This window comes from Thalassophryne amazonica, chromosome 3 (assembly GCF_902500255.1).
Source record: "Thalassophryne amazonica chromosome 3, fThaAma1.1, whole genome shotgun sequence".
Taxonomy (NCBI): Eukaryota; Metazoa; Chordata; class Actinopteri; order Batrachoidiformes; family Batrachoididae; genus Thalassophryne; species Thalassophryne amazonica.
In genome coordinates this window covers 112,750,406-112,822,494 of record NC_047105.1, presented here as the reverse complement: position 1 = coordinate 112,822,494, position 72,089 = coordinate 112,750,406, and the positions used below count along the sequence as shown (strand labels likewise).

General features: G+C 44.2%; 1 protein-coding gene across 1 annotated transcript; it reads left to right on the top strand.

Annotated features, from left to right (window-relative positions):
- The first annotated feature begins 35,329 nt into the window (after window positions 1–35,329).
- LOC117507452 (transcriptional repressor scratch 1-like) lies at window positions 35,330–50,757 on the top strand. The gene is made up of 2 exons (XM_034167324.1): window positions 35,330–35,606; window positions 49,436–50,757. Exons 1-2 carry the CDS (start codon window positions 35,456–35,458, stop codon window positions 50,257–50,259), a joined length of 975 nt encoding a protein of 324 aa, XP_034023215.1. The 5' UTR covers window positions 35,330–35,455; the 3' UTR covers window positions 50,260–50,757.
- The last annotated feature ends 21,332 nt before the right edge of the window (window positions 50,758–72,089 follow it).

Genomic DNA, 72,089 nt, shown 5'->3' with positions numbered 1-72,089 from the left:
TCTGCATGTCACAGAGCTTTCTCTTATCATGCCCCTGTTGTGTGGAATGATCTCCCTGCGTCAGTAAAACAGTCAGATTCTGTAGAGAGTTTCAAGTCCAGAGTTAAGACATACTTATTTTCCCTTTCGTATGGCTAGCATACTGGCATAGTATTTTACTATGCTTTTTACGCTTTTAAATTCATTTTATTAGGAAATGGAGCGTGCCATGACCTCAACTTTACTTAAAGTCTGTGTCTTTTAGTGAAGCTTCGGGCTAGTGGCGGTGATCACCTTAGCATTTCTTCTGTTTTCTTGTTGCTTAATGCTGGCAAATTATACTGTATTTCTTGTCTTTCTCATGCCTGATTGTGTTTTTTCTCTCTGTTTGAGGTGCGGCTCCAACCAGAGATGGGTGTGGTGTCTGTTTCTGTAATCCTCCCGTCCTGTGCACCGGCAACATTTCCTGTATATTCGTTTTGTGAATTGTTTTGTAAATCATGTCTGTAGCATGGCCCAAGCAGAGGGCCATTCCTTTGAGTCTGGTTTGCTTGAGGTTTCTTTCTCACAGTTTTTCCTTACCACTGTCGCCTGTGTGCTTGCTCTGTGGGTTGGTAAGGTTAGACCTTACTTTTGTGATTTAGCGCTATATAAATTAAAATAAATTGAAAAAATTTTAAAATTTAGCATTTGCGTCATCGTTTGCGGATCGCCCTCATTTCATACTAGCCTAATTTTTCTGCCTTAGCTCATTAAAAAAATGCAATTGATGTCACTAGTAGCAAATATAATATAGATAGGAAACAAACAATCTTCTTACCACTCTACATGCCTAACAGTCAAGTGACATCTGTGTGCGTGTATGCATGGGTGTGTATGGCTTTGACCACAGAGAAACTGTGGAGAGCTGACATTTGCTATTTTATATGCTTATGTATTTTGGGTCAAGAATGAACGCTGCAAAAATGAAAAGTTCATAGGACTAATATTTGTGGAGAAATTAGCGATATTAGCTAACAACAGTGAAGAATGGACACTGTGCTGCAATACATCATGGGAGTTTGGGGTTTTAAATGTTATTGTGGTTCACGTTAGTTTAACCGTATTGTTAGTGTTCTTGATTCATTGTGATTTTGTAGTTTAATTGGCAATTAGTCAGTTTAGTTAAGTGTCATGTTGTCATTACCATGAGTGAAAACTGTAGTGCATTTGATGTGTTCCGTCACCATCTCTGTTTGTGGGTGTGTAAAAATAAAAGCACCTGCTTGGAGCAGAATGCAGAAAAGACAAAAAGCTGTGCATGCATGTGTACTTGTCTAGAACTTTGATCACAGACAAACTGGGGTGAGTTGACGTTTGTTGTTTGGTATGCTTACGTATTTTGAGTCACGGATGAACGCTGCCTAAACGGAATGTTGATAAGACTAATATCTTTGGAGAAATTATGGATATTAGCCAAGAACACTGAACAATGGATGCTGATAATTACGTTCCGGACTGACACGCTATTCCAGCAGGGGCAGTAAATCATCTATATAGTAAAAATATTATATAAGTACAATATAATTATAAATACCTTAAAAATACATGGATGACAAGAATTTGGGGCACCACGGTGGCTTACTGGTTAGTACTGTTGTCTCACAGTGAGAACGTCATGGGTTCAATTCCCGCCTGTGGCCTTTCTGTGTGGAGTTTGCATGTTCTCCATGTGTTTGCGTGGGTTTCCTCCGGGTGCTCCGGTTTCGTCCCACATCCAAAGACATGCAGGTTAGGTGGATTGGAATCTTTAAAGTGTCCGTAGGTGTGCGTGTGGGGTTACTGTGATTGTTTGTCTGTTTGTGGCCCTGCAATGGACTGGTGTCCTGTTCTGGGTGTACCCCGCCTCACGCTCTATGAATGCTGGGATAGGCTCCAGCACCCGTGACCCTCAGTTGGACTAAGCAGTTGAAGATGTGTGCGTGTGAGACAAGAATGAGATATTACTTTTTCATTATGGTCCATTTAAAAATCAAATGGCAAAATAGAAGTAATCATAAAAAATTGAAATAATAATAATAATAATAATAATAATAATAATAATAGCGTGTATATGATAAGAACCTAAACAATTTCTGAATACATGAAGACAGTAAATTAACATTTAAAAAATTGATGTAATTAACAGAAAATAAAAAGGTTGAGTTCTTCTTCTAAAAACTGTTGAGGTCTGTAGGTCTAAAGTTCTAAAAACATTCTGGACTCAGATGTCATTAAGGCAAACATTTTGGACTCAGACGTCTTAAGGCAACATACTAGTCTCTTATTTTGTCTGTTTATCCCTTCAGTACACATACTCTAACATGCAAAGATTTTATTTTTTACACCAACTACAAAAATTACCATTTTTGCTTTTAGTTTTGAACTGAGAAAGCACATTCTGATGAATGACAGTAGTGACATGTATAGTTATTTAAACCAGAAGTTGGTTATGTTTTATTTTTGTTGCACATAAAGCCAGCAGCTTCCTGTTTTGTTTTTCTTATCAGAAGCTGTTTGTTTACTTTTTAGCACTAAAAAGAGCATATGGGGTTACTGTGATGCCATTGACCCAGAGATTATGCATCTTCTCTTTTTGCATGTTAAGCCAGAAATGGTTATTGTTTTGTTGTTAAGGCAGAAATGGATTTGTTTACTTTTTCTTGCACTAAAAACCGTGGTTGCTGTTGTGACTGTGATTATATATACCAGAGGCTGTTAATGTTGGTTGAAACCTGCACTTAAAGTGTGAATTTTGATGTTCTGTTAAAAAAGGGAAAGTAGAAATGCAGTGGCATTTGTCTCAGTTGTTCATCCAGTATGAGAGTAATAGTACAGGTCAGGACAATATCCGGTCCACAGGTCATAGCCTTCTGACAAATGAGGCCCCTGGAAAAATATAGTTGAATAGCCCTGTTCTACACAAAGCACAAGCACAAAACAGGAATGGGTCGATAATTGTTGAGTTGTTGCGAATGCTCTGAAATGACACATGTACAATGAATGCAGGGAGGGGACCAATTTTAAGGGGGGACCGTTCGGTTGGCAACACCGGATCCAGATTCTGGATCAAGAGTTCACTTTATATAGGCTTTGATGGCTTATGTCAAAACTACTTTTCGGATTCTCACCAAATTTGCACCACATTAGGGCATACAACACTCCACTGAACTTTGAAGGTGTTCTGAATCTGGACTCTGGATCAAGATTTCACTTTATATAGGCTTTGATGGATTACATCAAAACTACTTCTCAGATTCTTTTGCACGCATGCACGTACTCATACACAGAGCTTTTTATCTTTTCTGCATGCTGCGGCAAGCATGTACTTTTATTTTTACACATCCACAAACAGAGATGGTGGTGGAAGACATCAAATGCAGTACAATTCTCATTCATGGTAACAGCAACATGTCACTTAACCCACCCATGGTAATGGAAACATGACACTTAACTAAACTGACTAAACCAATTGATTTACAAAAACAATAAATGAGTACCACTAACAACACTGTTGAACTATCATGAACCACAATAACATTTAAAACCCCTAAACCCCAGACTCCCATGGTGCATTGCACCACAACTTGCATTGTTCACTGTTGTTAGCTAATATCGCTAATTTCTCAAAATACAACCCCTGGCAAATATTATGGAATCACCGGCCTCGGAGGATGTTCATTCAGTTGTTTAATTTTGTAGGAAAAAAGCAGATCACAGACATGACACAAAACTAAAGTCATTCCAAATGGCAACTTTCTGGCTTTAAGAAACACTATAAGAAATCAGGGAAAAAAATTGTGGCAGTCAGTAACAGTTACTTTTTTAGACCAAGCAGAGGGAAAAAAAAATATGGAATCACTCAATTCTGAGGAAAAAATTATGGAATCATGAAAAACAAAAGAACGCTCCAACACATCACTAGTATTTTGTTGCACCACCTCTTGCTTTTATAACAGCTTGCAGTCTCTGAGGCATGGACTTAATGAGTGACAGACAGTACTCTTCATCAATCTGGCTCCAACTTTCTCTGATTGCTGTTGCCAGATCAGCTTTGCAGGTTGGAGCCTTGTTATGGACCATTTTCTTCAACTTCCACCAAAGATTTTCAATTGGATTAAGATCCGGACTATTTGCAGGCCATGACAGTGACCCTATGTGTTTTTTGCAAGGAATGTTTTCACAGTTTTCGCACTATGGCAAGATGCATTATCATCTTGAAAAATGATTTCATCATCCCCAAACATCTTTTCAATTGATGGGATAAGAAAAGTGTCCAAAATATCAACGTAAACTTGTGCATTTATTGATGATGTAATGATAGCCATCTCCCCAGTGCCTTTACCTGACATGCAGCCCCATATCATCAATGACTGTTGAAATTTACATGTTCTCTTCAGGCAGTCATCTTTATAAATCTCATTGGAACGGCACCAAAGAAAAGTTCCAGCATCATCACCTTGCCCAATGCAGATTCGAGATTCATCACTGTCCACGATTGCTTTTCCTTAGCCAATTGTAACCTTGTTTTTTTCTGTTTAGGTGTTAATGATGGCTTTCATTTAGCTTTTCTGTATGTAAATCCCATTTCCTTTAGGCGGTTTCTTACAGTTCGGTCACAGACGTTGACTCCAGTTTCCTCCCATTCGTTCCTCATTTGTTTTGTTGTTCATTTTCGATTTTTGAGACATATTGCTTTAAGTTTTCTGTCTTGACGCTTTGATGTCTTCCTTGGTCTACCAGTATGTTTGCCTTTAACAACCTTCCCATGTTGTTTGTATATGGTCCAGAGTTTAGACACAGCTGACTGTGAACAACCAACATATTTTGCAACATTGCGTGATGATTTACCCTCTTTTAAGAGTTTGATAATCCTCTCCTTTGTTTCAATTGATATCTTTCGTGTTGGAGCCATGATTCATGTCAGTCCACTTGGTGCAACAGCTCTCCAAGGTGTGATCACTCCTTTTTAGATGCAGACTAACGAGCAGATCTGATTTGATGCAGGTGTTAGTTTTGGAGATGAAAATTTACAGGGTGATTCCATAATTTTTTCCTCAGAATTGAGTGAGTCCATATTTTTTTCCCTCTGCTTGGTCTAAAAAGTAACCGTTACTGACTGCCACAATTTTTTTTTCTTGATTTCTTATAGTGTTTCTTAAAGCCAGAAAGTTGCCATTTGAAATGGACTTTAGTTTTGTGTCATGTCTGTGATCTGCTTTTTTTCTACAAAATTAAACAACTGAATGAACTCCTCCGAGGCCTGGTGATTCCATAATTTTTGCCAGGGGTTGTGTATTAGTCCTATTAACTTTCCATTTCGCACAGCACGTCTGCTCTCTCCAGTTTCTCTGTGATCGAAGTCAGACACACGCACGCATACATACAAGCACACAGAGGCCACTTGGCTGTTTTAATATAGACATTTGAGCCTGTATGTATAATTTTTCCACCCTGGAAAAAGAACAGTTGAAAGATGTCATTGAAAGCCCCAAAAGTACCATGACATTCATGCCCATGATGAGTGTATGTAAACGTCTAACAATTCTGTGTGTGTGTTTGTGCACTATGTGTGTGTCTCTGACATTCTGTTCCTATATTCTTTGATGAAATCAAAGCTGCTGTTCATGATAATATGAGGATTCACCACCTAAAGCTGTCAGAGAGATTCGCAAAATAACAGATTAAACAAAAGCACTGTGAAATGTTATACACTAAATTAGAACATACCCCTTGGGATCCATAGGCTCTAGATTGACCCAAAAATGCATAAGCATACCAAACGATAAATGTGAGCTCTCCCAGTTTCTCCATGATCTTAGTTACACACATGCACAGAGTCCACTTGACATGATTTACCCCCTCCTGCTGGAATGGCATGCGGAGTCCAGAATGTAATTATCAGCATCCATTGTTCACTGTCATACAAATAATGAATGTTTATGAGTTCATGGTACGAATATGTCATGAGGTGAAAGCTGGAATGTTCCATTCAACAAGCCAAAGCCGAGTTAATGGAAAGCCTCGGTCCCACCAAATAATGGAAGGCTGAAGAAGGAGCCACGCATGGGTGTGAGGTGATTATTTGAAGAATGACCCACGTTTTCATCTTAACACGTATCCACTATGAAGGTGCCACTATGTGCCTCTCTGTACCCCACATGTGCCGCGTAGCAGCCTCTAGTGAGCCACAACTGACCTGTCATTACAGCCTCGAATGGCTCGCATCAGCCACACTAAGCCACGTAGCGCCATGATAGCGCCATGATAGCGCCATGATAAACGCCATGTTGGTGCACGTTTAGGCATGAGTTTGGTCCAAACCTCCAGCCCTCCACCACCCTGGTCCCTTCAAGTGTGGGTTTTCAATTCACAGATTCACAGCAGCATTTAAAGATGTCCCTTTTTTTTTTTTTAACGCAGTCCAAAAATAGACACTCCATCACAGTTCCGCAGTTGTGCGCTGTGCGCCAGGCCGCAGTCCACCTGTAATGCACCAGACCAGCTAGACCCAAACCACGGGGTTCCTGGAGAGCTACCTCTGTGCTCCTCGCTGGCTCCGCGGCTCTCTGGCTTTTTTTTTTTTTTTTTTTGCAGCTTTAAACACACAAAACTTTATGTTTGTCCGTTTATTTCTGCAAAATCGCTCTTTTGCGCGCGCGCTGCTGTTGTCCTTCATGGACAGCCGCCTCTCTGCTCTTTCAGGCTTCCGTTCCATCTTGCTGGCTTTATTTTTTCCCTGGCTTTAAGCACAATCATTTTTACAACGTGATTCCACTTTTGACTTTGTGTTCATCTGTTTATTTCTGCAAAAGCGCTCTTTTGCGCGCAGTGCCGTTCTGCATACAGAATGAGGTGACCGTTTTATTATATACATCTGTGGATCATTTTCAATATATATATTTCTTTATTTCTTCCGCAGCTTACAAGTCACCATGATACAACTTTTAACTTTGTGTTGTCTTCAAAGTCGGTCTTTTGCGCGCATCTCCACCTGTGTTGCCGCACAGCTCCTGCTCTTAGCTGCTCCACCTGGAGTTATCTTCCATGGCTTTAAACCACACATCCACTTTCACGCAGTCACCCAAATTTTAACTTTGTGTTCGTCCAATATTGACTGAAATATCACTCTTTTGTGAACTGGCGTTCTGCCTAAATGCTCGTTTGAAGCGTGATGAGGAGTCACTACTGCCTCAGTGCGCGCACACAGCGGAGCTCATGTGATACATTATTCCAGAAGTGATTACAGGTATTTTCGGCATCCAAGGTTTGACAGAAAATGATTAATCCGCTACAAAATATATAGAGTCCAACGCACAGAGCAGGTGCAATTGTGTGCGCAAGAGGAGGAGCCGCTCCAAAAATAGCCTCTCAGGTCCTGCGAAGGTGCCAGGCGCACGGGATAATGGACTTTTTGCAGACTCGTAAGCACCACGCAAATGCCTCTAACCGTCGAAGTAACTCGAACACAAACTGCGCCACGCTGTTGTTGCAAATTTTGAACATCTTGAAATTAGCGCCACGCTCAGAGAGGAGCTTCGTTAACTGAAGATAATGCCTCTAAGAGCCACTCTGAGCCACTATAATGCCATGATAGCTCACAAAACAAAAAAAAAAAAAAACAGGGTGCGTGGCTCCTTCACTCTGTGGGACCGAGGCTGAACATTCCAGCTTCACCGAATTAAATATTCATTCCATTGAAAATAATGAAAAAACATTCATGATTTGTTTTATATAACACCGATATTGATATTTTATTAATTTACAAACAACACAAAATTAACTTACATTTTAGCATTCATCATTGGTGCTTTGCCATTAACAGTCCAACACAAACTTTAAATAGGAGTCCAAAATTGTTCTCAGTCACCTTGCAAAAACAATTCTGACGATGTAGTCCACAATGCTGCTGTTGTGCCAAATTCAGTACAGACTGCCATCTGCTTTCCTCATTCCAGCGAAAAATTGTCAGAAATTTGTCCAGCGCTTCATCCTAACAGCTCTTCATGCCTCCAGGTGGCTTACGGTGTGGTGGATTTGTTTTTTTGTGTTAGAAGAATTAGCACTGTCAGTTAGCTGCTCCAAATCGTCATCCGCCAGCAAAAACAAACTCTGCCATGTTTAGTTAAACACCACCCCCCCACTACTGTGAGTATGTGCAGTGGTCGGGGCGTGCAATAGCACATTTCATATAGCGCCAAAGTTGCACACTAAAAAGAACTATTGCACAGTCACTGAAACACAACGGCAAATGGTACGAATAATCCATGTCACGTGACATACAAACCAATCAAGTGACAAGGATCCACTCAGCCATCCATAATTTCTCCAAAAATATTAGTCCTATCAACATTCTGTTTTGGCTGTTTTCATCCTTGACCCAAAATACATAGGAATACCAAACGGCAAATGTCTGCTCTCCCCAGTTTCTCCGTGATCAAAGTTATACACGCACACAGAGGCCACTTGGTTGTTTTAATATGTAGATTAGTTCATGGATAACTTTATATTGATTTATTTATTTTGATCTTCTGCCATTGGCCACATCTTCTGCAACCATCTTCACTCAAGTTTGTCCTTTTTGGCCTCTGTAGCCTCTGATGTCCATCAGTGCAGAGGCCAGAGACATGAATGATTGATGACCCCCAAAATAGAAGCGAGAGAGAGAGAGAGATACAGAGAGCGACAGCTTCCTTTTATCACCAGTGAGGCCTGACTAGATTAAAATGCAGTTTTACAGGTGCTCCGCCTTCTTTGGTGTTCCCAGTGGCCTGCTCAGCATCCTGCTCCATTCCCTGTCAGTCACCTCGCCTAATGCCTGGAAGTTTCTTCCTCCCCACTGGAGGTGACACGGTGCAGACGGGTCTGATTGTGTCACACTTTAACCAGTCCCTTTCGGAAGTGACTGAGATGCTTTGTTATTTTATCTGCAGAGCAGCGTCAGACAAATCTCAACGGACTCTTTCTCAAAGTAACACCATTCTGCAAAAGAAAAAGTCGGAAATGTGTCGGAACATAAATCCCAATCCAGAAGCATAACCACAATCAGCTTTGGAAAACCTTTACAGAGTTAAGAGGGGAAATTCTCCATGTTCTCACTCACTGGGTGCTGATTAAAAGAAAAGAGACAATCACTCACATTCAGCAGCTTGCAGCTGCCTCATTGTCAGTCGTCTGAGTGGCAGATTTTTGTGGAGGCACTGAAAAGACGTCTGGATGAAAAGGACCTGCATTTGTTTTTCACATGGCTCTCTAATGACTGGAGCTGATTAACACAAATTATCTCACTTATCGCAGCTCTCCAGGCTCACATACAGTACACGGAGTTACTGGTGTGTTTCTCGTCAGACCGTGCAGCCGCACACGGACACCTGTGACCAGATTAATCAAACCCAGACCATCACTTCCTGATTGTGTCCTCCATTTTTACTGGGTCTAAGCATTATAAACAAGTAGCACTGTTTCACATGTGGAGGAGAAAACATGATAACTGTATCTTTTTCATTATCTTTTTTGTACAGGAAATAAGCTTGAAAAGTATCACAGCCTCGGCATGTACCCTGCAAAATGCAGCTGGTGTGTATAAGTATTTGAACAGTGATCATTTTAGTAATTTTGCTCAATGGAGGTGCAATTAAACAGCCTAGATGTGCCCGTGGTGGAGACATTCATCTTAAAGTCAAGGGGTTTAACAAAAATATTCCATTACCATAACCTTAATTATAACCAATTGCACATATAGTCATCTCCCTCCATTTTTTTTATGAGTCATAAGTAATTGGACAAAAGTCATGGGCTGGATATATGAACAAGTCCAAGTCACCCAATAGTCACTTGGAATTTATTTACATGAATTATTAACCCTATTTATACTGAGAGCCTCCATATCTACCATATATGTGTAACAATGGTGAGGAGATATGTAACAGGGTGAAGTCCAGATTGAAAAGATGTTCCTTCCAGCTTGGCGAATGGAGAATTTCACTTTGGCGAAAAATTGTAGAACATTGCTCTCCAGAGTGAGAAGTCTGGTGATTGAACCCCACCAGAGCCACAAAGTTTATATGCTCCATAAGCAGTGTTATTCACATGACATAAATAGGGTTTAAAAAATACAGTTTGGTATTGTGGGTAAATCTGTCTGGAGTAGTGAGCTGGCAAAAGCTGAGTGCAAAAAGTGCTACTGAGGGAAACATCAATGACACAAATAAAGATATAGTGTGCTTAGGCTATGAGTGGAGAAACTGTGCACAGTAGAGTGTTTACCAGTTCATGGTAAAGCAGGACAGAGAAGGATGAATTCCTACATAGGCCCTGAGGCCCACTGCTGCTGGGTGCTACTCCTCGGAATCCATAAAAAGAAGCAGATGAAAGTCAACAATTTCCCCTGGAGGGTATTTTACAGCTGGGTAGACTGGAACAATGCAGTGAAGTGTCTTATTCAAGGACTCACACATGCGCAGGAACGGTGGATCCAGAAAGTATTCACAGCGCTTCACGTTTTCCACCGTTTGCTATGTTACAGCCCTATTCCAAAATGGATGAAGTTCATTTATTTCCTCAAAATTCTACACACAATATCCCATAATAACAATGACTACGTTTACATGCCGTTAATATTCAGGTTAAGGTCAATATTACGGTTTCTGAATCATTAGGAATAACCAGTTTACATGCTTAAGCAGACAGAGTTACTCCTGTATACATGGTCATTGGTATCATTTGGAATATCCCCATCTAAACAGCGACGCATGTGTTTCACCGGTGCTTGATTTGGTCTGGCGTTTGTGCAAATCCTGCTTTGTGTAAAACCCCTCACTACACACTTTTCTCAAACAGGCATGAACATTTTTCTCACTTTTCTCTCCTGCGGGCTGCCTCCGCATCGAAACAGTGAGTGTAGTCTCTTGACCTTTTGCCAGATTTGGCGCAGCTCCGCACAGCAGAGAGGGGGGCGGAGTGAGTGGCCCGCTGCAGCATTTACAAGCCCGCAGACACGGTAAGCGCATCGGAGGCAGTGAGAACAATCGTGATGATATGCCGACCGGTGCCATGACCGGCCCGCCTGATAGGGACGCAGAACACAATGCGCTGTTTACATCTGCTTCTGTGGTGTCTGGTGGGTTGCGCGCGCCGCATACAAGTAGTTGCTGTACTCAAAAGACCAAGATTCCTTGCGGATAGGACATGAGCAGAACACAAAATAATGTTCCTTTCTATGGGGATATCCCGATGCGCATTTATATGACCTGATATTCGGGTTAGAAAAGGAGTAACCCAGGGGTCATATTCGGGTTTTTAAAAACCAGAATATGAGCATATTTGGGTTTTTGCGGGTGTTTACATGGCCGTGCGCAACCGGGATATTGCTAATATTCTGGTTATGAAAGGATTATTGGCTGCATGTACACGTAGTCAGTGTGAAAAAGATTTTTTTTTTAGACTTCTGCAAATTTATTAAAATAAAATAACTAAGAAATTGTACATGTTTTACATGAAATGCAGTTACATGAATACTTATGTCCATGTGAGTTCTGAGTTTGTATTTTTAATAAATATGCAAAAATTTCAAAAAAGCTTTTTTCATGTTGTCATTATGGAGTGTTCTGTTGTATAATACCAGGAACTGCAACGAGACCCAAATGCAACAAGGCAGGCAGTTGATGGAAAGAGATAACAGACTTATTTAACAGTGTATAAATGGTGTGGATGAGGGGAAGCCAGGAGGAGAGGACACTGGAGGACGGTTTGGAGGTGCAGGAAGCAAGGTCAGCCAGTGGAGCTGGTGGCAGCTGCAAACTGCAAGAGTGGAAAAAAGACAATGATGAGCAAAGCAAATTACAATCAGAAAAAAATGCATGAGAAGAGAACAAACTGAGAATACTGGGAACACTGAGAGGGCAGATTACACTTCTGTAGCTGGAAAGATCTGGCAGCATCCTGTTCAGCACTGGCTTAAGTAGGACGCCGCTGATTGATGCAGGTGTGCCGCAGCCACAGGTGTAGACAATCAACTCCACCGACAGAGAAACACAGAAGAGATGGACAGACAGCACAACGTCCAGGTCGATTTCCCAGACCATATCAGGTTCTGAATAGAATTTCAAGGAAAAAATTAATTTCCTCCAGTTTGGAATAAGGCTGTAACATAGCAAATGTGGAAAAAGTGAAGTGCTGTGAATACTTTCTGGAACGTAACATGACCAGGAATTGAATCCAGGTTTACACAATGGAGTCCCAGTTGCTTTTCTATTGACTGACCAGCTTCTTTCTTCCAAAGAAGACATAAAATTTCAGCTACAGTTATCCAGAAGGTACATGGGTGACGATCTCAGATTTGATGTGTTAACTTGTAAGGACTCTATAACTTGTCATATAGAAATGGTCGACTGGTCAACTATTAAAAAATCCAAGTTGCTTCCCTCTTCATTACTGCCAACTCCTAACCTAAAATGATGAATTCAGTAGTTTCCAGGGGCATAGCACCAAATTCTGGGCCCTCGGTACTAGCCATATTGAAGGCCCCCCCCCCCCCCCCCACACACACACACTGTTCTTTTTTATTAACGCAAACACCAAATTTCTAATGCGTAGTCAAACCAGGTCAAACCAAATCATGTATACCTTAGATCACACCTGGGAGTCAGAACCCTTTTTACAGTTGGGGGGAGCAATATTGAGTTGGGGGTTCTGGGGGACCAAATTGCACCATTTTCTAGAAAAATGGTGCAATTTGGTGCATTCCCGTCTGTAAAAAAATGCACAGGAATGCACCAAATTGCACCATTTTCTAGAAAAATGGTGCAATTTGGTGCATTCCCGTCTGTAAAAAAATGCACAGGAATGAACCAAATTGCACCATTCCCATCTCTTAAAATGCACAGGAATGCACCAGATTGCACCATTTTTCTAGAAAATGGTACAATTTGGTCCCCCAGACCCCCCAACTCAATATTGCTAGTTTTCAAGCTCACCTCTCTTTTCAGAGAATTTGGTTAGCAGCTGCTTTCCCACATTTAGTTTTCTTTCCCTGTCCTTTTTTCTCTTCTTTTTTGAAATCTGTACTTTGATTTTTTTAGGAAAGACATATTTTATTTCAGCCTAAACACTAGGGCTGCAACTAACGATTATTTTAGTAATAAATTCATCGGTCGATTATTTTTTCGATTAATCGTTTTGGGGTTTTTTACTTGCATGTGAGTTTTGCCATTATTTATTTGAGTTATTATTAAAAGGCCTTTATCACACAACATTAATGTTTGAGCTTGTAACAAAGTTATGCTATATTCTCATCAAAAACATACCTGGAGTAGTGTTTTGTTTTATTTTGCACATATACATCACCAACACACCACAAAGAGATTTCTATCAGGTTTCACCCGATTATGAGCATTTTTAGATGCCTACAGCAACTATCTCAACCACTGACAACATATTACAGCAAGAGTCCACAAAACAATTTTAAAGGCCTGACTAAACTGTAATATGTGATCTTTAAAAACATATTTTCATGGAAAAAGACACAAATGTGCAGTTAACTGCATTTTATTTTTCTTCTGTAAAAACACAGCTTAGATGTGGTTTGACTGAAACAAATTGTCATTAAACTTAAATAAAACAGGGATGAAGTGGAGGTTTAAGAGTCACTAGGTGTTCACAGGAAACTGTTATTTATTTCTATATTTATTTATTTATGTTCATTGTTAGTTGGATTTATCTTTTCTGTTGTGTTTAATCAGGTTCTTTTGTTTCTTTCTCTAAAATTGTATTGTAGCATTACTGGTTATTATTACTATTATTGTTGTTGTTGCTATTATTACTAATATATAAATAAAAAAATAATTTAAAAAATATTACAATTTGTAATACATTTGACTCTTTTACGACAGCAAACGCTGAGCCATGAATTATTATACAGAAAACAAAAGCACACAAATGTGCTGACAGCTGCAACAGCTTAATACTAACTTTAACATTGAAAACGCCATAGACATGCTAACGTATTAGCATCAGTCCCATTTTTAAGTTATAAACTAGGTTGGATAGGATTACTTTGAAATGTAATCCAAAAGTAATCAGATTACAAGTAATCCAAATGTATGTACTTACATACATGTAATCCACATGTATTCTTTCAAAGTAATCCTATCCAACCTTGGTTATAAAATACATCTATCAACTGTTTCAAAAGACCATAACAGGTCAGATTAACATAAAAAGGTAAATATTACTCACAGACATATGCTTTTTGGGGTTTTATTGGGGAAAAATTAAGATAAAGCGAAATAAAACAATGAATCGACAAAGCAGCAGATCGAAGCACTGCTTCCATCTGCGAATCACTGCTTCGATTGGTTCAAGGTTCAAAGCAAAGAAACGGTTGATTTATATGGAAGAAACAAAACATTTGCGGTAAAACAAAGTTATTTAACAACTAATCGATGACTAAATTAGTTGACAACTATTTTAATAATCGATTAAATCAATTAGTTGTTTCAGCTCTACTAAACACCTCCTCTTTCTGTCAGATCCCGTTTGGGATGTGTTTGTGTGTGTGGGGGGGGGGCAGAGTGCCGCCTGTGCACCTGGACTAAACAATTGTATAACTGTGCAGGGGTGGGAAGGGCCCTCAGAGATCTTTCAATATTATTGTAAGAGCAGAATTATGTTTTGCAGCATTTATACATTCATTCAAATTATATTCTTTTACAACATGAATTGTATGGACATTAATATCATACAACACAAAAATGTATTTAATGCCAGTTTTTTGTGCCCCCCCCCCCCATGCTCTGGACCCCCCCCCCCAGTCCGGCACCCCTGGTAGTTTCACATTCACTCAAACTGTTTGTTGTGAAAGTGAAATGACACGGACCCACAACAGGGGGCGTAAATGAAAGGACAGTGGAAATGCCAAAATATAACAATTTAATGTTGTGAAATGTGCACAACGGAATACAGATGCTGCTTTTAGATAACAGTCAATTAAATCACAGGTGGCGTGTGGGCAGGCTCGAGGATAGGAGACGCCTGTCCAGAGAAGAGCCGGGCCCCACACGGCTTCCACTGCCAAGGGAGACCTGCAACACACCGGAGCCACCAAGTCCTGAGTCCCCAGGTGGCCACTGCCTCCAGCTGTCAGATCTGGTACTGCTGGCGGGAAGAACAAACAGGTTATGGTGGGTGTGCAAACACCCAGCAAACAGTCAGCAAAATCACGGTTCCTTCCTGAGGGAAAAGTCCTCCACTCCCAGGTAGCAGGAAAACAGAGTACGTGCAGTGCCTAATGTAATACTTAGGAAATTTAGGAGTGGAAATGCCAGCTCCTCCAAATTCCCACAAAACCAGCTCCAAGCTGCAAGTATACAGAAGGTTACAACTGCAAAGAGTTCAGAAGTAAATATATGTGCGTATGGCACAGAAACGGCTGAGAGGTTTACCTGTCGGGTAAGCTGATTTCTCGGCAGGGAGGTGGAGTTGCTGCCCGGCTTTTATGGGATGGTTGGTTGATGAATAGATGAGTGACAGCTGTCACTACCGGTGTTGTTCCTGGGAGGCGGCTGCGCCCTCTGGTGCCTGAAGCCCGCCGTTCAGGCAGGGCGCCCTCTGGTGTTGGGCCAGCAGTACCTCCTCTTCACTAACTTGCACAGTGCTTAATCTTTGTCTTCCCCGGTCATGCCCCCTTCCAGAGCATTCTGCACACCTGTTCCTCATTCCACGCCCTAATTAGTCAGCCACTATTGAAACCCTCACAGTTTCACAGTCCCCTGCCAGATTGTTGAATGTTATTCACTTTCCAGCCCTCACACCTTGCCTTGTTTTGCCTTGTATTCAGCCTGCTGGTATTTGACCATGTTTTTGTCCTCAACCACGTTTTTGTCTCTGCCTCTGATCGCCTCCACGCTGTGTTTTTTGTCCTCTGCCTGTTTGTTGGACCAAGCCTCAGCATTACACCTGTCTGTACCTTTGCTCCGCTGCTGGACCACCTGTGTACTGAATCTCTGCCTGTTACAACAACTAAACCTTATTCTAACTGCTTCTGCTGTGAAAGTTTGCATTTGTATCCACCCAGTTTGTGCCATGCCCTGCTAATGAGACATTTATTTCCCCACATTTCATCAACTACAGGAAATACTGAATATACCAAATCAAAATGTTTACAAGTTCATAATTTTGTAAAGAGCACACGTTTTCCCTATGAGAAAGGATACATTGTTCCTGACCAACCCTTAAATCAAAGGCACAATATCTAAATTTCACAGTGCACTGGCACACTGCACTGCCTAAATGGGCCATCTGACTGAAGCCTGGCATCAGGAGCTGGGAATGGAAATCTCTTCTGTAGCCGCCTGTGAAGAACTGCAGTACCTCACAATCTTGCACAGGCTATACCCATCAAAACTGAAACCCTCAAAAATGCTAATTCATCTTGTGATCAGTGTGAACAGACATCAACCTCATTAGCACACATTTTTGAATTCTTCAAACATTGTTAATTACTGGAGTAAAATATTTCAAACTTTGCCTGAAATTTTGCACAAATAACACGAACCACCAATAACGCATGGTGTTACCAGTTTACATTGAATTAATTATGGTGCACTGTTTTGTTTTTGGCCGCAATCACCAAAGCAGTTCTGAAAAGTGCAGTTTTTTTGGTTCCCAGTGGAGAAGGGCAGGACAAGGAGGTCGTGTCGGTAAGTTTTAGCCCACACACCTTGAAAGAGTAGCTGCGTTCTCTCACCTGCACAACCGCCTCAAAATGTTTGTGCTCCGGTGTCGCAGACTGAACGGTCCTCCTAAAAATCGGTCCCCCCTGATGACGTGGTTTACGGATTAACACCTCGTTTCTGCTTCAAACTGCACACCACTCATCATCTATCTCAGCAACGGATATCTGAAGCTTTAGTACAACAGTCATTTCCACATAAATTCAGCATTATTTCATCATAAAAGGTGGCAGAAGCGATCAGAGCTCCGCGGCTAAACGAGATGCTAGCTGATGCGTTCACTGCACGTTGGACATTTCATAGCGTCACGGAATTTTTCCTCATTTCTACTTAAAACTGACTTTAGAATGATTTAAGAGGTTTTACCTTTATCATCTGATGGTTAATAATCCCATTAATCCATTTGATTGCTTTGAGTGAAGAGTCTCCGTCTCAAAGAAGCTGCTGTGGTCCGAAATGACACATGTGCAGATGCAAAAGGCAGATCGATTTTTGGGGGAGGACCATTCGGTCTGCCACACCGGGTCATAAACAAGCCACAACACATGTCCACTTTCCACCACATCTTCACATTTTCTTCGCATTTTCACTTTGTGTGCGTGTAATTTGCCCAAAAACTCATACAAGGGCTGTCCCCAGAAGTAGAATTATGCTCTTTCATTTCACCGCTTTAGTGCCTGCCCTCAAGACTACGGTACCCAATAACAGCTTTGAGCGATCGATTTGATACATGTGCACTTACAACCAGCTTGGGAAACCCCCTCACCTATTCTTGATAAATGACATCATCAGCAGAGTTTCTTGATGTAGTGTAGCAGATAACATAATATTTACAAAGGAATCTATCAAATAGTGATACAAGCACCAAATTTGGCACAAATAGTCTTTAGACATTACTGTTTTGAAAAAGCAGACTATCCACTTGAATTTTCAGTCGGCGGCCAGGTAGGGGTCAATGAAGTATTATACAGGGGTCAAAGTGTAAAAGGCTTCTATCAAATCGAAAACTATACCACATTATTTGTCTGATCATAAAGATTTCAAAAACATATGTTTGAGTTATCTATCACTGAATGTCATGAAGTTAAAATAGCAAAAACAGTGATAAAGGTCAGTTTCAGTTTGTACAGGGGTCAAAAGTTAAAGTGGCTCCAATTTTGGTAAAACGTGATGTAAATGATTGATTAACAGGGCTTTAATATTTATTATTATATGGCTGTGACGCTACGCGCGCTCTGATTGGCTGATTACCGGTTGGATGTTTTCCCATATCCGGTCTGGTTACCATGACAATCGGTCTGCAGTGCGTATTTCCGTGACAAACCAGGAAGCTAAAAACACGATTAGAAAAATCAAGTCAGGCATGAACGTACTCCATAAATATCTGAACAGTGTTGGGGAAAGTGTAGTGACACGGACCCACAACAGGGGGCGCAAATGTTGTGAATGTGCACAACGATTATACAGACAATCACAGAATCTGATAGCAGTCAATACACAAAGGTGACGTGTGGGCAGGCTCGAGGATAGAAGACGTCTGTCCTGAGAAGAGCCGGAACCACACGATTTCCACCGCCACTGAACCTGGTGAATACTGGAGCCGCCAAGTCCCGAATTCCCAGGTGGTCACCGTCCCCGACTGTCGGATCTGGTACTGCTGGCGAGGAGCACAAACAGTGAGATGTGGGTGTGTGCACACCCAGTATCAAAAACAGTCAGAAGGTGGAAAGTCACCTCCACCTCTAATCACACACTCGTGCAGCTCCTGTTAAATCACTTATCTGGCTGGAGTGTGAAGCGAAGCCGTCGCTGATCACACTTTACCCCAATCCCACAGATAAGGAAACGCCACAGCAATACGGCTGCAAAGAAGCATATTCGGCGATACCAAGTTTGCATGTTCACTCACTCATCACTCATCTCCAACCGCTTAAGCTCCTTTCACACCGGATCTGCTTCGAATTGCTTCCTGTGGCATCATGACGACGCAGGAATATCTGCTGTCAGGTGTGTGCATCAGGGGGGCAGAGAGGAGGTGAGAACGCAGCCTGCAGGTTCTCTGCACAGAGGAATCAGAGGATTTCTCGTCTGGTTTATATTTGTTCTTGTGCTGAGCTGCAGGTCTGCACTTTGAGTTCTGTTATAGTTTATCTTTCCTCCTTTGACTGCGAGCTGCGCGCGTACATGTGAATGAGCCATCCGTGAGTAAATGTGGAGATGTCTGGAGATATACTTGAAATGGACATGTCCTGTCTCTGGCAATCAGTCTGTGAGCAGGACTTACAGTGGGGCAAAAAAGTATTTAGTCAGACCCTGATTGTGCAAGTTCTCCTACTTAGAAAGATGAGAGAGGTCTGTCATTTTCATCATAGGTACACTTCAACAATGAGAGACAAAATGAGAAAAAAAAAATCCAGCAAATCACATTGTAGGATTTCTAAAGAATTTATTTGTAAATTATGGTGGAAAATAAGTATTTGGTCACCCACAAACAAGTAAGCTTTCTGGCTCTCACAGACCTGTAACAACTGTTGTGAAAGTGTAGGTACACGGACCCACAACAGGGGGCGCTAATGAACGGACAATGGAGGAAGTCAAATCACAAAGCTTTACTGTTGTGAATGTGCACAACAAATACAACAGATTACAATTATTGCGGTAAGCCGAATTCCAATGGTGTCGTGTGGGCAGGCTCGACGATAGGAGACGTCTGTCCGAGTCGAACCGGAACCACCCGATTTCCTCTGCCACCGAACCCCGGGAATACTGGAGCCGCCAAGTCCCGAACTCCCAGGTGGCCACTGCCTCCGCTCGTCGGATCCGGTACTGCTGGCAAGGAACAGAAACAGTCAGGTGTGGGTGCGGCTGCACCCAGCAACACACGGGGTGGAAACACCACCTCCACCTCTACTCAAAATAGTACTGTAGGATTGGAATGTGAGTACTTATCCTACTTCGTCCAATACGGTCTTCAGCTGACCTAAGCACAAGCAACACAGTATTAATTCTCAGAATAATACAACTGGCTGAGTTCGTTACCTCCTTAGTAGAGCGCTATCTCGGCAATGAGGTGGAGATGCCGTCCTGCTGATATACCTCCCTGGTGATTGATATCAGCTGTCTCAGGTGATGGGTGACAGCTGTCATCCTGGCTGCTCCTGTGAGGCGGCAGCGCCCTCCGATGTCTGGAGCCCGCACTCCAGACAGGGCGCCCTCTGGTGGTGGTGGGCCAGCAGTACCTCCTCTTCAGCGGCCCACACAACAGGACCCCCCCTCAACGGGTGCCTCCTGGCGCCCGACCAGGCTTGTCCGGGTGGCGGTGGTAGAAGTCGGTCAGGAGGGCCGGGTCCAGGATGAAGCTCCTCTTCACCCAGGAGCGTTCTTCGGGACCGTACCCCTCCCAGTCCACCAGATATTGAAAACCCCGGCCCATCCGTCGGACGTCCAGTAGCCGGCGCACAGTCCAAGCCAGCTCGCCGTCGATGATCCGGGCAGGAGGTGGTGCCGGACCCGGAGCGCAGAGGGGTGAGGTGTGACGTGGTTTGATTCTTGAAACATGGAATACTGGATGAATTCGCAGTGAGGCCGGGAGCTTAAGCCTCACTGCAGCGGGATTGATGATCTGGAGGATCTTAAACGGTCCTATGTACCGGTCTTGTAGTTTAGGGGAGGCCACTTGCAGTGGAATGTCTTTGGTGGACAACCACACCTCCTGCCCAGGACGATACGTAGGAGCCGGGGTCCGCCGCCGGTCTGCATGGTTCTTCGCCCTCATCCGGGCCTTCAACAAAGCAGAACGGGCGGCACGCCACACCCGACGGCACTTCCGCAGGTGGGCCTGGACCGAGGGCACACCGACCTCTCCCTCAACCACCGGAAACAATGGGGGTTGATACCCCAAACACACCTCAACAGGGGAGAGGCCGGTGGCTGATGACACTTGACTGTTGTGGGCGTACTCGATCCAGGCCAGATGAGTACTCCAGGCCGCCGGGTGCGCGGCTGTTACACAACGTAGCGTCTGCTCCATCTCCTGATTGGCCCGTTCTGCTTGCCCGTTGGTCTGGGGGTGATACCCGGACGAGAGACTGACCGTGGCCCCCAGTTCCCGGCAGAAGCTCCTCCAGACGTGCGAGGAGAACTGGGGACCGCGATCGGAGACAATGTCTGATGGTATCCCATGCAGCCGGACGACGTGGTGGACCAGGAGGTCCGCTGTCTCCTGGGCCGTTGGGAGCTTCGGGAGGGCCACGAAGTGGGCCGCCTTGGAGAATCGGTCCACTATCGTGAGGATGACGGTGTTTCCCTGGGACAGCGGGAGGCCCGTGACAAAATCCAGGCCGATGTGGGACCAGGGGCGATGAGGTACAGGCAGCGGCTGTAGCAAACCCGAGGCCTTGCGGTGGTCGGCTTTGCCCCTGGCGCAGGTGGTACAGGCCTGGATATAATCCCGGACGTCGGTCTCCAGGGACGCCCACCAGAAACGCTGCCGGACGACTGCCACGGTTCTTCGCACCCCAGGATGACAGGAGAGCTTGGAACCGTGACAGAAGTCCAGGACCGCAGCCCTTGCCTCTGGTGGGACGTAAAGTCTGTTCTTCGGCCCGGTTCCGGGGTCCGGGTTTCGTGCCAGGGCCTCCCGGACGGTCTTCTCCACGTCCCAGGTGAGGGTGGCCACGATAGTGGACTCCGGGATGATGGGATCCAGGGGATCCGACGACTCCGTTCTGACTTCGTCTTCATGTACCCGGGACAAAGCATCCGATCTTTGGTTTTTGGTCCCGGGACGGTAGGTGATCCGGAAGTCAAAACGGCCGAAGAACAGTGACCAGCGGGCTTGCCTGGGATTCAGCCGCTTGGCGGTCCTGATATACTCCAGGTTCCGGTGGTCAGTGAAAACCGTGAATGGCACGGACGTTCCCTCCAACAGATGTCTCCACTCCTCAAGGGCCTCTTTCACCGCAAGGAGTTCTCGATTGCCGACGTCATAGTTCCGTTCGGCCGGGGTCAACCTGCGGGAAAAATAGGCACACGGGTGGAGGACCTTATCGGTCTTCCCGCTCTGGGATAGCACGGCTCCTATCCCTGAGTCCGAGGCGTCCACTTCAACCACTAACTGGCGACTAGGATCGGGCTGCACCAGAACGGGTGCAGACGAGAAGCGCCGTTTCAACTCCTTGAACGCGGCATCACAACGATCCGACCAGGTGAAGGGAACTTTTGGCGAGGTTAGGGCTGTCAGGGGGCTAACTACCTGACTGTAGCCCTTAAAGAACCTCCTGTAGAAATTAGCAAAGCCGAGGAACTGTTGCAGTTTCCTACGGCTTGTGGGTTGGGGCCAGTCTCTCACCGCCGCAACCTTGGCCGGATCAGGAGCGACGGAGTTGGAGGAGATAATGAACCCCAGGAAGGACAAAGAAGTGCGGTGGAACTCACACTTCTCGCCCTTCACAAACAGTCGGTTCTCCAACAACCGCTGCAGGACCTGACGGACATGCTTCACATGGGTCTCAGGGTCCGGAGAAAAGATGAGTATATCGTCTAGGTATACGAAGACGAACTGGTGCAGGAAATCCCGCAAGACATCATTAACCAACGCTTGGAAAGTCGCGGGAGCATTTGTGAGACCGAACGGCATGACCAGGTACTCAAAGTGACCCAAGGGGGTGTTAAATGCCGTCTTCCACTCGTCTCCCTTCCGGATCCGAACCAGGTGATACGCATTCCTAAGATCAAGCTTGGTGAACATCTTAGCTCCATGCAGGGGCGTGAACACCGAATCTAATAGGGGCAACGGGTATCGGTTGCGAACCGTAATGTCGTTCAGTCCCCTATAATCAATGCATGGACGAAGTCCGCTGTCTTTTTTACCCACAAAAAAGAAACCCACACCCATCGGGGAGGTGGAATTCCGGATCAACCCGGCGGCTAACGAGTCCCGGATGTAGGTCTCCATTGATTCGCGCTCAGGCCGTGAGAGGTTGTACAGCCTGCTGGACGGGAACTCACTGCCCGGAACCAAATCAATGGCACAATCATAAGGACGGTGGGGGGGAAGGGTGATCGCCAGATCCTTGCTGAACACGTCGACAAGGTCATGGTACTCCACCGGCACCATCCCCAGATTGGGCGGGACTCTGACCTCCTCCTTAGCCTGGGAGCCGGGAGGAACCTAAACACACCCGATGGCAGGTCTCGCTCCACTGAACCACTACCCCGGATGGCCAATCGATCCGGGGATTGTGTTTCAACATCCAGGGAAACCCCAAAATCACACGGGAGGTAGCAGGAGTCACAAAAAACTCGATCTCCTCCCGGTGATTTCCGGACACCACCAGAGTTACAGGTGGTGTCTTATGAGTGATTGGAGGGAGTAGGGAGCCATCTAGTGCTCGCACCTGTACAGGCGAGGTAAGCGCCACCAGAGGGAGCCCTATCTCCCTGGCCCATCTGCTGTCCAACAGATTCCCTTCAGAGCCCGTGTCCACCAGTGCTGGGGCTTTCAGGGTTGATTCCTCATAGAGGATCGTAACTGGGAGTCGTGTGGCAATGTGGGTGTGTCCCACGTGAATGTCTCGGCCCACCCTTAGCCCAGTCTCTAGGGGCGGGCGTTGGTGTTTAACCGCTCGGGGACAGTCTCTCACTTGGTGATCTGTCGAGCCACAATTAAAACATACTCCGTGGACCTGCCTCCTCTGTGTATCTGGTGCCCTAAATGTTGCCCTGCTCGTGTCCATAGCTTCGTCAGCAGGGGGAGCTGTAGCCACACGGAGCGCCAGAACCGTGGAGCGTGGGGAAGGCGGGACGCGGTCGGAACCGGAAGGGAGAGGGACGGCGCGTGCCCGGCCACGCCCTTCGTCTCGTTCCCGACGACGTTCTTCTAACCGATTGTCTAACCGTATGACCAGAGCGATAAGCCCATCTAAATCCCGCGGTTCGTCCTTAGCCACCAGGTGCTCCTTAAGAACCAAAGACAGTCCATTTACAAAGGCGGCGCGGAGGGCAGTGCTATTCCAGCCGGACCTCGCAGCCGCGATGCGGAAGTCGACTGCATAGGCAGCTGCGCTCCGACGCCCCTGTCTCATTGACAGTAGCACTGTTGAAGCGGTTTCTCCTCTATTAGGGTGATCGAACACAGTTCTGAACTCCCTCACAAACCCATCATATGTCTGAAGGAGCCGTGAGTTCTGCTCCCAGAGCGCTGTAGCCCAAGCGCGTGCCTCACCGCGAAGCAGATTTATGACATAAGCTACCCTGCTAGCATCGGTCGCGTACATAACAGGACGCTGTGCGAAGACGAGCAAACACTGCATAAGGAAATCCGCGCACGTCTCCACACAGCCTCCGTACGGCTCGGGGGGGCTTATGTATGCTTCCGGGGAAGGAGGGAGGGGTCGTTGAATGACCAGTGGAACGTCAATGTTACGCACAGGATCTACAGGAGGGAGAGTCGCAGCGGCGCCCAGCGCTTCCACCTGTGCGGCGAGAGCCTCCACCCTGCGGTTCAGGAGGACGTTCTGCTCGGTCATCAAATCTAACCGAGTCGTGAAAGCGGTGAGGATCCGCTGCAACTCACCGATTACCCCTCCTGCGGACGCCTGGGCGTCCTGTTCTTCCATTGGCCATTCAACAGCCGGTTGACGCCCCTCGGGATCCATGACGCTGGCCAAGATATCCTGTTGTGAAAGTGTAGGTACACGGACCCACAACAGGGGGCGCTAATGAACGGACAATGGAGGAAGTCAAATCACAAAGCTTTACTGTTGTGAATGTGCACAACAAATACAACAGATTACAATTATTGCGGTAAGCCGAATTCCAATGGTGTCGTGTGGGCAGGCTCGACGATAGGAGACGTCTGTCCGAGTTGAACCGGAACCACCCGATTTCCTCTGCCACCGAACCCCGGGAATACTGGAGCCGCCAAGTCCCGAACTCCCAGGTGGCCACTGCCTCCGCTCGTCGGATCTGGTACTGCTGGCAAGGAACAGAAACAGTCAGGTGTGGGTGCGGCCGCACCCAGCAACACACGGGGTGGAAACACCACCTCCACCTCTACTCAAAATAGTACTGTAGGATTGGAATGTGAGTACTTATCCTACTTCGTCCAATACGGTCTTCAGCTGACCTAAGCACAAGCAACACAGTATTAATTCTCAGAATAATACAACTGGCTGAGTTCGTTACCTCCTTAGTAGAGCGCTATCTCGGCAATGAGGTGGAGATGCCGTCCTGCTGATATACCTCCCTGGTGATTGATATCAGCTGTCTCAGGTGATGGGTGACAGCTGTCATCCTGGCTGCTCCTGTGAGGCGGCAGCGCCCTCCGATGTCTGGAGCCCGCACTCCAGACAGGTCGCCCTCTGGTGGTGGTGGGCCAGCAGTACCTCCTCTTCAGCGGCCCACACAACAACTTCTTTAAGAAGTTCTGTCCTCCACTTGTTACCTGTATTAATGGCACCTGTTGGAACTCGTTACCTGTATAAAAGACACCTGTCCACAGCCTCAAACAGTCAGCCTCAAACTCAACCATGGCCAAGACCAAAGAGCTGTTGAAGGACACCAGGAAGAACATTGTAGATATGCACCAGGCTGGGAAGAGTGAATCTACAATAGTCAAGCAGGTTGGTGTGAATAAATCAACTGTGGGAGCAATTGTAAGAAAATGGAAGACATACAAGACATTGATAATCTCTTTCGATCTGGGGCTCCACACAAGATGTCATCCCGTGGGGTCAAAATGATCATGAGAACGGTGAGCAAAAATCCCAGAACTGCACGGAGGGACCTGATGAATGACCTGCAGAGAGCTAGGACCAAAGTTACAAAGGCTACACACTACGCAGAGAGGGACTCAAATTCTGCAGTGCCAGGCGTTCCCCCCTCCCTTTAGCTAGTACATGTCCAGGCCCATCTGAAGTTTGCCAGAGAGCATATGGATGATCCAGAAGAGGACTGGGAGAATATCATGTGGTCAGATGAAACCAAAATAGAACTTTTTGGTAAAAACTCAACTTGTTGTGTTTGAAGGAAGAAGAATGCTGAGTTGCATTCCAAGAACACCATACCTACTGTGAAGCATGGGGGTGGAAACATCATGCTTTGGGGCTGTTTTTCTGCAAAGAGGGTAGGGTGATTGATCTGTGTTAAGGGAAGAATGAACGTGGCCATGTATTGTGAGATTTTAAGCCCAAACCTCCTTCCTTCAGTGAGAGCATTGAATGTTTTTGCAACGTGGCTGGGTCTTCCAGCATGACAATGATCCCAAACACACCGCTCGGGCAACGAAGGAGTGGCTCCGTAAAAAGCATTTCAAGGTCCTGGAGTGGCCTAGCCAGTCTCCAGACGTCAATCCCATAGAAAATTCGTTGAGGGAATTGAAAGTCCATGTTGCCCAGCAACAGCACCAAAACATCACTGCTCTAGAGGAGATCTGCATGGAGGAATGGCCTAAAATACTAGCTACAGTGTGTGCAAACCTGGTGAAGACTTATAGGAAACTTTTGACCTCTGTCATTGCCAACAAAGATTATGTTACAAAGTATTGAGTTGAATTTTTGTTATTCCCTACCCAGAGTAGGCAATCCATCAGTTTCCTTTCTGAGAACCATGGCCTCAGATTTAGAGGTGCTGATCCTCATCCCAGCTGCTTCACACAGCGAACTGATCCAGTGAGTGTTGGAGGTCACAGGCCGATGAAGCCAACAGGACCACATCATCTGCAAAAAACAGTGATGAGACCCTGAGCTCACCAAACTGGAAACCCTCCTCCCCCCAACTACGCCTCAATATCCTGTCCATGAATATCACAAACAGGATTGATGACAATGCACAGCCCCAGCGGAAGCCAACCCCCACCGGAAACAAGTCCAACTTACTGCTGAGGACCCAAACACAGATCTTGCTTTGTGAGTACAGAGATTGGATGGCCCTGAGAAGGGACCCCCTCAATCCATACTCCCACAGCACCTGCCACAGTTTACATGTTTATAGCCATATAATAAAAGAATTATTAATCTTGCTTGCGCCGTCTGTGCAGGTACATCAGACCTCTCTGTTTTTCGCACAGACCTCGCTGACACTCGGTCTGTACTGTCAACACCTCAGTCTGATGTTTCCCAGTACAGAGCTCTCACTTGGTTAGTAATTGTTTAATATTGAGGTGCCTTGAGGAAACTTTGTTGTGATTTGGTGCTATATAAATGAAATAAATTGAATATTAATTCAATATATTTATATTCATGGAGACTGTGAAGTCTTGGCAGTGGTATCCACGTTTTCAAAACATTTTCAAAAGCTAGAAAACTCATCATTACTACAAGTATATATGTTTTTACAAACTTAAATGGGCTGTTTTTATATATACAGGTCTTGATGCACATGCATAAAGTGCTTGACAATGATGTCTGATATTCACACATTTATTGATGTCAGGGCAAAGTGCTCAGCTGTGTTTCAGGAGCAACTTGGGGATAAAGGATCTTGCTCAAGAGCAGTCCAGTGGTTTCCTGTCTGATTGGGGAATTCAACCTCTGACCATAAGGTTTCTATTATGACTTGTAAGAACAAGAAGAACTTTATTAATAGGCCACAACATTCACATTACGCCTAAATCATACAAAGTTAAAGTAGTTAATAACACTTACATATGATAATTGAGCTTTATTAAAGTTGATAAAGTAAACTTGTCAGGTCTACGTACATGGTCATGAACTTGAGCCCTCCTGTTTCCCTCATCAGGATCCCATACAGGCCCTGAGGCACATTGGGCTACCGCTTGTCCTCAGATGCCAACTTATCAGGGTAAGTGGCAGAACACAGATGGATTTATGAGAATAAGTCAACAGAAAGGTCTTATGCCCAAGACATCAAATATCTATGCTTTTGGCTAACTTTGAAGAAACCCTGCAGCACTGGAATAATGCCAAATGAGGAAGTATACAGAAAAGCTTTTGAAACACTCATGAATGTCTCTAGCAGTAAAATTGGAAATACAGTATTTCTTCACAAAAATCCTGTATTCACATGATGTCACAAACACATATGAGACAACTCGCTGTTTTCCAGTGCATCCAGAAAGTATTCACAGCACTTCACATGTCCAGACCATCTCAATCTCACCTCTCTTTCATCTCCAAACAGTCCCACCTGAGTTGTCTCTCTATGTTCATTCCTAATCCTGTCTATTCTCATCATCCCCAAAGAAACATCTTTGGGAATGACCGTGCAACATCTTCAGCTCTGCTTCCTGTCTTTTTGTTAGTGCCACTGTCTCTAAGCCGTACAACATCGCTGGTCTCACTACTGTCTTGTAAACTTTCCCCTTCACTCTTGCAGATATTCTTCTATCACAGATCACTCGTTTTTTCACCTCTCTACCACACTCTACATTACTTTGGACGGTTGACCCCCAGTATTCAGACTGGGGTGACAGTGGGGTGTTGTTAGTAGAATTTTGAAGTAAAAAATTAATTTACTCTATTTTGGAATAAAGTTGCAACATAACAAAATGTTGAAAAAGTGAAGTGCTGTGAATATTTTCCAGATGTACTGTAAAACACTGAGTCACACAGACTACGTGCTCAGGGGTACAAGGTGCATGCCTGACGATTTCGCGAGGGAAATTATTTTGCAAATTTTTTTGGTTTGTTCAAAAATCAAGTGACACGCATATGCCACTCCGCAATTGATGTGAGGGGACAGTGAATGGCTGCAAACCTCGCTCTGAACTATGCAAATTTCCTTGCGGATGCCATTCGCAAGCTGACGCAGCACAGTGGGATACGAGCCTTAGTGTGTGCTAGTGAGACCAAATGGTTAAACCCAAAGGACCGGAAAGGACCCATATGCGTGGTATCGTTTCTCACCAGGGCCGGTCTCATAAAGCAGTCTAATTTTTTTATCTACTAAACATAGTTGACTACGGTTAGTCACTCAAAATTAGCCGTCTTATCACCCTTTTACATCAACGGCTAAACTTGTAGATTAGCTGTCTTGTGTTAGTCGACAATTTCCACAGGCGCAGTGGCCTCACCTGTGCCATTGTGCCATTGCCAAGAAATGCCTCCAATACGCAAGAGTTTTGTTTATTTCTGCATTGGTCATTGTCATGAACTATCCAGCCTCTGTTTTGTTAACTGGCTTTATTGACATTTACGGACACATACAAACTGCAGAACGACGTGCTTAGCTCTTAGCCTAGAAGTTCTTCATCTACGTACTACAGCACTTCCATCAAGTCTTTTTGTGCACACAGTGCTGCTCAACGTAACAGCGATGCCCAGTGGCCAGAGGTGGGACGAAGTCACTGTCAAGTCATCCTCAAGACATCAATCTGCAAGTCCCAAGTCAGTTTGCAAATATTTGGTGGTCATTATGACTTGAGACTTGACTTGGGACTTGCTGATTCATGACTTGAGAGTGATTTGATGGTAACTTTGTCCCACCTCTGCCGGTGGCTAATGTGAGAACTATCACAAACACATCACATGACAGTCATCTGCTACAACCACGGCCAAAAGCGTGGAAGCTCTCCTTTTTCAGGAATACAAGCGATGTAGGGGTGCTCTTGAGTGTTCCTGTGGGGAGGTGATGGTCTAGTGGTTAAAGCATTGGGCTTGAGTCCAGAGGATCCTCAGTTCCTCAGTTCCAGGGCCCTTGGGCAAGGTCTTTAATCCCGTAGTTGCTCCCGGTGTGTAGTGAGCACCTTCTATGGCAGCAGCCTCACATCCGGGTGAATGTGAGACATTATTATAAAGCACTTTGAGCGTCTGATGCAGATGTAAAAACGGTATAAAAATGCAGTCCACTGACCATTTTACCGTCAAGTGGTGGTACATGATAGCAACTAAGTGAGTTTATTTGACTAAACATGATTAGACTGCTTTATGAAACCGGGCCCTGGTCCTTTCTGTGTGGAGTTTGCATGTTCTCCCCGTGTTCGCGTATGTTCCCTCCGGGTGCTCCAGCTGCCTCTCTATTCCTAAGACCACGGTATTCCTCGCCTCACATCCTATGACTGCTTGGATAGGCTCCAGCTCCCCCATGACCCTTGACTGGAGTAAGCGTGTATAGAATAAAGAGCCAGATTTATGAAACAATCAGTTGGTGGAGGGTGTGTAGTCAGCACTTTGGTTCCAAACTCTGATCCTGACTTATGGTGTTGATCCTCATCTTTGTTCATGATCATCAAGCTGTGATCGTAATTGCTACTATTTGATCCTGATCACTCGTCCTTGATCTTTGATTCTAGTTGCTAAACAGCAATCCTGATTATAGCATCAACTGTTTCAGGATCACAGATCACAGGATCTTGATCTTGATTCCCACCAGAGTGTTGTCTTCTCTTCCATGATCCAAGCCCTGTTATGTGCAGACGCAGGTTGAGGAGCGGACCAACGTCTGACCTAACCCAGCACTAAATAACCAGAAAGCGGTTCCACAAACAAAACAATTTTATTTCCCCTCCAGTGCAATAATTAGTGTACAACATAAATTTTTGGTTTGTCTGGCGGAGTGAAGGACGGCGCGCTCTCCAGCGCCCAAAAGGATCGAAGCCTCGGTGCTTCTGGACTCAGATTCACCGCCAAACACCCCCCAGGTGGACATGACAAACTGACTCTGTGAAGGATGGAAAAGGTGAGGTAAGTCAACAGAGCTACAGCAAATATCCTTCAGAGGCACACACTATCAGCAACACATTCAGGTCTGAATTTAAGCTTTATGTAAATGAGCAGCTTCTCACAACAGATGGAGGATCATCAGTCCGTACGCCACGGCAGTGAGACGCAAACTGCACAATTCTCATCAATGTTCAAATATACTGCGTGACAGAATGCCAAATTACTATTAACGATCATTCAGACAATAATCACCTCTGATGTGTGCTGACAGCATGTGTCCCTCACCCATCCTCCTTCACAGGCACAATGTGTCAAACCCTGGCGCAGTCCTCAGCGTCTCACAAACGAACGTCACAAGGTCGAGTTCCCGTCAATTCTGCTTGAATCACTCATGGCTTAAATGCAGAACGCCATCTCATTATCTGCTTCAGCTGAAAGTCTTTAAGTTTGCACGTGAGCATCATCCACAGGTGCTGCGAGTCATTAGGCCTGCACGTGAACATCCTCCACATGTGCAGCTAATAATGCTGATGAGGGTGAAGGACTCTTCTGCCAGCACCTTCTCCACAGACAAAAACCAGTTTGCATACCACCTGGAGAGCAAAGAAAAGAAAACAACACAAAAACATCCAGCCAAACCCCCCAACACACAACAGTACCACCCCCATCAATGGGAAGCCTCCTGGCGACCGAACAGACCAGGCCCGAGAACAACACCTCCCTCCGGGGTCCATGACAGAAAGCAGACGGCAGGACAAGGCACCGCGGCTGGAAGGCCGGCTGGCATCAACAAAAACCCCAAAAAAGTCCCATATACAACCCAACATAGAAGAAAAACACAAAACCCACCCAAACCCTCCCCAGGGGGCCGTCCCATCCAACCCCGGGAAGAAAAGAAAAACTCCCAAATGCAATAACCCAACACAGCCCCAACAACACAATACAAACATAAATTCACAAAGAAAAATAATAAAACAACCCTCCTCCCCCACAACGATATGCAGAGCCCCCCCCCCCCCCCCCCCCCCCCACCCCCGAAGACCTTTACCGCCAGTTCCAGGAGAGACAACCAAAGCCGGAATCTTACAGAGGTCCCCAGGTGTACATGGAGGAACAGTGCCCCCCAGAGGACCGTACCATCAACCCCAGGAGGCACCCTCCCCACAACCCAGGAACCCCAGACCCGGCCACACTTGGTTAGTCGGCCCCACAATCAATTCCCCCCCAGAGGACTGTCCCATCAACCCTGGAGGTGGAACCTGGAAGGAAGCATAAAAACATAAAAATCCAACCCCCGGCGGACTTCATTAAAACACCCCGGGGGCAAATAAAACAACTGGAAAACCCTGTTACCCCCCAGCACACCGAAAGACCCCAGATCACTCCCAGAGCCAATCGTTAGCTCAATTTTGGCGAACGGCACAAAACTACTAAGCTGGTGAAGGAAACAGGAAAAACTAACCCGGTCCCATCCCCGAAGCGCAGCGGAAAACCGGAAATACGTCCGGTGCCCCTACCTGACCATACCACCAGCCTATCGGGAGGGGTGGAACTACCGAAATGGCGAACGGCAACAGATCGGCCCACCACTCCGACTGAGGTATGTTCCCGCTGCACCACACCCCGGTAACACCAATGCCGAACGGTCAAAGGCCCACCGGGGCTGGAGAGGAACCGGGCCCTAACCAAACCCAAAAAAACGCCCCTGACAACCCCCCCCCCTAGGTGCAGAGGTCTTCTGAGAAACACTCAGCGTGACCAACCTGTACCACCCCACAACCCAAAAGACAAACGGTCTTAGGGCAAGTGAGGTTGGGGTTAGGGAAGCAGGGAAATAAAAAACAACAAAACAAAACGACCCAATCCTCAAACAGAAAATACCTAAGTCCAAATAATGAAAACAAACGATACCCTGAGTCCAGCCGAGCTCCGAACTGCCAGTCGTTCACTCCACCAGAACCGCCTCTAAATCCCCAAACAATTTATAATCCCTTACAAAAAAAAAAAAAAAATAGCCCAAATAACTAAACAACCAAAGGTTTTTTTTTGTGTCCATTTTTATACCTGTCCCAGAACACCTGGAGATACGTCATCACTATCTTTCTTGACGCTTATGTGACCGGGGCAATATGGCGGCTTCAGCTCGTCCGAGCTGCATGGGCTCATCCGCAAGAGGAGCCAGAGGTCCCGTCGGAGGAGTCTCAGTGGGGCGAAGAAGAGGCAGCCCAGATCTGTGTCGGGGAAAGCCCCGAGACGAAAAAACCCGCTCTGATGTCCGCCCTCTCTCGCGTCCACGCTCCTTTATCCGATCATCTAGACGAATAACCAAAGATATTAGTTCATCTAAATCTTTTGGTTCGTCACGGACTGCTAGCTCGTCTTTTAATGAATCGTTCAAACCATCCATAAACACTCCTCTTAAAGCTGCGGCATTCCAACCAGACTGAGCAGAAAAAATTCGGAAATCCACGGAATAATCCGCCGCACTCCGCCTCCCCTGCCTGAGATTCAGCAACCGTTGGGCAACGGTATTTGTTTTCACCGGATGGTCAAAAACCAAGCGGAACTCCCGGGAGAAATCCTTAAAGGATCCTAACAATGGGGAGTTATAACTCCACAACGCAGTGACCCAAGCTAAGGCGTCACCTCGGAGCAAATTTGTCACATATGAGACACGGCTACCATCAGAAGAGAAGGAAGCCAGTCGCTGAGCAAAAACCAGAGAACAATGCATCAAAAACGGAGCACAGGCTTCAACGTTTCCCACATAAGGCTCCGGATGACAAATGATTGGTTCGGAAGCCGAATCTCTGGGTGACGGAGTTATCTGCACCGGTATCGATGGTGCCGCAGCTGGAGCAGCAGGAAGCGGAATGGCTTGCGCTGCAAGCTCCGTAACGCGGGCATCTGTTTGTTTAATTTGGTTTGCGAGATGCTGTAATTGCTCCCATATTTTCTCCAAGTGTTCTTGAACTCTTTCAGCAAATGGAACCGCTTCTGCCGCTGGGTCCATTTTGGAATGGCCGGGAACTACTGTTATGTGCAGACGCAGGTTGAGGAGCGGACCAACGTCTGACCGAACCCAGCGCTAAATAACCAGAAAGCGGTTCCACAAACAAAACAATTGTATTTCCCCTCCAGTGCAATAATTAGTGTACAACATAAATTTTTGGTTTGTCTGGCGGAGTGAAGGACGGCGCGCTCTCCAGCGCCCAAAAGGATTGAAGCCTCGGCGCTTCTGGACTCAGATTCCCCGCCAAACACCCCCCAGGTGGACACGACAAACTGACTCTGTGAAGGATGGAAAAGGTGAGGTAAGTCAACAGAGCTACAGCAAATATCCTTCAGAGGCACACACTATCAGCAACACATTCAGGTCTGAATTTAAGCTTTATGTAAATGAGCAGCTTCTCACAACAGGTGGAGGATCATCAGTCCGTACGCCACTGCAGTGAGAAGCAAACTGCACAATTCTCATCAATGTTCAAATATACTGCGTGACAGAATGCCAAATTACTATTAACGATCATTCAGACAATAATCACCTCTGATGTGTGCTGACAGCATGTGTCCCTCACCCGTCCTCCTTCACAGGCACAATGTGTCAAACCCTGGCGCGGTCCTCAGCGTCTCACAAACGAACGTCACAAGGTCGAGTTCCCGGCAGTTCTGCTTGAATCACTCATGGCTTAAATGCAGAACACCATCTCATTATCTGCTTCAGCTGAAAGTCTTTAAGTTTGCAAGTGAGCATCATCCACAGGTGCTGCGAGTCATTAGGCCTGCACGTGAACATCCTCCACATGTGCAGCTAATAATGCTGATGAGGGTGAAGGACTCTTCTGCCAGCACCTTCTCCACAGACAAAAACCAGTTTGCATACCACCTGGAGAGCAAAGAAAAGAAAACAAAACAACACAAAAACATCCAGCCAAACCCCCCAACACACAACAAGCCCTACTTTTCCACCAAATGAAACAGAAATCCATTCATGTTCTTTTGAAACACCCTGCTGACAAATGATAATTAAAACCATAATCTCTGTGACAGAGGTAATAATATTAATTAAAGCTAACTTGATTAATGTGCTGCAAAATGTTTTACAGTGTACAAACAGCTTGGCTGCTATTCAGTATTACAGCACATTCAGGAATCAACATGCATGTGTGTTCTAACCTAGATTCAGCTGGAATACGTACATACAACCCCTGCCTCCACCCCCCAGCTTTTCTCCTTGTAGTTTGAGGCCATGTTACTGCAGATTAACATGGAATTACATTTAAATAATCAGCTGGATCTGCAAAAATGATGATGAAATATCAGCGCCGGTGGAGGTTGTGCAGTCGGCATTGTGTCAGGGACTTCATTGAAAGACAACGGAGGACATGATGTTGTGTGTAGTGTCACCCACGTGCTCCTGCGCCACTATTGTCTGCTCTCCTTCCACGGGAGAGGGGAGATGGAGGGTGAAAGGAGGAGGAGGATGTGGGAGGTGGTGGTGGGTGACTGGGTTTCCTCTGGGTGTGTGTTGTGTGTGTGTGTGTGTGTGTGTGTGTGTGTGTGCGCGCGCGCGTGCATGGAGAAACACAGACGGCTGGTGGTAATTTGATGTGTGTCTCTGGGGATGTTTGATGGATTAATGCTAAGCAGCTCCTCTCTTTCCAAAGCACCACCTGATCTTTGGGGCTCGTGCCCTACATATAAAAAGCTGCAGTTAGTGCTGAGCTCAGCGAGTCCTGCATCACTCCCTCTCCTGCTCTCTTTCTCTTTCCCTCACTCCCTCTCTCTCTCTCTCTCTGCCTCAACACTTTCTGTCTTCTGCTCCATCCTCCCTGTCCTTTTGCTTTCACTCTCTTTTGCTTTCTCTACATCTTCTGTTTCCCCGAGGCTGATCCAGGACACACTTATACCTCTTTGTTTTGTTTTGCTTTTTGTTGGGTGCTTTTTGTTTTGTTTTTTAACTATTCAAACCTTCCACTGAGGCTTGACGGGCCTTTTTCACAGGGGACGGGAGGTGCTCTGCATTCTGGTTCTTTATTCAGAAATCTGCTTTTCCTGATCCTCTATGAGTTTCTAACAGTTTTTGTCAGGACAAAATCAAACAAAATGCCGCGCTCTTTTTTGGTGAAGCAGCCGAAGGTTCATGACTTCTCTTCTTCTAACTATTACCATCAGCAGCAGTGGGACGAGGTTTACACCGTGACACATGCCATCACAGAGTCGGCCACCAACTTGGCGGTGCGTTTGAGTGAAAATGGTGAGTTGATCTCTGTTTTGTGTGGATCAAACATTTCGTTGTAATGACTCCAGGTAAATTCACAATAACAGACAAAGAATAAGACAAAAGCGTTTGTGAAACATGGTTTTTGTCGTCATCTTTGGTGCCTTATCGGCTGCGGAACCCCCCAGAATCTCTCACAGATGATGTTCACCCCTCTGGACTTTTGTTGTTGAACTTGTGCAGATGCTAAGTACAATTCAGGTCACGCCGGCTCAGTCAGCTTAATACTCAACCAGATCACACAGCAGCCTCCAGGATTAATGCTACTGTGCACAGAAACGATGAGGTACATGTGCATAAGTGCACTAAAAAGAGGAGCAAAATCTGATGAAAACCTTTGTTGGGTCAATTAGACAGAAGGAAAGAAAAAAAAGAGTCAGGAGAAAACAGATAGGCACACGGGACTGTTTTGTCCTTAGGTGGTACAGTTGCCCTTGAGTCTTTCCTCTCATCACCCTCCACCCCATCCTTTCCCGACCGACCCCCCCCCCCTTTCCATCTCTCTTCTCCATCTGATCCTGCAGGATGTTCAATAGCCACAGGGAGTAGGATTGCAGCAACATAATCCATATGTGGAGCAGCCAGAGGTGATGGAACAGGGTTTTTAGAGAATGGGTATTGACTGGAAAATAGAGAGTGCTACAGGTAATTCAATAAAGTGCAACATGAGCAGTACATTTGCAGGCAGTATATTTTCATCCTGCACAGACGGGATGTGAAAGGGAGCCTGCAAGACAAACAGTGTGGGATGATGTTGTTGTGCTGCTTATCAACTAAAGAAATGTGCACTTTGAGTGTAGCCCCCCCCACACACACACACCCTCCCCACCACATCCTGCACCTCCACAAGCATCACAGATCTTGTGTTTGAGTTGAATCATTTGTTCCCCGGATTTTGGATGCCAGCTGTCTGGTTGCCTTTGTGTTGCAGGGTGTTGTGAGGAGGTGGGGGAGGTGGAGGAGGGGGTGGGGTGGGTAGTGAGCCCAGTATACCATGGACCGCTGTCACACACACACCCCTCCCGTTTCTCTTTGCCAAATCGCAGCCTCCACCTGTCACTCAATGTCCCCATTACCATACTCATGAACACTCTCAAACCCGCCGCAGATGGGGAATGATCTGATTGAAATGATTTAGTGATTGAGGGGATTTCACCGCAGAGACGCTCTGTTCATCCCCTCTCCTTGCAGTTCTGGACATGTTGCTGTTGGTATGTGGTGACAGGTGGATGGATCAGAAGCCACAGTCTTGCAATCTGACTGTTTTCTCAAAGTCAGCACATCTTGTTTGACTTGTGTTCAACCACAAAGGGAAGGCACTTGTTGGAGCTGGTGGAAGTATTGATTGCTGCAATGCTGTGCACCCAAAGACATTAATTTTTCATTCACAAACCTTACTGAACCTGGTGCTACGATACAAGGAACTTCCTGTCTACATTTCAGAATGACTCAAGTCCGTTACATCGGATATCACCAGGGCTTCAAACCGGAATTCCTTTCAAGGAGTTCAGTTCGAGCAGAAGCTGTATTTAAAAGGTTTCCAGTTTTGGGTTCCACCTTAAAATGATCAGTCCTGAACTACTTGAAATAAAATGAATTATCAGTTATTGTCGTTCCATGTAAGACTGAGTGACACCATATGTATCATTTGGACATTATAAATATGTGTATAGATATAGGCTATATTTTTCTCTGTGGCTGGGTCTCAATTCAGAGGCCACATCCTTCAAAGGCTGAATTCTATGAAGATCTGAAATTCGGAGAATATGGAGGCCAACCCAACCATTCTGAAATGAGACAGTTTGGGCCATGGAGCATTTTGCAATTGCGTTACTAACTTCCTGTCCTACACTCTGTTGCTTCGTAACCCTGACAGCTGCAAGCGACAAGCTAGCATAGTAGTCATTAGCATAGTAGCATAGCATAATAGTTTAGTAGTCATTTTTTCCCATACTTATTTTTACTTTGCCTATGGCTCAGCCACATGGGGTGTACAGCCAATACATTCTGAGTGCCAGTCCCAAGCCCGGAAAAATGAGGAGGGCTGCGTCAGAATGGACATCCGGTGTAAAATGAGCCAAAAGAAAGAAAAAAAATTTAAAGATGCAAAGTACAAATCAAATTTCCATACCGGATCGGTCGATGCCCGGGTTAACAACAACTGCCACCGGTGCCATTGGCTAACAGGGTGCCAATGGAAATCGGGCTACTGTTGGGTGAAGAAGAAGAAGAGGAGGAAAACATGTCCAGAAACAGTGGGAGAAGAGGAAAACTAGAAGGATGGAAGTGAGAATCAGGACTTTAAATGTTGGCAGTATGACTGGTAAAGGGAGAGAGCTGGCTGATATGATGGAGAGGAGAAAAGTAGACATATTGTGTGTGCAAGAGACCAAGTGGAAGAGAAGTAAGAGAGCAGGAGCGTAGGCAGGGGGCTCAAGTTGTTGTGTCATGGTGTGGATAGGAAGAGAAATGGTGTTGGGGTCATTTTAAATTCAAAATCTTTTTTTATTGATTAGAATTTTTTCAAAAAACAAAATAAAAGACAAGAAACAAAATCAAAATTCAACAATACTGACAATGACAATCAATCAATCAACTTTTTTCTTATATAGCGCCAAATTACAACAAACAGTTGCCCCAAGGCGCTCCACATTGCAAGGCAAGGCCATACAATAATTATGAAAAACCCCAACGGTCAAAACGACCCCCTATGAGCAAGCACTTGGCCGCAGTGGGAAGGAAAAACTCCCTTTTAACAGGAAGAAACCTCCAGCAGAACCAGGCTCAGGGAGGGGCAGTCTTCTGCTGAGACTGGTTGGGGCTGAGGGAAAGAACCAGGAAAAAGAGATCGATCACTAATGATTAAATGCAGAGTGATGCATACGGAGCAAAAAGAGAAAGAAACAGTGCATCATGGGAACCCCCCCACAGTCTACGTCTAAAGCAACATAACCAAGGGATGGTCCAGGGTCACCCGATCCAGCCCTAACTATAAGCCTTAGCGAAAAGGAAAGTTTTAAGCCTAATCTTAAAAGTAGAGAGGGTATCTGTCTCCCTGATCTGAATTGGGAGCTGGTTCCACAGGAGAGGAGCCTGAAAGCTGAAGGCTCTGCCTCCCATTCTACTCTTACAAACCCTAGGAACTACAAGTAAGCCCGCAGTCTGAGAGCGAAGCGCTCTAATGGGGTAATATGGTACTACGAGGTCCCTAAGATAAGATGGGACCTGATTATTCAAAACCTTATAAGTAAGAAGAAGAATTTTAAATTCTATTCTAGCATTAACAGGAAGCCAATGAAGGGAGGCCAACACGGGTGAGATATGCTCTCTCCTGCTAGTCCCCGTCAGTACTCTAGCTGCAGCATTCTGAACCAACTGAAGGCTTTTTAGGGAACTTTTAGGACAACCTGATAATAATGAATTACAATAGTCCAGCCTAGAGGAAATAAATGCATGAATTAGTTTTCAGCATCACTCTGAGACAAGACCTTTCTGATTTTAGAGATATTGCGTAAATGCAAAAAGGCAGTCCTACATATTTGTTTAATATGCGCTTTGAATGACATATCCTGATCAAAAATGACTCCAAGATTTCTCACAGTATTACTAGAGATCAGGGAAATGCCATCCAGAGTAACGATCTGGTTAGACACCATGCTTCTAAGATTTGTGGGGCCAAGTACAATAACTTCAGTTTTATCTGAGTTTAAAAGCAGGAAATTAGAGGTCATCCATGTCTTTATGTCTGTAAGACAATCCTGCAGTTTAGCTAATTGGTGTGTATCCTCTGGCTTCATGGATAGATAAAGCTGGGTATCATCTGCGTAACAATGAAAATTTAAGCAATACCGTCTAATAATACTGCCCAAGGGAAGCATGTATAAAGTGAATAAAATTGGTCCTAGCACAGAACCTTGTGGAACTCCATAATTAACTTTAGTCTGTGAAGAAGATTCCCCATTTACATGAACAAACTGTAATCTATTAGACAAATATGATTCAAACCACCGCAGCGCAATGCCTTTAATACCTATGACATGCTCTAATCTCTGTAATAAAATTTTATGGTCAACAGTATAAAAAGCAGCACTGAGGTCCAACAGAACAAGCACAGAGATAAGTCCACTGTCCGAAGCCATAAGAAGATCATTTGTAACCTTCACTAATGCTGTTTCTGTACTATGATGAGTTCTAAAACCTGACTGAAACTCTTCAAATAGACCATTCCTCTGCAGGTGATCAGTTAGCTGTTTTACAACTACCCTCTCAAGAATCTTTGAGAGAAAAGGAAGGTTGGAGATTGGCCTATAATTAGCTAAGATAGCTGGGTCAAGTGATGGCTTTTTAAGTAATGGTTTAATTACTGCCACCTTAAAGGCCTGTGGTACATAACCAACTAACAAAGATAGATTGATCATATTTAAGATTGAAGCATTAAATAATGGTAGGACTTCCTTGAGCAGCCTGGCAGGAATGGGGTCTAATAAGCATGTTGATGGTTTGGATGAAGTAACTAATGAAAATAACTCAGACAGAACAATCGGAGAGAAAGAGTCTAACCAAATACCGGCATCACTGAAAGCAGCCAAAGATAACGATACATCTTTGGGATGGTTATGAGTAATTTTTTCTCTAATAGTCAAAATTTTGTTAGCAAAGAAAGTCATTAAGTCATTACTAGTTAAAGTTAATGGAATACTCAGCTCAATAGAGCTCTGACTCTTTGTCAGCCTGGCTACAGTGCTGAAAAGAAACCTGGGGTTGTTCTTATTTTCTTCAATTAGTGATGAGTAGAAAGATGTCCTAGCTTCACGAAGGGCTTTCTTATAGAGCAACAAACTCTTTTTCCAGGCTAAGTGAAGATCTTCTAAATTAGTGAGACGCCATTTCCTCTCCAACTTACGGGTTATCTGCTTTAAGCTACGAGTTTGTGAGTTATACCACGGAGTCAGACACTTCTGATTTAAAGCTCTCTTTTTCAGAGGAGCTACAGCATCCAAAGTTGTCTTCAATGAGGATGTAAAACTATTGACAAGATACTCTAACTCCCTTACAATGACACATATGCATGGAAACATTAGTGAGGGCATTAACAAATTAAGTCAGTGTCAATGTAAAGCATAACACGTGCAGTAAGAACAATAACAAAAAAAAAAAAGGAGAAAATAATCCCTCCCCATGCCTGCCACAAAAAGAGGGGGTTGTTAATAATAAAAATAGCCAAGAAACTACACTACTCAAAGTAAATTGTGCTGTCAAAGAGACTGGAATAGTTTCAAGAACGGTCCCCAAACCTTCTCAAATTTACCCTCTTTCTGTTGAAGGGAGAATCTGATTTTCTCCCGTTTTAAACAGGACATGATGTCAGTCAGCCACTAAGCGTGAGTAGGTGGAGAAACGTCTGTCCACTTGAGAAGGATGACTCGTTTGACCAGAAGAGAGGTGAAGGACAGGATGTGGTGTTTGTTCTTGTTTAGATTAATTCTTCCCTCTGTGACGCCAAACAGTGTAATCAGAGGGTCAGGGCTCAGATGTATATCCAGAACACGAGAAAAAGTCTTAACATTTTCCCTCTAGTATTTGTTCAGACATGAGCAGTTGGGGTCATTTTAAAGGATGATTATGTTAAGATTGTGTTGGAGGTTAAGTGAGTGCCTGACAGGGTTATGAGTGTGAAGTTCGAAATTGAAGGGGTGATGATGAATATCATCAGTGCATATGCTCCACAGGTAGGTTGTGAGATGAAAGAGAAAGATTTCTGGAGTGAGTTAGATGAGGTGGGGGAGAGTGTGCCCAAGTATGAAAGAGTGGTGATAGAGCGGAATTCTGTGGGGATGTTGGTGAAGGAACAGAGGTGATGAGGAAGTAATGGGTAGATATGGTATCAAGGACAGGAATGTGGAAGGACAGATAGTAGTTGATTTTGCAAAAAGGATGGAAGTGGCTGTGGTGAATGCATACTTTAACCCTATTCAGGATTTTTGGGGTCCATTGGACCCCATGGCAATTGCTTTCTCCATATTGTGCTCACCAAAGTCCTGAATGGGGTTAAGAAAAGGGAGGAGCACAGGGCAAAATATAGAAGTTGAGGAAGGTGCACACAGGTGGACTACATTCTGTGTAGGAGATGCAAGCTAAAAGAAATTGGAGACTGTAAGGTGGTGGCAGGAGAGAGTGCAGCTAGGCAGGATAAGATGGTTGTCTGTAGGATGTCTTTAGAGATGAAGAAGAGAGTGACGGCTCAACAAAGGATCCAGTGGTGGAAGCTGAAGGAGGAAGAATGTTGTGTGAAATTCAGTGAGCAGGTGAGAGAGGCACTGGATGGAGGGGAAGCCATTTTGGACAACTAGAAAAGTACTGCAGATGTGGTGAGGGAGACAGCTAGGAAGGCACTGGATGTGACATCTGGACATTGGAAGGAAGTCATGAGATTTGGTGTTGGAATGAAGATGTCCAGGAAAGCATAAGGAGAAAGAGGTTGTAAAAAAAAAAGAATTGGGATGGCCGTAGCGATGAAGAAAGTAGACAGGGTACAGGAAGATGCAGCATAAGGCAAAAAGAAAAGTGTCAAAAGCTAAGGAACAGACATTTAGCAAGCTGAACAAGAAGTTGAATGGTAAGGAAGGAGAAAAGGACTTGTACCGATTGGCAGATGGGATGAGTTCACCAGTGAAATCAGCTGCTGATGTCAGTGGCTGCAAAGAAAACCTGCACCCTCTCGGCCCTTTCTGGAACACTTTGGACACCACTGCTATAGAGTCTTTCAGGGTCCTGTCATCCTCTGAGTGCTTGGAGTGGTTCCGGTTCAAATCAGCAGTTGTAAAAAACAAAAATGGCATCACTACTTGTCACACACGAGGAAAACAAATGCAAGCCAGCATGAAATGCGATCACTGAAGGCATGCAAACAAAAGTTAATGTATACAGTGGTTCCTCGTTTATCACGGGAGTTACGTTCTAAAAATAGCCCGCAATAGGTGAAATCTGCAAAGTAGTCAGCGTTATTTTTTACAATTATTATAGACGTTTTAAGGCTGTAAAACCCCTCACTACACACTTTATACACTTTTCTCAAACAGGCATTAACATTTTCTCACTTTTCTCTCCTGTGTAAAACACTCTCAAAGTTCAAACCTGAGTAGAAAAATAAGACCAACCTGTTTTCAGACCCAAACATTTGTTTGAGAAATAAAAATAGAATGTTTTCCTATAAATAATTATGATGGATTTTAGAACTAACAAATTTAATTTTAATGATCAACCTACACGGTTGGACACATAAGAAATTATTAATAGTGACTGACCAGTATTTCACAGTTCCTCTGACCACGCCTCTTTGTCCTGGCGCCGCTCCGCTGTTGCGTCTTTTTCCACTGAGCGACACCTCGGTACAGGTGTCTTTTTCCGAGTGAAAAACACAGTTATGGGTAGTTGTTGGCGCCCTTTTTTCTTCTGGGCGAGAAGATTCTTATAAACAGACACGCAGAACACAATGCGCATACTCTCCCTTTGCAGTGCCGCAACTGGCCTGCTTGATGAGGATGCAGAACACAATGCACTGTAAAAAAAAAAAAAAAAAAAAAGCATGCAAAATTGGACTAAAAAAATCTGCGAAACTGCGAGGCCTCGAAAGGTGAACCGCGTTATAGCGAGGGACCACTGTATATAGATTTTTTTTTTTATTTCTTCAAATCCCAAGATGAATCACACCTAGGTTACATGCCATTGATATTCCCATTCCAGAAGGTCATTAATTTCCAGATAACTGCAAGAAAACAACAAACTTCCGTGCGACACCATATTAGCCACTCCATGTGTGCAAAGGATCATAGGACCCTGAAGTCGTCTATAATGACACAAAGCAGAATGTTTGACCATATTACACCCATTCTGGCATCCCTTCATTGGCTTCCTGTTTGTGCCAGATCAGATTTTAAGGTTCTGTTGCTGATCTAAAAAATTGTTCACGGACTGTCACTGCCCTACCTGGCTGACCTGGTTAAGCCCTACGTACCGGCACGGGCCTTGCTTTCTCAAGGTGCAGGACTTTTGTGTGTTCCTAGGGTGAATAAAAAGTCTGTGGTGTATAGAGCTTTCTCTTACCGTGCCCCTGCTCTGTGGAACGATCTCCCTGCGACTATAAGGCAGTCGGACTCAGTGGAGACTTTTAAATCAAGATTAAACACCCACTTTTTTAGATTGTCTTATCATTAATATATTATGTCTTTATGTCTGGCTTGTATTTTCTTTTTATTGTTTTATGTTTTTACTTTTTATTATGCCTTTTTTTTATTTTAATTCATTTTGTTCTGTTGTGAATTTGTGTTGTGTGAAGCGCCTAGAGGTGACTTTGTTGTGAGAAGGTGCTATAGAAATGAATAAAATTGGAAAAAATGAATATAAATTATTGTTAATGCTGCAGTTAACAAGCCAGGCTACACTGGGCATGTTGTTTGGCCTAACTGGAGTTCTTTACATGCCAACCTGTCCATCAAATATTGATGAAGTTGATGTCTAAATACCAACATTTAGAACAGAGGTCTTCAACTTGTTCCAGAAGGGCCAAGAGGGTGCAGGTTTTCTTTGCAACCATCCACTCCACCAGGTGATTTCACTGATTAACTGATTCCATCTGCTCAAAGTGATGTTAATCAGGAAGTGAAGCTAATGCAAGCAGAAAATTTTATTTGTAACATATTAAACTAATATTAACAGTTATCAATATTTAAAATAAACATTTCTGTTCTAAATGGATAAATAAAAAACATGAAGTTTCTGTTTTTGGTTTTGTTTCAAAGTTGTCTCTGGTTTTCACTTTCATTCCTTGGACCGATTCAAAGCCTTGGTTCCCACTGAAATCATGAAAGAATGCATTAACCCCTTTATATTATAAAATATGGTAGTATCATAAACTCTTTTTCTATTCAGTTCGTTATGAGACACATTTTCAGCAAGTTAATGCATCGCTAGATAAATATCTTAAAAATTGTTTCAACAATTATGTATCCAAAACACACCATACACTAAATTTGAGCAGCAGTTTTAATTAATTTTGTCAACAAGTTCAACAAAATTGCAATTGGGTAGTTAATAGAAAAAAAAGTAAGTTAATAAAAACACATTAAATGAAATTATTATTATTTTAATTAACCAAAGCAATTTATTTTAAATGAATTCCCAATAAGTAAAAAGGAAAAAAATCTGCACACTTCAGGTCTGTGCAAAATAGCTTTACTGAAGCTGCAAGCTTTCGGTCTGTAAGACCTTCATCAGGCAGAGTGCATGTTACAAACAGTGCTTGGAGTTAATATACTTGATTAGTGGCACCTGTAATCAGTAGTGAAGAACTCTGAGTCAGTAGAGCATCATGGGAAATGTAGTGAAAGACAGACATGAAACATACAAACAGGGAAAAAAAGGAACAAGTCCATGCTGTGTACACGTCAGGCATCGGCCATCATAAAACAAAGCACAAACAGTTCAGGATTAAATCAATACTTCAGAATTGTATAAACACACTCATGTCAAAAACCTCATTTAGACCTGATGGTTGTAGTGCATCTAATGTATATATCCAAAAGGGTTCTCGTTGGCATAATTTCCTGTCAACGTCACCCCCTCTGTGTAGGGTTACTTGTTCTATACCCCAGAATCTAAAGGAAGAAAGAGGGTGTGATAGATCATTAAAATGACAGGCAACAGGATGGTTTTCATCTTTTCTCCTAATGGAGCTCTTATGTTCACTTATTCTTTGTTTCAGAGGGCGAAAAAAAAAGAATTGCCAATAAAATGTAAATAAAAAGGACACAACCCTTGTAATTAATTTTTTTTAAGTGTAGACATTGGCAGTGAGATAATGAATCCTAAAAACAATATCAGGTCTGTAAGAAACAACCTGTTTGGTACCTGTCACTTTAAATGGAAAGGAGCTGCACCCCTCTCTGTGCACTCTTGGCAGGATGGCCAGTTTGCAGACCGGCTCAGTTGATGTGCCTCTAGGTAGGCTGGCTTTTGATGGCAAATACAAAAAAAAAAAAAAAGCTGTTCAGACAGCATAAATCTATATGGGGCATTTTTGTGTGCACTCTGCTTTGTAAGCAGTGGGAGATATCAACACAAATAAGTGTACATCAGCATTTTTCAGGGGTAGTTTTGTAGGCATATTATGAAAACAAGCAACATTGTCATCTGTCTTGCCTTTCACAGCTGGCATGCTGGTGAACATGGTATATTACTATTCAGAAGACAAATGCAGGAGTGAGTGGTTTCCTGCAGAGGATATGGTACATGACGTGCGTACATGGAAATGTACAACAGAAAATCATAACATGTTACGACAGTATGGAAAATGAAGGGGCGGATGCAGTGGTTCTTACATATACTTTGACTTCTGTTTCATTACAGACCATATGAACCCAAAATATTTCATGTTTTGTGTGGTCAGTTTAGTGCCATTTGTTAATATGCATCCATTCATGCATTACAGGACTGCAGCACATAAAAAAATGTTGGGGAAAAGCATGACAATGTATAGCTATGCGATAAAAAAAAACTATATACTCGTACTCATGTTATTTTAAACAGGTGACTATAATCATGATTTGATTTGAACAGTAGCCACAAAATATCTTTGAGAAGTAAAGTAGTGCAAATAAACTCCAGTTTGTCATCAAATATATGAGAACATTTTTGAAATGTTTAAAAAACAGTATTCATCAAAGGAAGATGAGAAGGAATTTGCATATTTCTCCCTCTACAGTGCATATTTCACTAATTGATTCCAAGAATCTGGAAGAATGTCAGTGCAGAAAGGGCAAGGGCACAATCCGAAAATGAACACCCATAATGTCTGAACCCTCAGACAGCACTGCATCAAAATTACAGCTGATTATAACCACATGGGCAGGGTTCTAGCTAAGACCATTTTAGTGTTGGGTAAATTTTGTGATCGCGGCTCATTGCTATATGGTTTTATACCACTAAAACATTCTTGGCAAGCCGTGTTTGAACTAATTTTCAGTGGTTTTAGACGCATTGAACACAAGAATAATAAACAAAAAATATATTTATATTGTAATATTTGTAAGACCAAAGTTATTTTTTGCATGTTTCTGTCAAAGTTTAATTTAATAAATTAAATAAAACTGAAAATGTTAAAAACACATTTTTAAAATGACACAGCCGCGAGGGGGGGAAGCCGCTGATCCAGGCGTCGAATTGGGGATTGCAATGAATGCGAGATACAGCTCAGAGCAGCGGCGACATCAACAGCACGCAACGTTCTTCCCCGACCCTTACTGCGCCAGCCCGCTCGCTAGCGCAGCATGCGAGCAGGTCATCGCGGTAACCCCAACCCCAGCCCTGCCCCGTGAGAAAGTATTGGCTTGCATGGAGTGCCTCTGTCGCGACACCACTCAATCAAATGGTCGTATGAAAAAGTCCCCAAAAATAATTTTCAGGCAAAAAGAAATGTATACTCTTCCGTATAAGACAATAAAATGGTGCTTTTGTAAGAGATGCAAACTGACGTAAATCCACAAATTACAGTTTACACTGCTATATCCGTCCCGGTTCTCTCTTACGTCTCGGCAACGTCCCGGATGTGCTGACAGTTTTGCAGAGGGCCAAATTTTAGCTGTAAATTTGTCATTTTTAAACAAAGATTTTGCCATTGAATGACAGATCTGGGTTTGCAGATTTACTTTACTACATTCAGAAGGATCTTATGTGTAAATATAAGTCATTTTTTGGTCCAAAGATCTGACTGCATTTATTTCAAAGCAGGTCTACTTAAAGATACTGGACTGGCCCGGCTGTAGTCTTGACCTGTCCTCAATATAGAATGTGTGGAGAATTTTGAATCAAAGAAATTCAATAACAATGATCTCGTACTGTTGCACACCTCTAGATGTGTTTGCAGGAGGAACAGGACAGAATAATACCTGAAATGTAAATGTGTTAGCGTTCCAACGTCCTTTTTTCTTTTTGGAATGTGTTGCAGTTGCAGGCCTTTAAATGCAGCAATGGATGTATATTAACAAATTAAATTAAATTGAACAGAAAAACAATAAATATCTTGGGTTCATACTGTCTACAACGAAACAGAATACAAAGTTATTGTAAGAATTAGTACACTGGGTTTTTTTTCTGATTTGGAGGTGTGCTTTCACTTTCATGGCACTGTTAGTGATGTGCACTTTGACGTGCAGATATGCGCTTTGTTTCTCTGTTCTGTGCATTTTTAGAGTCTTTTTTTTTTTTTAATCAAAGGGCACATTGCTTCACATCTCAGTGAAATCAGCATCTATGTTTTCATTCATGTTCAATGACCAGATCTCCTGAGCACAGCTGTAGTTGCAAGTAGGAGAAAAACATTACTAAAATATGGTATAATCCTGAATTCTTAAAGTTTGTTTTTTCCCTGTCGTTATTGGTCGTTTCAAAAGACAGGATTGGAGGATGCATGCACAGAGGAGATGAGCGTGTTTGATTCTGTTTTATGGTCCTGTGGGATAATGTACGTCACTGTGTACAGAGTGTACGAGTGATGGCAACTTGTATATGTAAGGTGTGTCAAAGTGTTTTTGGTGGTTTAGGTTGCAGATGCTTTTGGTGACAGATGATATCAACGTAACAACTCTGCACCTGACCACACCTCATTTGTAGACCAACACGCCCACATGAGTGCAAGTTGTATTGTGAAATAGAGGCTTCAAGAGCTGTGCGTGAAAATGAAAACTGCATTGGATGGTACTTAGCAATAACACTTTTGGTATATCATGCATCACTGCATCACTTTCCACTGGGTGAAAGATCAGACCCATGGACATCCGTAACACACATCATAGAATTCTAAAACAAGCTATTTCAGATCTAAATATAGGTTACAGCAGCGGTATTGCTGCATGCAAAGACAAAGGAATGTGGGAATTTTAGGATGCTTAGCATGAAACACTTACGTATTTGTAGCTACAAGAACATTCAGAAAGTTAAACAGTCTTCTGTGTACATATGTCTGTGATGTCTTCTCAAAGATTTTTAGAGCAAAGATGATTCTGAACTTCCTAATTGGTGACCTTTGATTCTGTTCAGTGACCTTGATCTTTCATTGTGATCAATCATGTTTGATCCTGATTGCTGATCATTAATCTTTGAACTTTGAAAGAGATGTCTTTCTTGCTTTGATCTTGTAATCAGGATCAAGGGGCAGACCAAGATCCTTTTATTATTGTTGCTGTACTTAGATTTTATTGCTTTGACCCTATTTTCAAGATTAAAATTCTAAAAGTTCAAAGATAAACAAAATAAGAGGAATCAGGTTCAAACCTCAAAGTCACAGGCATGTTCCCTTCATCCAGATTCAGATCCCGTTACAGTAACTGAGATTTGTTATTGCTACTTTAGGGCCCTTATGTTACTCTAAGGTACCGTTATTTGCTGTTACCTAGTGTAAAATTAATGACAGACAGACGGAATCAAAATGAAAGTTGAATCAGGATAAAAAAAAAAAACATCAAAAGGAGGATCCTCTCCTTGATAAGGATCAAATGAATCAAGATCAAAGTTGAAACATAAATAATCAAAGGCAGGATCCACACTTTGATTAGGACCACAGAAGTCATGATCAACACTCAGACAGGATCAGGATAAACCAACAAAGATCAAACAAGACATGTCCTTTGATCCAGATCTGCACCACAACTGAATCAGTTCTTCCTTGGCTTGATGTGTTCCTCTCCAGAAGAAGTTGATAAAATCTTATTTTGCACCATATGACAACTTTAAATGTCTCTTTTCCTTCCCAGGATACATCCACGATTACGTCATCCCCTCATTACTGCAAAACAGCAACAATGAGGACCCGAACTCTCAGCAGAGGAAGACCAGGCTCTCCACAGGGCCCCTGTATTCCACCGGCTGTGTGGGGAGCAGCAGTGGTGAAGACTTCTCTGACCACGACATGGAGCATCCAGACAGCCCCGTCTCCTGTGTGACAGTGGGGTCTGATATTAGCGCCCCAACGAGCCCTGAGTCAGAGAGCTGCAGCTTCCTCATCTCTGATGGGCGCTCTCGCCAGAGGGCCAACCGCAGGTATTCCCACAATGGAGACGACCAGTCAGACAGCAGCGAAGAAGTTGGCTTTAGCCCCATCAAAGGGAAATCCAAGGGGTGCCATATGTGCGGCGAGTGTGGCAAGTCTTACGCCACGTCATCCAACCTGAGCAGACACAAGCAGACTCATCGCAGTCTGGACAGCCAGCAGGCTCGGAAGTGTCCCACCTGCCATAAGGTCTACGTGTCCATGCCGGCGATGGCCATGCACATGCTGACCCACAACCTGAAGCACAAGTGCAAGGTGTGCGGCAAAGCCTTCAGTCGACCCTGGCTGCTGCAGGGCCACATGAGGTCCCACACTGGGGAGAAACCCTTCGCCTGTGCCCACTGTGGCAAAGCCTTTGCTGACCGCTCCAACCTGCGCGCTCACATGCAAACACATTCGGCCTTCAAGCACTTCTCCTGCAAGCGCTGCCACAAAAGCTTCGCGCTCAAGTCTTACCTGAACAAGCACTACGAGGCGGCCTGCTTCAAAGGGCAGCGAGCAGAGGACGACTGCAGTCCGGAGGACTAGCTGGAAGACGCTTCCTCACTGCACACGTTTGCTTTTTTAATACAAGGAACTCAGCAATGTCAGAGAAAAAAGCTTCCATTTCTCAGACTCGTCTCCTCGTGCATGCATCCTCTCATCCTGCCTTTTGTTACGAGCAATAACCTCACTGAAAATGATTCAGGAATTATGTAACAATTCTTAAAAATGTCAGCACTGATCACAAAATGAGAACTTTTTGTATTTCTTTTTATACTTTTGATTGCAATAATTTGTGTCAGTATTATTTTTATGCCAACAAGCTCTTTATTCATGTTCATAAATATTGTCATTGTAATTGCCTATTTATTAATTTATTTACTATTTATTTGACATGTGAAGATTATTTATTGGTTGACATAATTGCTTATTTAACATTTATTAGAGTCATGAATTCAATGTGTCAAAAAAAAAGTTCTGATCCAGTTTCTAATTCTTTTTGTGATGGCAATAAAAAATATTGAAAATAAAAAAAAACCCTGCTTTTACTCATTTATTTGTCAATGATGAATTGAACTCAGTCAGCGTTAATTTCTAACTGCAAATTTTAAGAAAAAATTCAGGTGTGATTTTTGAAGTTAAATAAAAAACGCCCCTGAACATGCCACTGTAGGACTGTCTGAACCGGATCCTGCAGAGGATCTGACTCAGGAAATGATAGCGCACTTCTTCTTCTAGCCAGCAGAGGGAGCAACAATATAAAGTCAAAGTGTAGACTAACTCAAAACTGTTCAAGAACATCTGAGAGCGTTGGCAGATTGAATGAAGGCAACTAAAGAGCCATCATCTATGAGCAATCCAAATCGGGGTTTGAAGGTTCATTAGTAGCAGAGTGTGGTGTGTGTGTGTGTGTGTGTGTGTGTGTGTGTGTGTGTGTGTGTGTGTGTGTGTGTGTGTGTGTGTGTGTGTGTGTGTGTGTGCGTGTCTGCGGCGTGACCACAGGATGTGCACTGGGTCAAGAGTCATGAGAACTAGGCTGCTGGTCAAGACCAGCCCAAGTCCTCATCGGAATGTATCTCAGTACAGAGTGGAGATGACTATTTTTGAAATAATTCATAACACAAATTCATGTCTCTCTATATGTGCATGCATGTTCACATGCACTCGTGCTTCTATAGGGGACTAATGGGATTTAAACAGCAGCTTCAAGCTGAATCAAAGCCCTGATTCCTCTCAGTGTTTCCCATATGACAGGTTAAAATGTTCCAGGATCAGTTGACCTCTTGCTTTATTTAATCCTATACACAGTGCATGAATCAAGCAATGCTAGACGATGGTGCAGAACTTGGCTGCAGGTCAGCGCAGAGGATAAGACCTCTGTCAGTGTGAGAATCAATAAAGCCGAAGCAGACGTGTCCTTTTACAGCCTCTTTTATCAGCTTGTATCAGAGGTTTTATAGCCAACTTGTAGATTTCTCTGGAACCATAAACTCTGGACATGCAGTCCCAGGTGGCACTGGAGGAAGCTGGCAGACACAGGAGGAACTTGTAGCTGGTGGACTTTAAAGGTGGTGGTAAAATTTTGCATAAAAATTAATTACATGTGAATCACCTTCCTGGACTGCAGAGGGGTTGATATGACTGGCAGGAATCCTGGGAGAAATGATGACATCGCTGTGTAAAGCCGCAGGATTAACCAACATCTGTTTGTTTTCACGATTGTTCTTAAAGGAAAATGAGACGTTCGAGTTTAAAGATTGTGGGATTAGAAGTGAGGTCAGAAGGACGACTGAGGAGGTGGATGAAGAGCAATCTGAGGTTAAGGCCATTTGTCGCACTTTTACTGACGCACCCTCACACCTGTCTCTGTTGCTCACACTGTCGAGATTTGGTGAAAGACGATCGTGCACGAGGAACAAGAGCAGGAGAATGCCATGGGGGGTGGGTTAAAGGCTCGATCTTATCTTGAGGTTGCATGAAGGGTCACACAAAAGATAATAAGGCTGCTACTGGGAGGTGAGAGCAGCTTTAGGCTGTGGGAAAATGTTCCGCCTAATTTAGTGCTAAATGGCCTGATGAAGAAATCATTGAGCAACTGAGGTAGACTAGCTTGCTACTACTACTAATAACAATAATAACAAGAAGAAGGCTTGTGTTATTCTATGATAATAGAAAATATTGATACTTGTGATGTCATACGTTGCCTTATAAAATCAAAAAGCTGTTGGGTTAGGTTTTTTGTGATGTCATAAACAATAATGTGAATATGAAGAAACACCAATAACAACAGCCTCCTTAACAGAGACAATACCATATCATAGCTACAGGGACAATAAGTAGAGAGCATTCCTCTGCCAGAGTGCAACTGGAAGACCACCAAACTACCCAATAAGTCCATCAACTATAATAAACCACTTGACCTTTATGGGATTTCAGAGGATCTGGTGGTGACAATGAGGCCATTAAAAAAGGAATACATACAGATGAGCAAGCATTACACTCAGTACAGTGCTTTTTCCTCTGTTTTTGGTTATATGCAGAAACTGCTTATTTAGCATACATAAAGAAGACAAGTTAGTTTTAAACAACTGGGGTGCAAAATGATGTTCCATCTATTTTGTGTATAGTGCATCTGGAAAGTATTCACAGCACTTCACTTTTTCCAAATTATTTTTTTTGTCAAAATTGTAGACACAATACCCCATAATGACAATGTGCATTTTTTTTTTAGATTTTTGTAATTTATTAAAAATAAAAAATTAAGACTAAATCACATGTACATTAGTATTCACAGCCTTTGCCATGAAGCTCAAAATTGAGCTCAGGTACATCCTCTTTCCACTAATCATCCTTGAGATGTTTCTACACCTTAATTGGAGTCCACCTGGGGTAAATTTGGTTGATTGGACATGATTTGGAAAGGCACACATCTGTCTTCATATAAGGTCCCACAGTTGACAGTGCATGTCAGAGCACAAATCAAGCATGACATCAAAGAAATTGTCTGTAGATCTCAGAGACAGGATTGTCTCGAGGCACAAATCTTGTAGGGTACAGAAACATTTCTACTGCTTTGAAGGTCCCATTGAGCACAGTGGCCTCCATCATCCGTAAATGGAAGAAGTTCAGATCCACCAGAACTCTTCCTAGAGCCCCTCGCCCATCTAAACTGTGTGATCGGGGGAGAAGGGCCTTAGTCAGAGAGGTGACCAAGAACCTGATGGTCACTCTTTTAGACCTCCAACATTCCTCTGTGGAGTGAGGAGAACCTTTCAGATGGACAACCATCTCTGCAGCAATCCACCAAGCCCCTGAAGGACTCTCAGACCATAAGAAACAAAATTCTCTGTCCTGATCAGACAAAGATTGAACTCTTTGGCATGAATGCCAGGCATCATGTTTGAAGGAAACCAGGCACCATCCCTACAGTGAAGCATGGTGGTGGCAGCCTCATGCTGTGAGGATGTTTTTCAGTGGTATAAACTGGGAGACTAGTCAGGATTGAGGGAAAGATGAATGCAACAATGTACAGAGACATCCTAGATGAAAGCCTGCTCCAGAGCACTCTTGATCTCAGACTGGGGCAACAGTTCATCTTTCAGCAGGACAATGACCCCTCAGCACACAGCCAAGATATCAAAGGAGTGACTTCAGGACAACTTTGTGAATGTTCTTGAGTGGCCCAGCCAGAGTCCAGACCTGAATCTGATTGAACATCTCTGGATAGATCTGAAAATGGCTGTACACAGATGCTCCCCATCCAACCTAATGTAGCTTGAGAAGTGCTGCAAAGAGCAATGGGCAAAACTGCCCAAAGATAGGTGCACAAAGTGTGTGGCATCATATTCAAGAAGACTTGAGGCTGTAATTTCTGCCAGAGGTGCATCAACAAAGTATTGAGCAAAGGGTGTTAATATTTATGTGCACGTGATTTGTTAGTTCTTTATTTTTAATAATTTTGCAAAAACACACAAAAAAACATTTTTCATGCTGTCATTATGGGGTGTTGTGAGTAGAACTTTGAGAAAAAATAAATTTACTCCATTTTGGAATAAGGCTCTAACATAACAAAATGTGGAAAAAGTGAAGTGCTGTGAATATTTTTTTGGATACACCAATAGCAGAGGTGGGAAATCAGGTTTAGTAGAGCAAGATTTATGCACCGCTGAGCATGCACATTCAAAGTGCAACAATGGTCTATTGTGATGTAGCGTGTGTATTAATGATGTGAAGTACCATACTTGTGCTATGTGACATGCAAAAACTGTAGCATGCCCATTATATAAATTGAGCATAATTTTGGTATGCCAGAGAAATGATAGAGATTTCCAAAGTATGTAATTGAACCTTTATTCAACCAGGTTAGTCATATTGAGATTAAGATCTCTTTTGCAAGGAGACGGGCAATAACAAAGTTTCCAATTCACCTAACTGACGAAGTTCACAAAAAACAAACAAAACACATTTTAGAACATTTTTGAAGGTCTCACTATGTGTAAAATAAGACCACGGTATAATGTTGGAGTATCCAGTTTCATCATGGACACTCTTAAGGTTTTCCAAGGTATTAAGAGGATTTCAATAGGTGTTTTATCGTTACCAAAAATAGCAGTCCAATCCAAAAACAAGGAGCAGCCAAAATGTTGCATTGTGGGCGAAGAACCAGCAGAGGAACACTGGGTCGGGGAGCAGTTGAAAAATACACAAAATGCAGGATGAGGAGAATGAACAGCAGGACCCAGAATACATGACAAAACCAGCAACTAAAGGGGGAACACTGATGAACTTGAATAGTGGTGAGGAGATGAGTAATGTGGAGACAAGTAAAAGGTGTGATTGTGATGTGGAACGGCTGTGAAGAACGCAGAGTGACAGGGCCACGCCTACAAACAGACAGACAAAGTGAAACAAGGAACTCTGGGTGAGTATAACTTAAACCCAAAATAAGATACTTAAAAAGCTATGCATTAAACAAAACTCAACCAAAGATCAGTGCCAGAAAACTAAAGCTGAACTCAAAACATGCGAAAACTATAAAACATAGGTAAAGTGACCAAAAACCTGCTCTGCGCTGCTTGATATTGCCTGCATTAAGTGGCATAACATACAGCTATGGTGCAAATCTTTGTTGTTTGTGCCACTGTCTATCCTTTTAAAAATATGGATTAAATGAGAAAACCGTTGTGATCTACCATTTGTCGTCATCTTCTCATCGTATTGTCCTTGTCTTCTGTTTCTTGTGTTCATTGTTGTTGTTTCTGAGGGTTTTGTGGTCATTTTCCCCTTGTTTTATCCTTTAGGTATTTTTTTTAGTTCTGCTTTAGTTTCTTTCCACTAGTTTTGCATTAGGTATTCATCTAGGTTTGGTTATACTGGCTCCAGGTTCTTTGTACTTTGATGTTTCACTCTGTCTGTTTCTGTGTGCTTGTGGGCGTACCTCACAGCTGATTCATAATCACCACACCTGTCGCTGTTCTCCTTGTTATAGTTTGCCACAGTGTTTCTTTAGTTGCTGGATATGTTGTTCCTGTCCACTGTATTTTTCCCATGTTCTTCGCTCCTGTTATTTATCGCTTCTCTGACATTCTCTGTTGATGAAACAACTCCCACCTCCTTGACATTCAAAGTAAAAACATTTATTTCTGCACTTCCCATGTGGTTAGCTGCCTACATTTTGGGTTCCATTAAACACAAATCATAATAAAACATTCTAATTAAATGGTACTGTATCAATTCTTTCACAACGTAGACATATTAGCTTTTTTCCCCTTCCACCTCCCCAGTGGGGCGGGTTTGTATTGTTAATCACTGTATGTTTTTGTGGGTCGGTTGACGTGGATTGACTCTCACGACTGTTCGGTTGGGTGTCGGTGTCATGAAATAAAACTTCTGAGCCGTGCATCAAAGAGGTTCCAGGAAAGCTTCACACATTTAGAGAAAGGATGCAGAGAGATGGCTTTCTTACCTTATATGAAGAGAAGCGCAAATCATGACCTTTCTGGAAAACAGTCACCCTTCTTCATGTCCTCTGTCATTTGTCATTAACTATTAATTAGAATTTATGCAAATTATGAATTTCTGCAAACCGTTAATAATTTTGCTGCAAACCGTGAATAAAATATCCCACAAAACATAAACGCAAGTCTTGCAAAACGTGAATATCATATCTTCTTTCAGTGCTAACCCTATCTCAGCAAAAATGTTTTGTTTGGGGGGGTTAGGTCACTACACCGGGTGGGGAGGCAAGCCCTGAGCGGGCTCTTGCTTCTGGTGTCACGCACCCAGCTCCACTGGGCATGACCCAAACCTCCCGTGGAGCAGAAGGGCAAAAGCTCGATTGATCTTGATTTTCAGTGTGAATACAGACCGTGAAAGTGGGGCCTCACGATTCTTCTGACTTTCTGGGTTTTAAGCAGAAGGTGACCGAAAAGTTACCACAGGGATAATTGTGGCAGCCAAGTGTTCACAGCGACGTCACGTTTTGATGTTTCAATGTGGACTCTTCCTATCATCACTCACTCAACCACTCATCTTCAACCACTTACTCCAATTAAGGGTCACAGGGGGCTGGAGCCTATCCCAGCAGTCATAGGGCACAAGGCGGGGTACACCCTGGACAGGACACCAGTCTGTCACAGGGTCACATGTTGACAGACAAACACATTCACACCCACATGCGCACCTACAGACAATTTAAAATTTCCAGTTCACCTAACCTGCATGTCTTTGGATGTGGGGGGAAGCCGGAGCACCCGGAGGAAACCGGGGAGAACATGCAAACTCCACACAGAAAGGCCACAGGTGGGAATTGATCCCATGACCTTCTTGCTGTGAGGCAACAGTGCTAACCACTAATCCACCGTGCTGCCCTCTTCCTATCATCATGAAGCAGAAATCACCAAGTGTTGGATTGTTTACCCACGAACGGGGAATGTGAAAGAGTGAAAGAGTTTAACACGCATGAGTCAAGGGGTGGTGCAAAGACCCATGTTGCAATGAAAGTGAGAGGCGCGCAGTCATAATCCCACAGATGGTTGCTTGACCCCACTAGCTCCTCAACCAAGCACCTACACCAAATCACATTTTGCAATTCACGGTTTGTGGATAATTCATGATTTGCATCTTATTTGTGTTTTGAGGTTCCACAGCCTTGTTGAAGTGTACTTTTTATTGTTGCCATTTATTTTTTATTGTTTATTGTTAAGAGTTTATTTTGTATCATGCTTTGATTACTGGGAAAGTCCTTCATAAATAGTTATAATAATAATAATAATAATGAATATGTTTTGTCAGTATATAAGTCACACCAGAGAATATAACAAAATCTCCCAAACTAGCAGAAAATAAAAAAAAACTAGAAGCACTCAGAGAGTGCAAACCTCCGCCAAGGCCATGGGGTCACTGACGCCATAACATCTACACGCCGTGGAATCATTGAACCTAAAAAAGTCTAACAATGATGTTTGCTCAGTGGTAAAAAAGTTTCATCTGCTGTGACTGGATAGCATGTATCCTTAGCGCTTGGCATCACAGTTTATTGCAACTTTGCACCTTTCCCAGAAGCTACTGTCATCTGAGCACTGATATTGATATTGCATGTTCTTATAGATAAAAACAAATGAGACAAAATTCAATTTATTATTCAACTAAACTGCAAATATATGATTTTTTTTAACATTTATGAAACACTTCTCTAAATAAATAACAGTAAATTCTGAAATAGAACTATTTTTTAAGTGTTGCATGTGCTACATAATGAAGTGCACCTTCTATATATTCAGTGAAGTGCACCGAAGCAGAATATATGCGACAGTAAGGTGCTGATGTCAGCCTCTGGGTTTTCTGGATCCAAGGCATGATTCATCAACACCTGGGAGTGGGTTTTGTACCTTGTGTACTTTGTTCAGTGATGTGCACTGAACCACAACTTAACCACTGCTGAGTATACTGCTGATTCATCACTTTGCTTTTGCTAAGTGAAGTAATCTGGATAGTGATATTCATTGCCACTAAAATATAATAATGCCAAATGATAGTCCTTCATCTAATAAATTCATTGTGCTCCCCAGCCCTGTATAGTTTGTCATGAGGGATTTCCTCTTTGCAGTGTGTTGTATTTGACATTGTTTACTAACAAGGCCATAGGGTCACTGACCCTAAAGAGATTCCCTCCTTGGCACAGTGATCTATTCAACAATTCAGTGTTACAACCCAAACTATGATACCTACACTTTTCTTTCCTTTATATTTGACATCCTTGATCATGAAAACATACCACTAGAACTTGGAATCACTTTTATGTCTTTATTAGTTTAAAAGTTATTGTATAAAAACGATTTATCAGTAATGGCGGTTTTCTTCTGGATCTAGCTCCATAACATTTGAAGCTACATCAAATCTGATGACACCTTACTGAATCAGTACAGATTCAGCTACAATTTGGTGTTAGTTGTGCATCTCTAGCTTCATTTGTCACCTCACACTGACACATTTTCTATTTTGCCTATATTTTTGCATATTCTGGATCACCAGATCCGGAATCCGGATCCGATCATCACCAAACTTTGTTGTTTGATAGAACATTTGACTATGTTACACCCTTATTTTTTTTCAAGCCTTTCTGCCTTGTTTTTGTGGAGTTAGAAACTAGAATGTCAAAATTCCCCCTATCCCGCATTGGTGAAGAATTCTTTAAAAAATTCCTGGATCCGGATCGTGATCCAGATCACCACTACAATTTAATCACTTGTTCCTCTTGTCATTTCCAACCACTCCACAAAATTTCATCAAAATCCGTTCAAAACTTTTTGAGTTATCCTGCTGAAAGACAGACAGACAGACAGACAAACAAACAAATTCAACCGAAAACATAACCTCCTTGGCGGAGGTAATAATACCCTGTGAGTTATATTCAACAATAATCCACCTCATCCATGCTGCAGCCACTGTCACAGTCACTTTTCCCTCCCAACTTTCAGAAAACAGTATATATCTGCTGTCATTCATCAAATGGAAGGAACAAATAAATAAATAATCCACCTCATTTGCTAATCTCCACTGCCTGCTGTTGTCACATGCTCGCAAAACTGAACGTTCAATCAGTCACTGCATTTCACGTCTCTGGGCTGATTCATGTCAGCCGAAAAGCTGAGCAGATCAAGCAGGTGTGCCATGACACCTGTCATTCACTATGAATATGAATGAAAGCTGCTGGAGTGGGTTTGGGCTCACGAGAAATCAGCCCAAACACTGAGACGCTGTAACTCACTACACTATGAAGATGAATGGAAACTGATGATTTTCACAGTTTGGGCTGACAAAATCTTTTTTTTTTCTTTGACTTTTGGGTCCCATTGCTGCACTTGTAGTGTTGTGGCATAGTTAAAATACCAGAACAATTGTTTATTTCAGCATAAAAGCACCAAATTTGGCACACAAGTATGAAAACATCATATGAAAATACATTGCGTGCAGAAAGTATTCACAGCGATTCACTTTTTCCACATTTTGTTATGTTACATCCTTATGCCAAAATGGAGTAAATTCATTTTTTTCCCTCAAACTTCTACACACAATACCCCATAATGGCAATGTGAAAAGGTTTTCTTCTGTTTTTTGTTTTTGGAGATGTTTGCAAATTTATTAAAAAAGAAAAAAAAAAAGAAAAAGAAATCACATGTACATAAGTATTCACAGTCTTTGCCATGAAGCTCAAAATTGAGCTCAGGTGCACTGATCATCCTTGAGATGTTTTTACAATTTAACTGGAGTCCACCTGGGGTAGATTCAGTTGATTGGACATGATTTGGAAAGACATACACCTGTCTACAAATAAGGTCCCACAGTTGACAGTGCATGTCAGAGCACAAACCAAGCATGAAGTCAAAGGAATTATCTGTAGACCTCAGAGACAGGATTGTCTTGAGGCACAAATCTGAGGAAGGGCACAGAAACATTTCTGCTGCTTTGAAGGTCCCAGTGAGCACAATGGCCTCCATCATCCCTAATATAATAATATAATACAATATAATACAAATGGAAGAAATTTAAGAAATTTAATTTAATAAGTCCACCAGGACTTAGTTATTGGTCTTCTTTACCAGTCATGTGTCATGAATGCATGTAATATTTCAGTAACAATTGTTTGAATGTAATGCAACTTGCCTTCAATTACCTTCTTAAGGCAACAAATGGGTCTTTAAAGGACATGTCTCACATTATTTAATGTCCCGGTTAGCTACACGAGATCAATATAGTCATGATTGTAAGTCTATCCATGCATATGCAGTAATAATTTGTGGTCGCTGATGTATTTTATTGCTAGTTATTCCTCTCACTTAGCAGGTGCATGTCTGTAAAATGTCTTACTATGCATTTGTCTGTGTGTGACATAGGAAAACTAGAAACATCCCAATGGCCAACAGTCAGAGTGAAATGAATGATGCTGTGTCCGATAACATTCATTCGAATGTGATAGCTTGGATTTACATAGAACATACAGAGAGGACATGACACACTTCACCCCAGAACTCTTAATTTTTTCAGAGACTGTCAGATTTTGGATCCTAAGGTGTGGTGATGCTGCTGTTTGTGTTGCAGATGCAATTTTACTACCGCCTTGAACATACATGGAATGTCTCCACGACACTGTTTTTACTGGCTGCCTGAACATTGGAAAAAGGCAGAATATGTTATTATCAAGAGCCAGAATTGTGAGAGAACTTTGTGAGGAGGTGATGGTGGAGCTGCCATGGGACATTATTCTCCGGGTGGCGATCTCATGCGCTATCCGTGCGTGAGTAATTCTTTGCTGTAAATGAGTAATTTTCACCACAGACAGATATTAGGGCATGGAAGACTCCAATGAATTTTGGAGGTGATCCTGATCTGGATTCTGGATCATGTTTCACTTTATATAGGCTTTGAAGGATTACGCCAAAACTACTTCACAGATTCTCACCAAAGTTTCACCACGGGCACATATTAGACCATGGAAGACTCCATTAAATTTTGGAAGTGATGTGGATCCAGATCCAGATTCTGGATCAAGATTTCACTTTATATAAGCTTTGAAGGTTTACATCAAAACTACTTCACAGATTCTCACCACATTTGCACCACAGATAGATATTAGGGCATGGAAGACCACTGAATTTTTAAGGTGATCCAGATCCTAGATCAAGATTTCACATATAGGCTTTTAAGGATTACTTCAAAACTACTTCACAGATTCTCACCAAATTTTCACCACAGACTGATATTAGGACATGGAAAACACCACTGAATGTTGGAGGTGATCCAGATCCAGATTCTGATCATGATTTCACTTTATGTAGGTTTTGAATGATTATGTCAAAACTACTTCTCAGATTCTCACCAAATCTGCACCACAGATAGATATTAGGGCATGGAAGACACCACTGAATTTGTAAGGTGATACGGATCTGGATTGATGTACGTCAGAAATCTCTGATTGCTCTTGTTCTTGTTAATGTCATGGATTAAGACACAAACTGGCTGGATGCAAAGGCAGGTGTTGTGTGGGCCGCTGAAGAGGAGGTACTGCTGGCCCACCACCACCAGATGGCGCCCTGCTTGAAGTGCGGGCTTCAAGCGAGAGGGCGTCATAGCAACCGGGAGTGACAGCTGTCACTCGTCATCAGCACCAGCTGTCACTCATCCACATCACCACCACCTTAAAGGCCGGACTGCAACTCCACCTCCCCGCCGAGAAATCAGCTACCTTGGAGGTAATTTCTCTGCTACACTTAACTCTGACTTAGAGTCTGAACTTCTTTGCAGCCGTTTTCCTGTGGTGTGCCTTATCTGAGGGATTGGCGTTTGGTGTGATCAGCGACGGCTTCACTTCACACCCCAACCAGATAAGTGGTTAGACAGGAGCTGCACGAGTGTGTGACTGGAGGTGGAGGTGCTCCCTCCCAAAAGAACACAGACTGTGGGATTACTGAGTGTGCGTACTCACACTCACCTGTGCTGTTTCTGTTCTCTGCCAACAGTGCCAGGTCTGACAGCTGGAGACGGTGACCACCTGGGGACTCAGGACTTGGCGGCTCCGGTGTTCTTCAGATCCGTTGGCGGTGAGGGCCGTGTGGGATCCGGCTCGGTTCTGGACGGGCGTCTCCTATCCTCAAGCCTGCCCACACGTCACCCAACGTGTAATTGACTGTAGTTCCAAACTTGTTGTTGTCTGTATTCCGTTGTGCACAATTTACAACATTAAATTGTTACTGTTTGGCTTATCCATTGACGGTTCTTTTACGCCCCCTGTTGTGGGTCCGTGTTCCTACACTTTCACAACAGGATTTCTCGGCAGCATCATGGATCCCGAGGGGCGTCAACCATCGCTTGAACAGCCAATGGAGCCAGGTGCACAGGCGCCAGCAGGAGGCGTGTTAGGTGAGCTGCAGCACATCTTAACCGCTTTTACTGCTCGGTTGGACTTAGTTACCGAGCAGAGCATTGTTCTCAATCGAAGGATGGAGGCTCTCACCACCCAGGTGGAAGCGCATGCTCAGAGCGCTGCTGCAGCACCTCCTCCTGCTGACCGAATGCCAGAGACAGACATTCCACTGGTTGTTCAATGAACCCCCCCACCTTCCCCTGAAGCATACATAAGCCCTCCGGAGCCGTACCGAGGCTGTGTGGAGACGTGCACGGACTTCTTGATGCAGTGCTCGCTCGTCTTTTCACAGGGTCCCGTCATGTACGCGTCAGACACTAGCCGGGTGGCTTACGTTATAAATTTGCTTCGAGGAGAGGCACGCGCCTGGGCTACGGCGCTCTGGGAGCAGAATTCACGGCTCCTAACGACATATACTGGGTTTGTGAGGGAGTTCCGACAGGTGTTCGACCACCCTCATAGAGGCGAGACCGCTTCAAGCGTGCTGCTGTCAATAAGACAGGGGTGTCGGAGCGCAGCGAAGTATGCAGTCGACTTCCGCATCGCGGCAGCGCGAGCCGGCTGGAATGCTGTTGCGCTCTGTGCTGCCTTTGTAAACGGACTGTCCCTGGTCCTTAAGGAGCACCTGGTGGCGAAGGATGAGCCGCAGGATTTAGACGGGCTTATCGACCTGGTTATACAGTTAGACAACCGATTAACAGAACACCGACGGGAGCGAGACGAAGGGCGTGGTCAGGCACAAGCTGTCCCTCATCCTCCCAGGTCTGAAAGGGAGCCGACTTCCCCACGCTCCACAGCCAGGGCACTCCACGTGACGACAGCTCCCCCTGCTGATGTTGCTATGGAAATGAGCAGGGCCAAAAGGCGATCAGATCAGAGACAAAGGAGGCTGATCCGTGGGGAGTGTTTTCTCTGCAGCTCAACCGAGCACACACAGAAAGAATGCCCCAAACAGTCAAAACAGCAGCACTCGTCCTTAGAGACTGGGCTAAGGGTGGGTCACAATACCCACGTGGGGAGACCCCGAAAATCTGCACGTATCCCAGTCACGATCCTGAGTGGGGATCTAACCCTTCACGCCCCAGCACTGGTGGACACGGGGTCGGAGGGGAATCTGCTGGATAGCAGATGGGCAAAGGAGGTTGGGCTCCCTCTAGTGGCCTTACCGTCACCATTGTCGGTGCGGGCACTAGATGGCACCCTTCTTCCAATAATCACACACCAGACACAGCCAGTGACATTGGTTGCGTCTGGAAATCACAGGGAGGAGATTGTGTTTTATGTAACACCTTCTACCTCCCGAGTGATTTTGGGTTTTCCATGGGTGTTAAAACACAATCCCTGGATTGATTGGCTGTCTGGGGTTGTGGTTCAGTGGAGCGAAACCTGCCACCGGGAGTGTTTAGGATCCTCGGTTCCACCCGGTGTGACAGCTAAGGAGGAGGTTTTAGTTCCCCCAATCTGGCGGCGGTGCCAGCCGAGTACCATGACCTTGCTGACGTCTTCAGCAAGGATCTGGCACTCACGCTGCCCCCGCACCGTCTGTACGATTGTGCCATTGATTTGATACCGGGCGCTGAGTACCCGTCCAGCAGGTTGTACAACCTCTCACGTCCGGAACGCGAATCAATGGAGACCTACATCTGGGACTCGTTAGCTGCCGGGTTGATCCGAAACTCCACCTCCCCAATGGGTGCTGGTTTCTTTTTTGTGGGCAAGAAGGATGGCGGACTCCGTCCATGCATTGATTACAGAGGGCTGAACGAGATCACGGTTCGCAACCGATACCCGTTACCTCTGTTGGATTCAGTGTTCACGCCCTTGCATGGAGCCCAAATTTTCACAAAATTGGATCTTAGGAATGCTTATCACCTGGTTCGGATCCGGGAGGGAGACGAGTGGAAGACGACATTTAACACCCCGTTAGGTCACTTTGAGTACCTGGTCATGCCGTTCGGCCTCACCAATGCGCCCGTGACGTTCCAAGCATTGGTTAATGACGTCTTGCGGGACGTCCTGCATCGGTTTGTCTTCGTATATCTAGACGATATACTCATCTTTTCTCCAGATCCTGAGACCCAGGTCAAGCATGTACGTCAGGTCCTACAGCGGTTGTTGGAGAACCGGCTGTTTGTGAAGGGCGAGAAGTGCGAGTTCCACCGCACTTCTTTGTCTTTCCTGGGGTTCATAATCTCCTCCAACTCCGTCGCCCCTGATCCAGCCAAGGTTGCGGCGGTGAGAGATTGGCCCCAACCAACAAACCGTAGGAAACTGCAACAGTTCCTCGGTTTTGCAAATTTCTACCGGAGGTTCATCAAGGGCTACAGTCAGGTAGTTAGCCCCCTGACAGCCCTGACCTCCACAAAAGTCCCCTTCACCTGGTCGGATCGGTGCGAAGCCGCGTTTAGGGAGTTGAAACGCCGGTTCTCCACTGCACCAGTTCTGGTGCAGCCCGATCCCAATCACCAGTTTATAGTTGAAGTGGACGCCTCTGACTCAGGGATAGGAGCCGTGCTATCCCAGAGCGGGGAATCCGACAAGGTTCTCCATCCATGTGCCTACTTTTCCCGCAGGTTGACCCCGGCTGAAAGGAACTATGACGTCGGCAATCGGGAACTTCTTGCGGTGAAGGAGGCTCTTGAGGAGTGGAGACACCTGTTGGAGGGAGCATCGGTACCATTTACGGTTTTCACGGGCCATCGGAACCTGGAGTACATACCTGGTCACTGTTCTTCGGGCGTTTTGACTTTCGGATCACCTACCGCCCCGGGACAAAGAACCAACGATCTGACGCCCTGTCCCGGGTGCATGAAGAGGAGGTCAAGACCGAGCTGTCAGACCCGATGGAAACCATCATCCCCGAGTCCACTGTCATGGCCACCCTCACCTGGGATGTGGAGAAGACCATCCGGGAGGCCCTGACACGGAGCCCGGACCCGGGGACAGGTCCGAAGGACAAATTGTACATCCCACCAGAGGCCAGGGCTGCAGTCCTAGACTTCTGTCATGGTTCCAAGCTCTCCTGTCATCCAGGGGTGCGAAGGACCGTGGCAGTGGTCCGGCAGCGCTTCTGGTGGGTGTCTATGGAAGCCGACGTCCGGGAGTATGTCCAGGCCTGCACCACCTGTGCCAGGGGCAAAGCCGACCACCACAAGGCCCAAGGCCTCCTCCAGCCTCTGCCCGTGCCTCATCGCCCCTGGTCTCACATCAGCCTGGACTTTGTCACGGGCCTCCCGCCGTCCCAGGGCATGACTACCATCCTCACGATAGTGGACCGGTTCTCCAAGGCGGCCCACTTCGTGGCCCTCCCGAAGCTCCCGACGGCCCAGGAGACTGCAGACCTCCTGGTCCACCACGTCGTGCATCTGCATGGGATTCCATCGGATATTGTCTCAGACCGTGGTCCTCAGTTCTCCTCTCAGGTCTGGAGGAGTTTCTGCAGGGAACTGGGAGCCACCGTGAGTCTCTCGTCTGGGTACCATCCTCAGACGAATGGACAGGCAGAGCGGGCGAACCAGGAATTGGAGCAGGCCCTCTGCTGCGTGACCTCTGCGCACCCGACGGCCTGGAGTAATCATCTGGCCTGGATCGAGTACGCTCATAATAGCCAAGTATCGTCTGCTACCGGCCTCTCCCCGTTTGAGGTGTGTTTGGGGTACCAGCCCCCATTGTTCCCGCTAGTGGAGGGAGAGGTTGGGGTGCCCTCGGTCCAGGCCCATCTGAGAAGGTGCCGTCGGGTGTGGCGTACCGCCCGCTCTGCCCTGCTCAAAGCCCGGACGAGGGCCAAGAACCATGCAGACCACTGGCATGCCCCGGCCCCTACGTATCAGCCTGGGCAGGAGGTTTGGCTTTCCACAAAAGACATTCCCCTGCAAGTGGAGTCCCAGAAATTAAAGGACAGATACATTGGACCTTTCACCATACTCAAAATCCTCAGTCCAGCCGCAGTGAAGCTGAAGCTGCCAGCTTCGCTGCGGATCCACCCGGTTTTCCATGTGTCACGCATCAAACCTCACCACGTTTCACCCCTCTGTACCACCGGATCGGCGCCGCCTCCTGCCCGGATCATCGACGGGGAGCCGGCTTGGACCGTGTGCCGGCTCCTGGACGTCCGTCAGAAGGGCCGGGGTTCCAGTATTTGGTGGACTGGGAGGGGTATGGACCCAAAGAACGCTCCTGGGTGAAGAGGAGCTTCATCCTGGACCCGGCGGCACCCGGACAAGCCTGGTCTGGCGCCAGGAGGCGCCCGTTGAGGGGGGGGTCCTGTTGTGTGGGACGCTGAAGAGGAGGTACTGCTGGCCCACCACCACCAGATGGCGCCCTGCTTGAAGTGCGGGCTTCAAGCACGAGAGGGCGTCATAGCAACCGGGAGTGACAGCTGTCACTCGTCATCAGCACCAGCTGTCACTCATCCACATCACCACCACCTTAAAGGCCGGACTGCAACTCCACCTCCCCACGAGAAATCAGCTACCTTGGAGGTAATTTCTCTGCTACACTTAACTCTGACTTAGAGTCTGAACTTCTTTGCAGCCATTTTCCTGTGGTGTGTCTTATCTGAGGGATTGGCGTTTGGTGTGATCAGCGACGGCTTCGCTTCACACCCCAACCAGATAAGTGGTTAGACAGGAGCTGCACGAGTGTGTGACTGGAGGTGGAGGTGCTCCCTCCCAAAAGAACACAGACTGTGGGATTACTGAGTGTGCGTACTCACACTCACCTGTGCTGTTTCTGTTCTCTGCCAGCAGTGCCAGGTCTGACAGCTGGAGACGGTGACCACCTGGGGACTCAGGACTTGGCGGCTCTGGTGTTCTTCAGATCCGTTGGCAGTGAGGGCCGTGTGGGATCCGGCTCGGTTCTGGACGGGCGTCTCCTATCCTCAAGCCTGCCCACACATCACCCAATGTGTAATTGACTGTAGTTCCAAACTTGTTGTTGTCTGTATTCCATTGTGCACAATTTACAACATTAAATTGTTACTGTTTGGCTTATCCATTGCCCATTCTTTTACGCCCCCTGTTGTGGGTCCGTGTTCCTACACTTTCACAACAGCAGGACTCTGATGCAAACAGGTGAGTTTAAAAGGCTTTACATGATTAACAGACAGGGTTTGGTACACAGGACAGCAAACGATGATAAGAAAAAGTGTCCAAAACATCATGTGGAACACGAGGTCAAAAAACAGGTGAACAAACGGTACACGGCAGGACATTAACAAGAACACTTGGACTCTATGAACAAAGGCTGGAAACGCAGGCTTGAAGCACAAGCAATCTGGCAGAGACTGGAGAGAAACAAGAGGCTTAAATACAGGTGATAATTAGAGAAAAAGGAAAGAGCAAAGGAAGAGCAGCAGCAGGGCATAGCCAGGAGGACAATAGGAATGATACATCCCAGACAGAGAGTAAAAGAGTACAGGAAAAGAAAACCCAACCACATAAAACAAACAATAAAGGTACAAAAATCACCCCCACAACCCCAACCACGACAATTGTTGTTGAATCACAAATATAGCTCACATATTCACTTTTGTTGGAAATGATTTTGTGTTGACATCAGTACAAAAGGGGATGGGGGGTATCATTAAACACTAATTTTAATATAACTCTGGGATGCCTGTAACTTATTATTTATATATATATATATATTATATATGTGTGTGTGTGTGTGTTATGTTAGGAGTTTGGGTGGAACCGAACTGTTTCAGACTAAGGACCCAAATGCAGGGAGCTGGACACGGAGAGGAGTACAAAAGGAAAATATATTTATTTACAATAAACTAAAACAAAATGCTGCGCTGGCAATGTGTCAACAAAGGATTCTATAGTCTGGGCCAGGTGGGACTCCTGCCTTTGCAACCAGGAACTAAGGAAGAAGACATACATCGTGAGTGAAATGCACTCATAACACTGGAGCCTCAAAGAGTCACAGTTCATAAAGGATTAACACAGGTTGTTTGAGAGTTCATGAAATAAAGTTATCTTGTTAAGAAAAACAGTTCACTGTTCAGCAATTGTTCATAGTTCATAAGTTGTAACCAAAGGTCAGAGGTCAAGTGCTGCATGTTGAAGTACAGTGCCAATTAAGCAGGACTTGATACAGCTGGGCTGGGTTCTTCAATTGTTTGATATCAGAGTTCACGCAGCTCTTAAACAGAATTCTTGGAATAGTTCTTTATCATAGCACAGTCACAAACGGGAACAAGTGAGAATGGGATCCCGCTGAGATGAAGGGGAACTTAACTGGCATTTAGTTGAGACGCGCTCCACACCGGGAGCCGAGGAGTTCCCAGAGTGATGTTGCGATGCAGGTCGCTAGTGCAAGGGTCCAGGTCCACTTGGGAGCCCTACTGGAATCGTCTGGAACATCAGGAAAACTCGCTCTAATGCGGGAATTAGAGGGGGAGGCCAGTGTTACCCGAGCTTAAGCTTTGGCGTCTTGAGCGCACACCTGGAAGACGTGGTCAAGGTCACAAGGCAGCAATCAGGTTTGGTCCTCCTGATATCTGTCTGGATCATAGACGAGGCTTCAGAAGCTGGCGAGGCAAAACGAGGAAAACAAGGCAACAGAAAGCAAAGGATGTGCAAGTATCTGGCAATTATTTAACACAAGCTCTGAGTTTATATAGTCTCTCAATAATCAGTCACTCATAAGATCCATGTGAGAATAAAAACTGAGGGCGCCATCTGGTGAGGAGCAGAACACATAACATGAGTTAAAAACAGAGTTCAGACCATAGTCCAGGGGAGATCCTGATATATAGCTAAAATAAGATTTTTAATACTTTTTATTATGAAAGATAGGTTTATCCCTGTTAGCCCATTTATACCTGCAGTCCCTGATTAAAGCAGACGTTAATATACTTTAATATTCTTATCCCTTGCATATCATCTGTCATGTCGCATGAGTCATTTTCCTCCAACACAGTAACACACACAAATAAATCGTAAAGCAATCCTTCATACCAAGGCTGCAGCTGGATGTGAGGAGGAGGTCTGTTTCTGTCCAGTGCAGCTGTTTGTGATGAACTCGGTGAGTCAAGTTATCTGACCGCAGACGTTCCCAGCAGCTCCACTCACTGGAGACAGCACAATATTAATGCTAAAAGGCCATACGCTCATCGTCTCATCACTTGCACTGCCGGGGCGGAAGGCACTTTATGGTCTGATGATGGAACAACTTTATTTTGTCTGGACTCATTTTTGGAATATGCTTGGAATAAGTTCTGGCTCTACAGTGAAACTTTAATTTGTATTCATGTCACATGAATTTGTTTTTCATCAGCTACAGACAGACTGTTTGGAATCAGTCAGAGGGAAACATCAGAACAGCTGGAGACACCACTAAAGGTGTGTCTGAGTCTGCTGCTGCAGGAACCACGTTGCTTGATGTGTGCTATGTTTTATAAAAAACAAAATAAATGCATCCTGATACTGACTTGCATACTTATGAACTCATGTGCCACCATAAATTAAGGGCAAGACACATCAAGTTCTGTTTCCAAACATGTTATTTAGAAAACCTCCCAAAAAGTTGACATACTCCTATGACACCTTAAACAAGTCAGGCAATATTACTTGAGTGGTACAGGCTGGTGTGTTTGATTGGATGGTACGGTTATGAAGAAACACTAATGTGAAACCATATCTCACATTTCTATTGATCACACAACCTTTGACCTTGGGGGAACATGGTTAACTGTTTAATTCACAGTTTAGAGCCCATATGAATTAAACATGTTGGAAGAGTTGTTTGTTCATCAAAGATAAAGTGACTCAGTTTTGGACAGAAGTGAGGACATGTCAAGGCCACACAGAGTCTAATTTTATGGCCACAATGAATCACAAAGCAATTGCGTGAATCTGTGTCAGTCATGTAAGATGTCCATGTTGCATTCTGAGTGCCCATTCAATGAGGTTTGCCATATGACGAATGTGCAGTGCTCAGTGGTGTCTGGTGTGCCAATAGATTTCCCTGCCTAGTCCAGTACAGGCATTCAAATGAACAGATGGAAAATGACTACAATTCGACAATCAGCAGTTTCACAAAGTTAACCATTTACAGCTCCGCCTTCCAAAAAAGAGAGGCAGAGCGAGGTGGTGTGTGAGAGAGAAAGAACGAGAGTGTGTGTGTGTGTGTGTGTGTGTGTGCGCGCGCGTGTGTGAGTGAGTGAAAGAGAGAGAAAATTAAGGTAATAATTTGCATGAACATTACTGAGTGGAATGGAGGCAAAATAAAGAACTCGAATAACTTAAATTAAATAATTTGACTAATAACACCAAAACCTTTAAATTAAATTGGTTAAAATTAATTAACAGTGTAGAGGACAAAACAAATTAAGTGTACAAAACCACTTAATTAAATGCTTTGCTAAACTTGAGTTAGTCTGACTATAAGCATCTTGTGTGAACTCAGTAGTGGCTGAGTTTGAATTAAAAAAAAAAAAATGCAAATTGCTATTTTAGGTGTTTTTTTTGTTTGTTTGTTTGTTTTTTTAAGCTGAGCAAATCATTCGTTTTAGACTGTGGAATACTCCAAAGAATAGTTCACTTCTGTGGGCTGATCCTCATTACGTGTAAACTAAAATCAAGTTGGAACTACTCCAATATTTAATGACCCGGTCTCCCCTAACCATTATAACTGGTCTGCTGTACCAATAAAGATCACAGCTTTGACCCCTTAAAACAAACAAACAAACATTACTCATTCGTTTTATCTTAAATTTTTATTCTCATTTCCACACCAGGAGCAACATTCGGGAATAAATCCTAACAGCTCGTCAGCTCACCTGCGCTGAAGTGGGATCCAAAGGCGAAGCTGCAGCTGGAAACCACCGAGACACAACGGCCAGGAGAAGCAGCAATCGTAAAGTCCCAAAGTTCTTCAACTTACTCCAGGAAAACACACGGAGACAAAAAAATAAATATAACCTAAATGTCGGTGGACTTTCTGTTTCTGCCAAAAACAGCAGCACTTTGATAAATCCACAGGTGACCCAAGCCATTAAATTTAATGATGCTGATTGGCCAAATATTTATTATATTTCCTTTGCAACCACACAAAATTGGTCCATGAGTGCCAATTCTGTCACCCACGAGATATTAAATTTGGCAATGTTGATTGGCTAAATATTTATTATCTTCCTTAGCAACATACACAATTGGTCATTTCGCTGCACTTCAAGGGGCAGATGAGTGAGCGCCCAAGAAAAGAAATGATACATTCTGTGTTTCTGTCGGTGGAAATGCACTGTTGAATGAGAGTCAGTTGGTGGAAATGTTGTTTTAATATTTCATATTACATGTAGGCACATACTATTAAGTAAAACTGACATTGATAGTACTTTTAAAATATATATTTTATAATTTTTCTCCTCCACATCTGGGAGGGCAGTGCCCCCTGTGGGCCAGCCGCCTTTAGTAGTACTGAAGCTCCCCAGCCACACATTCTATCT

Coding starts and splice junctions, on each gene's coding strand:
- LOC117507452 (XM_034167324.1), top strand. CDS start 35,456: ATGCCGCGCTCTTTTTTGGTGAAGCAGCCGAAGGTTCATGACTTCTCT. Junction 35,607..49,435: donor GGTGCGTTTGAGTGAAAATG/GTGAGTTGATCT, acceptor TTTCCTTCCCAG/GATACATCCACGATTACGTC.